General features: G+C 32.9%; 4 protein-coding genes across 7 annotated transcripts in view; 1 reads left to right on the top strand and 3 right to left on the bottom strand.

Moving 5' to 3' along the window:
• Positions 1 to 7577: 7577 nt before the first annotated feature.
• LOC125821527 (homeobox-leucine zipper protein HOX3) lies at positions 7578 to 10781 on the bottom strand. The gene is made up of 4 exons (XM_049500945.1): positions 10691 to 10781; positions 10048 to 10283; positions 9799 to 9878; positions 7578 to 7966 (listed from the first exon to the last, which is right to left on the bottom strand). Exons 1-4 carry the CDS (start codon positions 10779 to 10781, stop codon positions 7729 to 7731), a joined length of 645 nt encoding a protein of 214 aa, XP_049356902.1. The 3' UTR covers positions 7578 to 7728.
• Positions 10782 to 18156: 7375 nt separating this feature from the next.
• Positions 18157 to 52736, bottom strand: LOC125821413 (ATP-dependent DNA helicase homolog RECG, chloroplastic). Of its 3 annotated transcripts, none has more exons than XM_049500833.1 (17): positions 52655 to 52736; positions 36119 to 36201; positions 35892 to 36027; positions 31865 to 32392; positions 31673 to 31785; positions 30433 to 30688; positions 29624 to 29787; positions 28519 to 28600; positions 27279 to 27368; positions 24082 to 24315; positions 23310 to 23381; positions 22935 to 23087; positions 21969 to 22112; positions 21044 to 21202; positions 20466 to 20549; positions 19575 to 20147; positions 18157 to 18530 (listed from the first exon to the last, which is right to left on the bottom strand). In XM_049500833.1, exons 1-17 carry the CDS (start codon positions 52694 to 52696, stop codon positions 18438 to 18440), a joined length of 3006 nt encoding a protein of 1001 aa, XP_049356790.1. In that variant the 5' UTR covers positions 52697 to 52736; the 3' UTR covers positions 18157 to 18437. The 3 variants fall into 3 exon arrangements, with proteins under 3 accessions (XP_049356790.1, XP_049356789.1, XP_049356792.1); XM_049500832.1 differs by lacking the exon at positions 52655 to 52736 and adding an exon at positions 38257 to 38436; XM_049500835.1 differs by lacking the exon at positions 52655 to 52736 and having other exon boundaries at positions 35911 to 36027.
• Positions 52737 to 54719: 1983 nt separating this feature from the next.
• Positions 54720 to 56054, top strand: LOC125821424 (uncharacterized). Its single transcript, XM_049500842.1, has one exon. The coding sequence runs from the start codon at positions 54720 to 54722 to the stop codon at positions 56052 to 56054; it is 1335 nt and encodes a 444-aa protein (XP_049356799.1).
• A 15138-nt stretch (positions 56055 to 71192) lies between these two features.
• Positions 71193 to 72089, bottom strand: part of LOC125821458 (mitogen-activated protein kinase 17) — a 4298-nt gene continuing 3401 nt past the window's right edge. For both annotated transcript variants that reach the window (XM_049500873.1, XM_049500872.1), the window contains exons 10-12: positions 71918 to 72010; positions 71562 to 71820; positions 71193 to 71448 (exon numbers count right to left, since the gene is read on the bottom strand). In XM_049500873.1, the coding sequence (XP_049356830.1) occupies positions 71377 to 71448; positions 71562 to 71820; positions 71918 to 72010 (424 nt within the window). In that variant the 3' untranslated portion in view covers positions 71193 to 71376. The remainder of the gene's footprint in view (positions 71449 to 71561; positions 71821 to 71917; positions 72011 to 72089) is intronic.

Here is a 72089-nt window from a genome sequence, read left to right as displayed (position 1 = left end):
ATTGTGAAAAAGATTGTGATCTTTCCAATAAAGCATAATAAACAATTGCTCACACTACTCTTTGTTGTTCATAAATAGATGGATTTCCTTTCATTTTTCAACAATCAATTTTTGGACTTCTTCTTCTACTACTAAATCTAGTATTCTAAATATACTTTATTTCCGAGTGTTTAGCTGACACTGGATTTTTAGGTACCGATACATCGGTGAGTAAAATTGTTCTATCCTAGGAGGATATATTCCATTAACATCGGATACTTGAGGGGAATAATTTTCTTAAGGACACAATGTGCATTTAGTGGGCTCGATTTTCTTCTTTGAGAAAAATATTTTGTATATTATTTCTAATTTGTTTCAGATTCTATTTTATTTATTGGTTTTAAGTTTCTAGTTTTGAAAATATTCTTTAAACTTTGTTGTTTCTTACCAAGTTCTTCAAAGTTATTGTTTTAAGTGTCTTAAGAATATAGGTTGAACAACAACAACTAAATCTATATCCCTATTTACATCCATTTTTAGAGGATGATACTCTTGATATAACTTTTTTCATTTTCAGAAACTTGATTAATCTGAAACCTCTAACTAAAAGTGAAGAGATTTCGAGAACCATTCCACTCCAACACACTATGTACGTAACATGTTACTACTTATTCACTAATTAGAATCTACATCTATATTGATACTAAAACATATTTTAACGACAGAATCATGAGCTTCATTATTCGACTCTAAACTAAATTAAAAACACTCAGCTATAGGATGACAATCCTTCACTCCAGATGGGTAAGTTTCATACCGACAAGACCTCCTATTCCAGAATTCGTTCATTTCACACCAACTAAAGTGAAACTTAATCACCAAAATAGAGTTGTATAAAATCCTAATATAGCTGAACGAAGTGAAAAACCTGTAATATAGAAGCAAAACACTTTGTTTGTAAGAAGAAAAAGTATTAATTAATTTAATTTCTTCACTTTCATAAAATGTACGTAACTTAATCATATTTACCCTCCTTAATTAAAACTATTAATCCCATTGTGTGTTGAACTCTTTAATTTAACAAAACCTTTGTTTAGAAAAAGAAAACAATAGCCAATAATACTCAAATGTTTAGTCAAAATCTAGAATTGAAAAGGTGTATTTAAATTAATTTCTTCTTTATATACTTTTGGGATTAATTATAACATTTCACGTGCTATAGTTTTAGGTGAATCTTGGTCTGTGTCCGTGACCTTTCTTAGGTCCAATAATATCTTATAATTTCCCTAAAATTATAAAATCTTATATACTGTAGTTCAACTAAGACAGATTTTGTAATTTGGTTTGACCAAAATTTAAAAAAAAAATTTCATTTAAAGCCCAATATTTTCTCAAAGATAAAGAGCTAAATCAATAATATCCATATGTCCATATATATATATATATATATATATATTCCTATCTCTTTAGTAATCAAATAAGAACATAACTTGCCTAATATGCAACTGTTTATAAACAGTTTCTTGATATAATATTCCAATATCCTCGGGTTTATGTTGTTTTCTCATAAAATTGACATAATTGTATGTACACATTAATATTATTATGCCCCAAAAGCATATAATGTACTATACATTCAATGGTTAGGCACAAAAAAATCTATTGTATATGTTGAATAGACGAGAATATTAGACATGACAAATGAGTCAGACCCTATTAAACCAATTACGCCTAATACTCAGGAACAAGATCGGTAAGCATAAAGATAAATAGAGTGAGTCACACACCTCAGTGAAAAATATATTGGGATAAATAGCTAATTTCGAAATCATAAGATAATAGAGTAAGTTTTACTATTTCATATCCATACATTATAACACATAATAACCATCATTGTACATTTGCATTGTAATTAATAATATACATATATAATACTATGGTACAATATTGTTTGCTAGAATTTAGTTAATGTTATAATTATATGTCTGTCTCTTAAGAAGAGTAAAGAATGATTTGACATATGAAATGGGACAGGATATACATTATATTCAATTCAAGCATCAATTTTTTTGGTGAAAATTGTAACAAAGATCAAATCAACAAGTATGTATATTATGCTAGTTTCTTTTACAAATAAATCATTTGCATATTAACAAACAATTGAAAGAAAGTTATTCTTTTTCTTTTGTTTTGTTTTTTTATTTTTTGGGTGGGAAAACTAACATATGTCACACTCATGTCTCATGTACCTAAAAGATCAATCAACTTTTATGCCTACATGATTGAGTAATATTATCATATTCATTCATTCAAAAAAAAAAAAAAAAATAGGTAACAATCTTTTCTTGAATTCAATTTCAGTACTCACCACTATATAGGCAACTCTTCTTAAAGTCCCAATTAAAATAAAGTTTGTTTTGGACAATGATTTGACCATAAGAGGACCACCCTTTCCACAAACACCCAATCACCAAACTTCTAATTTAACTACAAGTTAAAAAGAGAAAAACAAAAGGTTCTTCTGCCTAAAGGAAGGATTGGTTAGTTAGAACCATCAAGAATCATATATAATATAGTTTAGATCAATTTAATAATATTTTAAAGATCTAAATCTCACGGGTCAAAATCTGTTAATAGCAATGAACATATATGTTTATTTGCCCGAGTTTATGTGACACAGAATTTGAAGAGTCAAATCATGAAGTTTGCTTTTGACAGCGATTTTATCACATATATATCTTTTAAATACTTTAAATAGAGTATTAGTGATTTTTATATAATTTCTAAATATATAAATTTTATTTTTAAAAGTAATCTTGAAAATTCACTGTCTGAATTCACATTGAAATTAGATGGCTTAACCCTCGTATTCGATGTCACAAGAAGTGGGACCATAGAAATAGCTAGTTTTAAATGTTTGGAGCGTTTGTTTTGTATATGATTAAACTTATAAGTTTTCTTTTAATGGGTAGATTTTTTTTTATTATGTATAAAGGAGTAAGGTTGTGTAATATCAAATTACAAAGCTAAAACTTATATACGTATGAATACCTAAGGATTTGACATATGGTCTTGGTAAAAAAATAAGATGACTCAGCTTTATGGCTGTCACAACTATGAATCAAGATTATTTGGAGACATACTCAAAATTTAGGTTTAAGTTAATGAATTATGTACTTCATGTTTCTTTTATGCTCTCCGATATTCTAAGGGCAGACATTTTAGGAACTACCTATAACAGAAACTACATATGGATGTGATAAGAAAATGAACATAGAGCTTAACTCAACTTCGAAAGTTAATTAATCATGAATTGAGGACTATTGGAAAAAAAATATTGCGATCGAGTTTCCATTAAGAACAAGCCTGCTTATTAGAGCGTGGATAACATAACACATTATGAGAGGGCTCAATATTGGATAAATTAAGAACTGAGATGAGTCGGATTCTGATATTATGATAATATTTTACCACTTTAACACTACTTAAAATGGGAGTAAGTAAGAATAGATATCAATTGACAAGTTAAACAAGAATATTCTCATCCATATATGAAATGCCAAATTAATATAAATCTTTCTTGATAAAGCCCCCTATCCCACCCCTACCCAACCCAACCCCACCTCCTCCTTCCTTTTTCCTATCTTGTCACAATGCAAAGTAACTAATAAACTTCCAAGGTAGCTACTTGTACATATCTATCTTTGCAATATGTAATGTCTTTGAAGATCCTATCTTTTTTTAGTTTCACAATTAAGAAGAGATAAAGAGGAAAGACAATGAGATGCAAGTGAGGAGGGTCTAGTACATAAAGGAAAAAAATGTGACAAAGGTATGGTCCAAGTGAAGTGGTTTTAAGTCCCTCTCTTGAATGTGCAAGTCAAAAGAGGTGGGCTTCTTTGGCCCATTGGACTTGGCCCACCACCCACATTCTCATGCTATTTCTTTCACTCACCATCTACTAGAACTACCCTTAGTCCCCACTAGAATAAGTCTCTCTATATGATGCACACTTATAGGTACTTAATGGTATTATATTCTATGACGGGTCATTTGGTTTTGTAGTTCTTTATAAATTAATACAAAATTACAAGCATTCTTTACTTTTACGCATTAGAGATCTGATAGGGTCCCATCTCTATGAACTATAATTAATAGGTGGTATCCATAAATCTTTTTCTTCTATTATATCCTACGTTTTGCTAAATGTGCATGAATATGTAGAGATCGTAGGTTTTAAGAAACAATTTTCGTAATTTAGGTTTAAATGATAACTATGCATGTCAAAAAATTGTGTAAAATGTAAAATGCATTGTCACTTTTTCATAGTTTACTAAAAAAAAAATAGGGTTATTGTTTTTACCCTTTAATTACTATATTATTATATGCATACATCTATGACTGATTTATCAGATTTATTAAATTAAAAACATGGCATAGAAAGTGATTATTTGCCTTTCCATTGGAATTGGATTGGGCCTTTGCAAGATTTAGAATACTGGATCAGCATGCTAAAATGAAAAGCCCATTTCTCGGCAAATATTCATAAAATAGCCATTTGCTAATGTCGGTATTTGAAAAATAGTCACTATCATGCAGTTTCACTTAAAAATTAATATAATTGAAGTTCTAGCACAATTTATATATTTTTTAATTACAGGACTAAAAAGTGTCTAGTACACGCTATTGCTACCTCTACGGGAACTTTATATTGTCATTTTTTTCAAAAATATTCTGAAAATAAAATATCAAACAGTGTTTGAAATTTTATAAATCAGTTGCTAATAAATAAATAAATTAATTAGTTTCATTTCTTCAAGAATTCTAACTTTTTTTCTTTCCTTTTTGCTCTATTCCTTCTTTTCCCAACTTCCCCCTCTCAGGAAATTAATCATCCTCAAAATACATGGCATTTTTTTTTTGCTAGTACCATGTTTGGAAGATAAATATGGTAGAGGAAATTAAGTTGAGAAAAGAAGGAAAAAGAGCAAAAAGGAAAGGAAAAGATAGAATCTTGATCAATATTGCCATAACAAAAAGGAACTTCTTTAAGTTCAAATTTATGTGTGTTTCTACTTTCTTGTGGTGATTTGAATAAAAGAGTGGAGAAACTTTGTAGTGATTTAATTTTGCATGATATATAATATGTAATCACCAAGGTATTCATCTCTATTTATACATCTAATAGCTTGAAATATACACAAACGTTCTTGTTATAAGGAAGCACCCTTGGTATTGCCCCTTTATTTTTGTCAGTTATTACAGAGTCATCAAAGTTGCATGCAATTTTATATAAGAGAGATTAATTTGAATAAATTCGGAATATAATACTATCAAAATTATATATATATATATATATATATATAGGGTTTATTGAAAACAATATCTCTATCTTCATAAGGTAGGAGTAAGGTTGCATTATACACACCACCCTCCACAGACCTACATGTAAAATTACAGTGATTTTATTGTTTCTGAAATAAATCAGTCTATTAAGAATAAAATGTGCTACATAAAACGGGGATATGGAAGTAGTAAATAAAGCAAAACCTTCTCGTACTAATTGATTATTCGTGGAGTATAGGAGCTATTCGTACTTGAATTGGGGGAAAGTTACATAAATCCTACTAGTAGAGCTAATTAGTTAGATACAATCTAGTCTACAATATTACGTAGCTTACCAGATTTTGGTCCCTTCAAATATGTCCAGGTACATGTATCTCGGATACATGAGATCAAATTTTGGTGTAATTTGTTCTAGATATATTGTATTCAAGTGGATTCGCTTGTATATGAGATACATAGCAAATCTCGCTCGCCTCCCTCACCTCTCTCCCATGTATCTGGGTCTCGCTCCCCTCTCTCCCTATTTTTGTGTATCTTGCAGCAAAAATACATGCATCTAAGTGTAAGATGCGTAAGAAACTCTTAATTAATAGTAAGATATGTAATATTTTAATAGTATAGATATGAATAATATATTTGATAGTGAAGTATGTCTAATTTATATAGTTTTCCTATCTTATTCTCTTTTGTTCAATTTTTTTCATATAGGCTCGAAGATTGCACCAAGTCCACTACATGTACGATTGAGCTTGGCCCAATTTGAGGAACTTTGGGCCTACAAAAACCTTCCTAAACCCAATAGTTGGCTCCATTATACTTGCAACTATATAACACATCAAGACTAAAATATGAATGGTTTGTATTAGTGTATTGTCTTTATAATGATCCTCCTCTATAATAATATTTAACTATAACAATTATGTTTTCCTTAATTGATTTCATATTACGTTATATTGTATGTTTTCTGTAATAGTATTTCGATTTAATAATTAAAAGATATCCAAACAAACAACGATGTTGCAGAGAGGTTTGATTGTAGCCTGAACTTCCTTTTTCCTTATGTATTACGTGCCTCGACTAGATTAGGAGAAATCGCAGTATCGGTATGCAAAAGTTGTCATACATATAATTAAGTATGAGAAAACAACAAAATTTGATCGAAGCTATCATTAGTCTCTTAATTAATTATATTAACTCTAGTTATAACATAAAGCTACAACACATTCAATTCAATGTATAAAGCTACAACAACTTTGCCACTATATATATCAACACGGTTAATTATTAATGTCCGACCTGTTATTATTACTGTATATTTGTCTTGTTTAGAAAATTCATCAAATCATCAATATTAGTCATTAAATCAACATAATTATGAAATAGGCTTACCAATTACAATTGCTGCGGAAGTGTGTCCTCTGTCGGCCTGAAAATATTGGTACGCTACTTTACTAGACAAGTTAGGGTTATTGGTGCCATTTTGTAGGGCCACCCTTGTCTCCAATCAGAGGGGCAGAAAGATCATCCGAATTCAGTAACTTTAACTTAAAAATCAGATACGGATATATTGAAGGATTATTTGAACTTAATGGTTTTAACCTAGATTATGTATATGTGTGGCTAAATAAGAGCAAATAATTAATTTTTGATGATGTAATTGTGAAATTTTGAACTTGAACTCATTATGTTCAAATTCTAAATCCATATTCTCTTATCCACAATCACGGTGGATAAATTTCTGAATACAAAACAAAAATAAAAATTTGTTCCTTGTTATATCTCTCTATCACTTTGTGGCATCGAATGTGGGTGAGCCATCTTCGATGGGGAACTAAAGCATAGAAATGAAGCTTAGATAAAGAATACACCCCTCTATTTGACTAACTATACTTAGATACACCCCCAATCTGCTACACATGTCATAGCAAGTGGTTTCAAACTCTTGTAGGAGCATGAAGCTCTTAATAAAAAGTTGAGAGAAGTGTTGAAAATACCGCTAAACTTGACGTCAATTTAGGAGTGTATTTCACTCATGTTGCGAAATCTGGAGTGTATTTAGGTTTAGTTAGTCAAGTAAAATGATGTTTTTAAAGCTGACATTAGTTAAAAAATGTAACTAAGAATTCATGCCGAATTTAAGGATATTCTCAGTACTTCTCTCTTTTTTATAATACAAAGTTCAACGAACGAAGAATCGATAAGTAAGATAAAAGGCAACACTAGCTAGCTAACCAAACGAACATATAAGAAATCCCAAAAGTTGAATTTAATTAAAATCACTAAACTATTGTTTTAGAATCGTACGATATAAACATATGAAGAAAAAAAAAACTTAAAAACATATACATACTAATAACTACATGTCAAATTGTTTCCACTTCCAATTACTTAGTAAAACTAATTTTAAATTTTGGATTCGTCTCTGACATTAGTCCTGGTAACGCGTTCACAATGAGGGCACATGGTGAGGGTAGATGCCGGTAGGGGATGGCAACTATGGGGTGATAACACCGTTGGCGGACCTACTTTCATGGCTCGTAACTCTTCAACTTCTTTCTTTAATCTTCGATTTTGTTCACTCAATGAACCAAACCATCTCTTTAAGTACTCACATTCCATCTCGGTTTGCTTTAGCTTGCTTCTGTTTAACACAAATATAACTAAATTAAGCTCGACTAATTCAAATTCGCACTTTTTTCAAGAAAGAATTAACTAATGCATTGATGATTGGACCTTTCTTCCAACATTAAATAAATGCACGTGCATTATGGCTAACACCTGGAAAAGTTGATCTAATTAAATGCTCAAATTGACCGATCGATTATTATTCTTTCTTCTCTAAAAGGGAAAATACTATTCGTGGAGTTGTGTGGAGTTGTTTGGTGTGAGGTATAATAATTGTAAACATAAAATGTAGGATTATTTTATCTCGTGATTGATTGGAGGTATTAGGCAGTCATGAGATTAATTATTCCATATTTTAATGATGAGAGAAGTTAATCACATATACTGATATACATAGTGGAATAACTTATCTCAAGATATATCATTTGTTCCCAACCAAACGACCTATGTAATTATAGGTAGAAAATATAAGGTACTCTAATACTACAGGTTTTTCAATTTTATTTTACTTGTTCCCTATATTAAAAATGAATATTTTACTTTACTTGTTGATTTTAACAAATCAAAAGGGTTTTATATATATTATCCTTAGTGTTAAATGATTACATAAAAGAATAGTAGTCAAATTTATAATAATAAAATTAATTTAGTAAAATATGGGAGTATTATAGCTTAGCTACTATTTGTCAATATTAAAGTAAGAAAGTTGATATGACTTTAGTGTAACAATTCTATTTGCCTCTTCTTTGGTGGAACCTTTTGTGTGTAACCATTTTGAAAGAGTCAAATTTCCTAATTTTCTGGAGTTTGTTCCCACTACCTCCAAAATGAATTAAGTTTTTTCATTCTTCATTAGGAGACTTTGGGAATGTGTGTGAAATTTTTCGACGTGAATTAAGATTTAGTTATACCCCATTACAAGTATTGGACAACGAATGAGAAATAACAACAACATACTAATTGAAATGTTATAAGTGGTGTTTGAGGAGGGTAGAGTGTACGCGGTCTTTATCACTATCTCGTAAAAGTAGAGATGTTGTTCTAAGAAGACACTCGATTCAAGTATATTCAAACCCAAGTAAAAGCCGAAGAACGAAAACTTTATAGGAAACACATGGCTTTTGGGGTGTGGGGCTTAATTTAATTGTGGTTCTTAAATGTTTATTCAGATATTTGCATTATAGAGAATGAAATATCACATTCTATTCCCAGATCAACAAGAAGAACAATGCAATAGAATCTGATCCTTGTTTTTAATACTGGACACTTCTTATTATTGTTCTCTCTCTCATGAATAATTCACTAGTAATTTACTTTATAATATATGTAATTTTTTAGTTTTAGTTATAAATATAAAGAAAAATAAATTAGTGTAATTACTTCCTCACCATTAATTATCTCTTCTCAACTACCAACACATTAGTTAGCAATATTACTACCTACTCCACTTATTAAATTGGTTGTTTAAGGTTTTGAGGCATTTACTATTAATAACTAATGTCTTATTGGAAGACTAGTAACGTAATAAAACGTTCGGTTCATTTTTACTTGTTAACTATTTTTAAAATAAATTTTTATTTTTACTTGTTCATACGTCAAAGTAAAGTCAATTTTGTTTTCAAGTGTTACCTTTGATATTAGTTATTTATTCCCCAAATCATTTTTCAGGACCTAAATAAATAGTCATGTCAATTATTATTTCTTTAATAGATGTGTAAGGTTCAAATTATTATGTGACAAATAAACGTGAACGAAGTGATTAACATTTTGACTTTAACAAGAGAGAGTAGTAATAGTAGTAATAAATAGCCATAAAAAGTGTATAGATATATATAAATGTAAAAGTACCTTGCTCTACGGTTTTGAAACCAAACCTCCACTTGCCTTGCCTTTAACTTTAATTGCATGGCTAAAGCTTCCTTTTGTTTCTGCATTTATTTGCCATTAGATTAAAGAATGGTCAAATGTAAGAAAGAAAAAAAAAACGTTTGACTGAACATAAAGTTTTAAAATATGATGCAGTTTGACTGAACATAAAATCTAAAAAGAAGTTATCATTCTTTCGTAACAGATTAAAAAGAATGTGTTAATACTTACCGGGTTCAAAGTATGATTTTGTCTAAAGCTTTCTTCAAGAAGAAAAGATTGTTGTTTTGTTAAACGTAGTTTCTTCCTTGGAGCCCCATTAATATTACTATTATTATTATTATTAGAGCTCTCTTCTTCTTCTTCTTCCTCCATGCTAATTTCTTCATCATTTATATTTCCACTTGAAGGTACTTGATTTATATCAAGCTCTCTCATCATATTATAACGTTCACCACCCCTTTCACCTTCATCAATTAAAACAAAAAAAATAATCAACACAAGATAATTACAAATAAGAAAAGATCAATTAAAAGTAACTCATCACATATGTAGATAAATAAATAAAGAAACTTTACTAATTAAACAAAGGGAATATATATATATATATATATACCTTCATATACCAAGGCAAATAAGCTATGATCGACAAAGGGTGGTCAGTCTAACACTCTTTGTCAGAAAATCAGAGACCGATTCAGAACTTAAAATTTTAAACACTCATACTGAAAATTATGATTTCGTCACTCATGAAAATAAAAAATGTCACTATAGCATAAAACGGCCCTAATTAAAAATATCAAACTATATATACAATTTAGCTTTTGAAAAAATAAAAAAAAATCTCTAGTGATAAATAATTAATTAAACTTACCCGAAGAAGGAAAAGATGAAGAATTAGAAGAAGATCCAGGAATAGACATGGTTAGCTCCAAACAAGTTGAACTTTCTGGCATAATCTCCATTTTATTAAATTAATATAAGCTAAAAAATTCTTAATATTTTGCAAGAATTAAGAAGAAGGCTAAGAGTTTTTTTTTTTTTCAGAGAAGAAAATAAAGTATAAAAGGGACAAATGAAAGAAGGGGGCAGGAAAGAAAATAATGAAAGGGAAGAACCAATTAAGGGTCAAATAAATAGAAGGAAGAAAAATAATTACTGTTATAAATTTCTTATATTATTAATTGTGGTATTGACTAATGACCATGGTCGTCAAGTCAAATAGTCATACATATCTTAATATAATAAATCACACGTTATCTTATTAAGATTAGTAAAGTAAGATCAAGTCAATTTTTTATTGTCAGATATTTTTTTGATGGTATAATTTAAAAAAAAAAAATATTATAAAGTGAGATCAAGCCTTTTTTGTATTGTTAAATACTTTATCTAGTGGTATAAATTCGGAAAAAATATACAATATTGTGGCGACAAATAATTTTGAGAGTGAAAGTTGTGTTTTTTTTTTCCTTCCTCATGTTTGGCCAAAAAGGAGGTTTGTCGGTTCATAAGTCAGCTACTTATATGATTGGAATTTGGAATTTGGAATTTGGAAAATAAGAAAATGCCCTTTTTTATATATTTTATCTTTAAAATGAATAGAATTTTGATCTTGAATTTTTTATGAGAAATTTTGAATTTTGATCTCTGAAATGGAAGAAATTTTTGGTAGGAACACTTTTTTCTTAATGAATTTTATGTGGCGAAACTAAATTAAATGAGTCAGAAGATGATAGATTATATCATATGATTATATCAAAATTGTTGGGTGATTTTTATTATTTTATATAAAAAGTTCTTAAACACCCTTCAAAGGAGATAATTAATAACCTTAATCATAGGTGACTCAAGTTGATCACTTCAATAATGTGCAAATTGACTAAATTTGGCTACAATTTTTTAACTTTAAGAAAATACCAAGAGTGGGTTTGTATATATAGGATTATAGGTGTTGTCTACTTTACTTAAATAGACAATTTTAATAAATTCAAAATATTATTTTAAAAAAATTATGGGACATGCACTCTTTTAATAAACTTGACAAGTCAAAGTCCTCTTAATACACATTAATTATGTCAAATTAAGGAGCTATAATTTCTTATAATTAAAATGTCCTCTAATTTGTTCAAAAAGAATCTTTAGAAGTGACATTATAAGTACGTAATTTATTTATTTTTTAATTTTATTTATTTTGTCTGGTCTATGAATAGTAAAGCTGTTTTATATAATGTGGCATTTAATTCATTTGCAGGTGTGGAAAAATAGTTTAACGTTTCATTTGCATTTATGGCAATAAGAAAAAAGACACCAAAATGTACTACAAATTAAACACCTTCATTTAATTAGGGAACTTTGTCTCTTTGTCTTCTTTTCTAAAAAAATAATAATAATAATTAAGGAAATATAAAATAATCTCTTTTATTTCCCTTATTATTTGGTGGAAATCAATCACTTTTTTGTGCACGAAAACATTATATAAAAGCAAAAGTCATATAATTAGGTCACTTTTTACTCCAACAATTGGTACTACATGTATATAATTCCTGTCGGAAAAAAATTGTTTAATCACTGAAATTTCCTATTTAATAATAATTTTAAAAAATCTGTTAAAAATAATATTTAACTTCAATTTTTTCTGAACTGGTGATTCTATAAAAGACTTTCTTCTAATTCTTCTTTCTTTTACTTTTTACTTTATGAATCGAGAATCAGATTCAAGATTTTTAGTTTACTAGTTCTGAATCAATATTCATATTTACTTACTGAATTATGAATATACAATTTAATTTATTAATTATAAATATAAAATTTTAGTCTAAATTATTAAATTTTGTCAAACTCGAAACTGTAACGGTGGTTTTACCTTATTTCGTAACTTGTTGGAGACATAGCTTGACTTCAGCTTTCGTGACCAAAAATTCAAAACAGTTTGTATTTATCAATTTTGGACCCAATTAGTAAAATGGAAGTACTACTAGAGTAGTATGATTATCAAAATAATGGTTATTTACATTAGTTAATTGCTTAAATTAAAAATAATCAGTGAAATGTTGTGATTAATTACAAAATTGTAACTAACTATTCTTCCTTTTTATACCATTATAATTTATAGGTACGTTTGTACTCACAAAATTTATACGTTATAACTTCTCAAATTAAAAGTTATAAAGGACATGAGAAATGTAGCAATTCCTTGTTGAAAAAAAATGAAAGACTATATAAATATCAATTTTGACCATATAATTTTATTGTTGATATGTTTTATCACAATTGTCAAGAATTTTCTCAATTAGTATTCCAATTGCATACTGAGTCATCTTCCTCTTTCTAGACTTTTTTTTTTGTGGTTTCAATATTTGAATTTTTGTATTTATACTATTTATATATGTATATTTTTAAAGAAAACTTTAATTTGATAATAATTCTTGCTTATATGTGCACTATAAGTATTATATAAAATTTTATATATTTAAATTTGTGGAATATATTAAATTTAATAGTGAATTCCAGGTTCCGTGGTCGCAATTTGATAGAAAAATAAATAAGTCTCTTTCACACGTGAAAAAAATAATATAATAATTAGAGTCAAATTTTCGAATTAATTATATATTTACGTATTTTTTAATTATAAGTATGAAAAAAATTGATATAAAAATAAAAAGAATGGAACCCAAGCACACGGGTGGACAGAAAAAACTAATCTCTATGAAAAAGTAGAGTTGAAACCCAACCCAAAAGACAATTTTGGGCCATGGGTTTGATGATTAGGTTGGAAATATGGTCTATTGTGGGACCTGTCTTGATCATTGGGTAGGGGACATTTGGCCCCAACATGTCTGCTTCTTTTATATCTCAGATACATGAGAATCACACTGGATACACACTAGACAAATATATATGTATGTATCTGGTATCCCAGATGAAGAGTGACGAACGAGATGGAAGTGAGGCAAGGGAAGCGAGCGAGATTGTTATGTATATAAGATATATGTGAATTCACTTGGATATCGTGTATCTAGAATATATTATACATAATTTTGATCTCATGTATCTCGGGATACATATCTGGATGCACCAAAATATGATAAGAATTCGTAATATTGCGAACGAGAGCGTATATAAGTTATTAACTCCTAAACTAGTGGGATTTATGTAAGTTCCCTTTTAATTTGTTTCTCCTATCTTGATTTGATACAGAGTTTAAAAAAGTAAAGAAGACGTTTGAATCTTCTAATCTTAAATTAAGGATATGTAAATCTTGTGGCCTTAAACATGACATGTGAAAAGTTGCAAATAGGAATGAGACATTTCATTTTGAAACGAACTAAAATAGTGGTATAAAAATCTTTAAAAAATTTCCTCAAAATATGCAATTTCGGCTAAGAGATTTTACTTTTAAGACAAAATGTGTTTGCAAAATGTGATTTATATGTATCTTGATTTACATTTAACATAATAAATGATTTGAAAAACAACATTACCTTATATGATATTTCAAAAATATATCTCTGCTGTACTCATTTTGTGAGTATGTTTTATGGAACTTGTCTTTCATTTTCATAAATACTTTAAGTGACACTTTAATTTCTACATCCTAGTTTGATCATAGGCAACATATTCATAGTTTCACTGATTGATCATTGATGTATATCAAGATCTTGAAATCATATACAATGTTGGTTTTGCACAAGATTGGCAAGGACTAGTCGAAATATATAGTTTAGTGTACATGACTTGCATAATTAGAACTTCAGTGCATTTCTAGAAACAGAGAAATGCAGTAGCAAACTATAAGAAACTACGTGATAACTATAGAGCAAATTTCGAGAAAAATACATGAATACATTCTCATTCAGTTTAAGGATTATGTTCATGATCTCCAATACATTATAACATGTAATCTAGGTCAGACTTCTACAACACTATCATCTTATCTTATACAACACTCCAACTCTTTAAAACACTATCTTAATCATACTAGTCTTAGCATTCAGTTCAAGTAAATTAGACAATCATTCACCTGATAACAAGATAATGTCATCAACAAAAATTTACCTAAGAAGGAGAAGAAGAAACTTACATATTGCATTAGCTTTTCAGTTACAAAATGCATAAACAAAATTCTAACGAAGATCACAATGACAACAATTGTGCATAACTGATAAAATGTGGGTTCACGTCTAGCTTCTGTTGCTCTGCGATGTTCTATTTCTCTTTCAATTTGTTCAATCCTTACTTGTAACAAAAATCGTCCAAAATTTCTACATCCTGCCATATATTGATATTGAAGTGATTGCCGATCTTTGACATATCCCGACCCATTGTATATTCAAGTAGTCATCCAAATAACATAAATTCAATCAATTTTGGTGTGATTTTATGGTGAATTGAAATAGACAAACCAATGGTTGAAGAAGAAGACGAATAATTTGGGAGAGTAACGATGAATTTGAAGAAAAATTGGAGGGAAATGAGAATATTAATCAAGTACAGAGTTTGTTTTTATATAGACAAATTCGTTTAGCGATTTTAATTAACTATAATTAATTACTCCTAACTAATCGTTAGTTTAATGCTTATTAAACCTTACTCAAATTTTAAGTATGAAAAGAAATGGCAAAAGCAAAGAGAATGGAAGCCCAAGCACACGCGGGTACAGAAAAACTTAATGTGAAAGCAAAAATAGAGTTAAATCCAACCCATGTTTGATAGGTTGAAAATATGGTCCATTGTTGAAAATTTCGCCCCAACATGTCTGCTTCTTTTATAGCTACATTCCATTTGCTTACTTCGCTCCCTCCATTTTAATTTAGGAGAAACTGGAGTCCGGAGCCTAATAGGCAAAAAAAATTGACAAAAATTTCAAAAGGGCACATCAAATTTTTTTCTAACCAAAAGGGCAAAATCGCTACTGTTTGATGACGTTAACAGATCAAAATCGCTGCCCTGTCAGCGATTTTGTCCAACTTTCTTCTTTTTTTTCAAAAAATCGCTGCCCGTGCAGCATTTTTGTGATTTTTTTTATAAAAAAAAATTAAAATCGCTGCTATGGAAGCCTTTTTATAAGAACAAATTTATTTTCTTTTTTTGAAAATCACTGCCTCATTAATGTTTTTTTTTTTTTAAAATCACTGTTGTTGCAGCGTTATTATAAATTTTGTGGAAAAAAAGATTATTATTTTTTTTAGAAATCACTGCCTTGGCACCAATTTTGGTAGAACTATTTTGTAGAAAAAAAAATTTCTTTTGATTTTTTTTTTAAAAAAAATTCTGTCAACTTGTCAACATGTAAAAAAAAAAATATTTTTTAAAAATCACTGCCTTGGCAAATCATTTTTATTTTTTAAACATCCTTTAAATTATGTCAAATCATTACTTTTTATGTTAGGTCAAATCGCTGCCAAGGCAGTGATTTCCAAAAAAAAAAAAAACATTAACGAAAATCGTTATCAAGGCAGCGATTTCCAAAAAAATAAAATAAATTTATTTTTATAAAAATGCTGCCATAGCAGCAATTTTAAAACGCTGCACGGGCAGTGATTTTCTGAAAATAAATAAATAAATATTACACCAAAATCGCTGCAAAGGCAGGGATTTTTTTTTTTTAAAATTTCTTTTACAATTAGATGTTGACTAGTTGACAGAAATTTCAAAAAGAAAAAAAATCAAAAGAATTTTTTTTTCTACCAATGGCGGCGATTTTTTTTTAAAAAAAAAAATAGTTTCACCAAAATCGCTGCCAAATCCCTAAAAATTAGGTCCATGAAGCCAGAGTGTTGTCGCACTAAACGACTACCGTTCCTTAGATACTCCAAGCCACAATCTGTTTTGTCCTTGAACCTAGACCATGGAAGGTTGGTTATAGTCCCATTCTATTAGTGGGATCCATAGCCCGCGGGTCTTTCCCAAGCCAACAAAGAAGAAGGTAGTCTAGGACTACCCTAAGCCTAGAAGAGAAATAGGCAGGACTTTCAGTTACAATGTCTAGGTTGGGCAAGCCGCCTTTCGCCTTTCTAAAGCCAATCGATTAAAGGCAGCGATTTTCAAAAAAAGAAAATAAATTTGTTCTTATAAAAACGCTGCCATACCAGCGATTTTAATTTTTTTTTTAAAAAAAAATCGCAAAAACGCTGCACGGGCAGCGATGTTTTGAAAAAAAAAAAAGTTGGACAAAATCGTTGACAGGGCAGCAGTTTTGTTCTGTTAACGGTATCAAATAAAATCGCTACATCAGTAGCGATTTTGCCCTTTTGGTTAGAAAAAAAATTGATGTGCCCTTTCGAAAATTTTGTCAATTTTTTTTTGCCCTTTAGGCTCCGGACTCGGAAAAACTATATCCTTAGACATATTTCACTATTATTTATATTTTTAAAATATTACATATTTTAACACTAATTAAGAGTTTTCTATTATATATTGAGGAAAATACATTTAGATACATGTATTTTTGTTACTAGATACACTAAAATAGGGAGAGAGGCGAGCGAGATAGTCAACTGTCCCAGATACACGCGAACCATACTAGATACACACTACATACATGTATTTGTATGTATTTGAGATACCAGATACATAGGAGAGTGACTAGCAAGATGGAGGGGGGAGGAAGGCGATCGAGATTTATTATGTATCTCGAATACATTTGAATCCACTTGAGTACAGTCTATCTAGAACAAATTATACCTAATTTTGACCTCATGTATCCCAAGATACATGTATCAGGATGCACCAAAATATGATAAAATCCATAATATTACAAACTAGAGTGTATATAAATAATTAGCTCCTAACCTAGTGAGATTTATGTAAGTTTCCCTTTAATTTTTCTGTCTTATTTTGATTTGATACGAAATTTTAAAAAGTAAAGAAGACTTTTGAATCTTTTGATATTTAATTAAGTATATGCAAATCTTGTGGCCTTAAATAAAACATGTGGAAAGTTGCAATTAAAAAATTGTTAAAAAAGGAAAGAGACATTTCGTTTTGAAACAAATTAAAAGAAAAGTATCACAAAAAATTGAAACAGATGGAGTATTATAGTTAAAGTGGTGAATAAATCTTATAATTTTTTCCTCAAAATATGCAATTCTGGCTAAGAGATTTTACTTCAAAAACAAAACATGTATGCAAAATGTGCTTTATATGTGTCTTGATTTAACTGAGGTAATAAACAGTTTGACAAATAATGTTAGCTTATATGACATTTAAAAAATATATCTCTACAATACTCATTTTGTGAGTCTGTTCTATGGAATTTATATTTCACTTTCATAAATACTTTTAACGACCCAAAATCACTCCCAATATAACATTATTCATCTTGTATAGAATTAACCTTTCACTTCTAAAGACTTAGCTGTAATGCAAGAGGTCTTACAAAATTGGTTATACACAAATGAACAACATCCATCTTACAACAATACAAAAATGAAGTTTTTCATTGATTAATGTACATCAAGATCTTGAAATCATATACAATGAAGGTTTTGCACAAGATTGGCAAAGACTAGGTGACCTATATAGTTTACTGTATGTGACCTGCATAATTGGAACTTCAGTGCATTCCTAGAAACAGAGAAGTGTCGTAGCAAGCTTCACGCTTTATCAGTCGTAACTGCAGATTAGTCACCTAGAAGACACAGTGGTTGCCTCATGCTAAGTTCAGCCTTGAGGTTTGGATATTTCTCCAGATCAAGAGAATCACCCAAAATTTTCTGGAAGAATGATTTAATAATATCTTAGTTTTGTTTGGCAGAAAAACTATACAATGAGGGGATCAATAGAATATACAGAGATGTCAAGTAAACAACATAGAGTTAAAAACAGAAGCTCAAAAGAAAAGTATCAAGATATGCAAAACACGTGCAGCAACAGCATATTGAGAATAAGAAAATACGTGATGACTAAATAATACTACTAAAACGGAGAAGTGGAGAGGAGGAGGCTATCACACAGCTTTAGTCCATGAAGGAAACCATCTCACTTGCAACCACTTACAGAAGCAATGAAGCAAATTTCGAGAAAAATACACAAATATGTCCTCATTCAGTTTTAAGGATTATGTGCATGATCTCACTGTCTGGAATATTATTATAGTTGACTATGTTGTTGAGACAAAACAGTATGCCGATGAGTTTGTTTACTGTCTCATGCATAATAAAGACAAATAGAAGAATAAAAGACTAAACAGATGAGTTACCAGCAAATGCTAGAAACTTTTATAGGCATACAATACCTTATAACATGTAATCTAGAGGGGAAAAGTACAAATGGTTAAAAAGGAAATAAAAAGGTAAAATAAGACAATGTTGCATAAAATATGAAACCAGAGAGTAGATTAGAGGATGTATCGTGAATTTGACATGTTTGGTTTCTCTATCGGCTAGCATATTCTTTTGCTATATTTTGTTGTATTTATTTTGTGTTGTTCGATGCTATTCAGTGTTATATTAAGCTGTATAGAGTATCGAATTAAAAATTAGCATAAACAGGGCTCCGTGTAATGTGGTTTGTTCTTTTATAAAAAAAAGAGAACTTTTGGCTATAATTTATGCTTCTTATATACAAAGAATATGATTTTGTGTCCAACTCACGTTGTTTCCCTGTGATTTCTAGAATTTTGTATCTTAACACCAAGTTGATTAACAGAAAATAAGACATATTGAGTATAAAAAAATGCGTAAACTCATCGATCTACTAGTAAAGATCAAGAAACTTATGGATTAGATATTGAAGTCATTGGTAGGAATTGTACTCACCAAAGCAGCAAGATGTGCATCTTGCATGATATTTCCATCTATCTCTAACCGAGCAATAGGAAACTCTGGAAGATGTCCAGACTGCTTCCTCCCAAGTAAATCTCCAGGTCCTCTCATTACAAGATCCATATTTGCAAGGTAAAAACCGTCAGATGATTTCTCAAGCACCTGCAAGCGACTTAGACTGCTGTCGGTTGATCCCACCAATATACACTTGGACTTTTTTTCTCCACGTCCAACTCGTCCTCTAAGTTGATGCAACTGAGCTATTCCAAATCTCTCAGCATTCATAACAACCATCATAGATGCATCTGGAATATCAACCCCAATCTCAATAACTTGCGTTGAAAGCAAGATATTGGTTTCTCCGGATCTAAACAGGTTTAATGCTTCACTTTTCTCATCACCCTTCATTTTTCCATGTAAGAGACCGCAGTTGTACCCTGAAAACTTTTGAGATATAGTCTCAAGATCAGCCGAAGCTGCACGAAGCTGAGGCAATTGCTCGGATTGTTCAATGACCGGATAAACAAGATATATTTTACCCCCTGCTTCCAACTCATCAAACATCATCTGTACTGGAAATAGTGCTATAGGAAGTTAGACAAAAACATATGTCGGAAACAAGATCAAGCTTATGACTGACAAGTACAAATTGACTGTATTCTTATTTAGTATAGTAACAATGATTAAAATTTTGGACTTCAAAAGTCCCATTTCTCCAGGTTATAATGACTACAAACAGCAAAGCTGATTATTCTGTCAAGATGGAACAAGAGAGTTGTAGATATCACTATTACCAACATGAACTACCTAAATATCATGCTTCAAAGTTCAAAGAAATACAAAGTGTAATTGTGCCTGAGACCAAGGAAAAGAAAAAGATACGACCTGATAGACCTTCTCAAATCCAGGTTCATTTCCTTCAATCACAAATGTTTCAACAGGAATTCTTCCAGGAGGCAAATCAGTGATCTGTAGTTAAAAGAAATCAGGCAAAGAAAAATAGTACATAGAAAAAGGTGATTATTCTGAAGTTACAGCAACAAACTAAAACTTATAGCAACCAAGTCACACAGTTGAACTGCCAATAATATCAAGAAAACCAGGTAAAGAAGACTCAAAGAGCAAAAGGCCTTCCTTGCCCAAAAATTTTCTAGTATGCCTAACTAAATCTTGTTATGCCACCCCTTGAACACTTGCTAGAAGCTCAAATGTAGGCATAGCAAATCTTTGTATGCAACATGATTCACAAAAAGAATACTGCAACTTCCCAAAAGGTATATAAGTGAGCGGAAAATGAGAGTTAAAAGTCAAATTGAAAATATGGAGATGGGGCTTTGGGCAAAAAAACAACTTAAAATTACTTCAACTCCTGTTCCAGTACTAAAAGCATGTACTGAAATCAGAAATGATCTCAGCTAACAGGCAGTAGCATATTGACACAAGGATACAAACTCTTAACACACCTGTGTCAAAGACATGTCTCCATACAAAGCCAGAGCCAAAGACCTTGGAATTGGAGTGGCCGACATAGCTAGGATATGAGGAGCCATAATTACACTGTCCTTGGAGGAATCGTCTGAGATTTTCGAAGAGATCTTGGAACTTATTGAGTTATAATATAACTGCAAGACCATAGAGGCTTCAATCAGTTCCCGGTTAAAGAAAGAAACCATGTTAAACCAAACATGTGCATTAGTTCACAGGATTCCTATCCTTTTAATAAAGTTTCATCAAATTTAAATTAGTGCATTGGGAACAATGCATGGAGATTGTTACAGATCCTTGAAATTACAGACAATCTTGTATCTAAGTGTTATATATATCTACATAAAAAAAGATCACCATTCACCAGTTTAAGCTTATGCATTATAGCATAACTGCAAAATGATCATGTTAAGCACAATATGTTTTTTTCCTTTAAAAAAAAAAAGGAATCAGCAAAGCTGCACACTTAACTACAAAATCTGGTTAGTTGTAGTCAAAAGCTTTTCAACATCAAAATGTTTTTGATAAGATATCATATTGATTCATGAAACTCACAATCAAGCATCGTCACATAAAAGCAGTGTAAGTTTTCATCAGTAAATCAAGTTATCATTAATAAAATTTAACCAATCATCTAAGCAACATATAGCTTCAGTACTCCACAAATAAAGTATACTATTATATCATGTTCTGCACTAGTGCAAAGGATTGATCTCCACTTCATTACATGCAAAAAGAAAATTAATAACCTGACATTCACAAATTAAACAGTCAGATGAAGAACGAGTGAACGATCTGTAATTATTCCTAGTTTGGTTTTATCTTGATTGCATAGTGGGAAATCCTCAGCAACTTTTAGATGCACAATCACCAATCAAGGTGAGGCAGGTCCAAGCACATTACCTTGCTGTTAAATCGTCCTCTTTGGATTACTCCAAAGCGATGTTGCTCATCCACAACAGCGATGCGTAAAGCTGAAAATTCCACTTTTTCAGCGATTAAGCTGTGAGTCCCAATGACCAAAGAGATATCACCAGTTTGGAGACCCTGCCAACAGATGGCAAACAGTAAAATAAACTTGATAATAAAAGCATGTCAGCTATAGGTGATTTTGTGATAATAAGGAGAACTCTTCAGCTTAGTCTTTCTTTTGAGCTTTTAGGTAGGGGATTCATACAACTTAACATGATACCCAGTGCAAGGAAAGGTGGAAAGGTCTTAAATTCGAGTGACTTCGTTATTGATGAACAAAATATCTTTGGTAGGTGCCTGACTCAAGAAAAAGAATCAGGCTTACACACGATGTCACGAACCTAAGAAAAATAAAAGTACAGTATCTCCCTTCTAACAACTTAAATTCTGAGATGAGACTGTTCATAATTCAACAATAATAAATAAATAGATGAAATTGGCTTCTCTTTTTTTTATAGGTCCGTTAGCAAGATGTTTTTCGAGATAGATGTAACTATCAACCACCAAAGGTTACACTATACTCATGAAAAAGTAGAATAGAAGTTAGAATTTAGTGCTTCATGTTTTCTAAGAATTATCATGCTTTAAATATTTATAGGCGAATACCAAGAAACTCATGCTGATTCCAGAAACCTTTTTGTCCTCTGACTCTTCATTCTTGTGTTCTCCTTTAAGAACATTTTACTACAGAAAATTTAGACTAAAATCACATGTGTTTCTCTATTTCACTACCTTTTAAGCCACACTGTGCTAATAGGTACCTTTTCACTCAATTTGACGCCTGCATTTCAAAGTCAGCAAAGCAGCTTTTGCTTAAAGATATCCCAATTCCCACATCAATGGTGGCCAAAACCATTTAATAAGGAAAAGTTGAAGTGCTGCTTTAAGATTTCTTACCTGTCGAATCAACCGTGATTCCTTTGTAGATGTTGAGCCAGTCAATAAAGCAACTGATAGTTTGCATTCTGCCGCTTCCATGTTTGCTAATAAGATTTGAATTTGCTCATAATGCTGAATAGCAAGCAACTCGGTTGGGACCATAAAAGCTGCCTAAAGATGAGAACTTAGCAATTAGTACATGTGGCACTGGGTAGTTAGAAGGCCGAAAGAGTTTATAGCTCCAAGCTTGTATTCTAGAAGGGATGTATGAAAACCAAATTCTTTTTTTGGATACTTGTACTAACAATCATAACATAGCTAATAAAACAAAGCGAAATATAGCCACAAAGAAATCACAAGCTAATGCAGAAAAAAATATTAATGCTGACTAACCTGGTAACCTAAACTGATAACCTCCAAACATACTAAAAATGCAACCACAGTTTTCCCGCATCCAACATCACCCTGAAAAAGTGAGCAAATTTGAAACACCCATTCAAATCCGCAAAAAAACTCTAGTCTTCCAAAAGAAAGTCAAGTAATTCTATTTCAGAAGCAAGAACATCATTTCTCAGTTGATATCTGAGAAAAAAAGTTAAAGAAAAACATTAATTGAGAGATGGCGAGTATAATATCCAACTCGACTGCCAATTTTAATTTGTCAAAAAACTTGAAATTAAAAAGAATACGGACTAGGAAAATGTTGTTTTTAATTTATGCAGATGCCATGTTAACCTTCCGATAAAATCATTTGTGTCTTTTTATAATTAGGTAAACAGTTTCATTTCATAAAATCAAAAGGCCAGTGTCTGTATACAAGAAGTATGCCAAAGAGTAAAAAGATCTACAAAAAGATATGGTTCCCTACAAAAGACGCCCAATCCTCTATACATCCCCGAACTACATGGGTGCACAACTAATAAATAAGGGATTGGAGACTACTCAACTGCCCAAAACTCATTTCTACTCCTTCAAAAACCCTCATATTTCTCTCTTTCCAGTCTCCAGGTGATCCACATCAAAATGAATGAATACCAAGAATAATGAAAAGTGTAATAAGAATGAAAAATGTGATGTTAGAAGAAATGAATGAAAACCAAAAATAGTTTCCCCTCCCCACCCCAAAAAACAACTTGCAAGTAAACAGTAAAGCACATCTCACTACCTGTAGTAGACGATTCATTGGGACAGGTTGCTTTAGATCCCAAATAATTTCTGAAGCAGCTCGCAATTGACTGGGTGTAAGAGAATATGGAAGAGCCTTCAGAAATTTCTTAGTCAGCATGGACCATCCATCTGTGTTTATCAAATTGAATTCAGATTTCCGATACTTATCCAGCAATCCATCTTTCTCTACTTTTGTACCAAGACCTTCAAGCATTTGGAATAACCGCCCAAGCTGCAAGATAATGAAAGCAGTGAGTGATACTAACAGCATCCCAAGCCATGAGATCATGGAAAAGCATCCATGTCTGTTTTTTGTAAGAACACAAGCATCCATGTCTCTTATTGTGCGTCAAAATCTGAAAGTCGGTTATTGTGGCTCTATTTTCATGTGCATATTATTAAATTTCCCAGAAGCTAACTGACCGTGGTAAAGTCACATTTCGTTATAATCAACATACATGTTCAGGCAGATCCCTGTCGAATTACAGGGTATATTTGGAAAATGAAGTCTAGACTAAACAGAAGGCTAGATGATTTGAACTTGTATCCTTAATGGAATATGCACTGGATATTTGTACCAAGGATAAACGCTGTTAGGAGAGTGGAATATGGAAATTTGATGTATTAATTCTGGGAGATGGGGTAGAAGTGGGAATAGTTAATACTATGACTGGCAGCATGTTCAATCTTGGAACAATTTTGTTTTTCTTTCTTGAGTTGCAGTTCCTTACTTTGGTAACAAAATAGTTAGTTACCAAAAAAATCAAGTTCAGATGAGAGAGAGAGAACCTTCATACCAAAATCATAATGGGTAGCTCAATTAGGTCCTACAGCACCTTGAAAGAGTTGATTTTCTTATAAGCATACAGAAAGTGGGAACAGAGATACTACTGGTCCCGCAATAAAGGTATTTGATGGAATCATAGATTTGTGCTGCATGTTTCCTGTAGACATCTGGTGCAAAAACAATGCTCTTGCCATGTTACCCAAGAAAGGAACTTCTTTTCCCGACTGAGTTTTACTTTTCTAATATCAATGTTTGGGGAAGATATCTACTACTCAAAAATCAAAATACAGCAAGGGTTTGAAAACTGAAGTTCCTTATTTTAAAGAGGTGTAATCTACCTCCATGCCTATCCCTCCGTCTTACTAAGGGCCCGTTTGGCCATGCGATATGGTATCATGATATGGAATCATGATATGGTATCATGATATGGAATCATGATATGGTATCATGATATGGAATCATGAGATGAAATTGAAGGTTTGTTTGGACATGCGATATGAAATTTTTGTGTTGTATATTTCTCATAAACATAAAAATCTCATAAGTTATAAAACTATTAAAATAGTCCCAATTGTTTATTCAATCTTATCAAATAAACAAAAATTATAAAATCGCATAATAAATTATTACAAAGTTATTTGTTCTTCAGTTAAATAATTGTTTCATCTAACTTTAATTTAATTTAAAAAATTGAACATAAATTGTACTTGATATGCTCATATCTCTCAACTACTCTTACAAATAACATATAAAGTAGAAAAAAACATACATTAGTGAGTAAATATTAACTTAGAAGTTAAATGCACTAAGATAAAAATTAACAAACATCACTAACTTCTAACTATTTACAAGAAAAATCATTAGTTAAATATTATTGAATAACGAAATTTTAAAAAGTTACCACAAGTTTGAGTCAAAAACACTTCTAATAAAATTTAATCAAAAAAATTATAACTAATCCACTTGACTAAATATTAATAACTAATTGATCAAGTTTTCCCAAGTCTTCAATCAATTGGACTTGATATCCTTCAGTCATGTGAACGAACATTTTGCAAATACTAAGATTAAGAAAGTGCGGCACCGCCAATGAAAATTGTCTTTTATCAATATTATGCTTAGTCATAAGATTAAGAAGGTTTTTTTTATTATGAAAAATCAAAAAAGTATTACTCCCTTCGTTCTCATTTAGATTCACCAAATGAATTTCTACTTTATCATTTATATTCATCAAATTTAAAGTGATAATAAATTTTATATTGGTGAGAACAATAAATTTTAAAAAGTAATGATGTGATTATAAATTTTATTTACATATGAAACAAATGGTTAGTAGATATAAATGTGGGGTTGTTTTAACAAAATATAAACTCATGGATCAATTATTGTATTAAAATATTTCAAATCATGATATGGAATCACCATTCATGGTTTTTGGAGAATATGGTATCACCTCTCATGATATGGAATCATGAGATGAAATCAACGTAAAATCGCATGTCCAAACGCTGATTCCATCTCACGACACCATATCGTGATATGGTATCGCATGGCCAAACGCCTACTAAGTTAAATAAGATTTATATTCCATGGTCATGATGGAGGAGTAGCTGCTAGCAAACAAAGTCTTATACAGGATATCATTATCAAACATGGGAGAGAAGTTCTGGTGCTCTATGATAAACTAAGGGAGACTAACACCTTGTCATGAGTCATGACAAAGGCTAGCTACCTCTGAAAAGGATGAACCCAAATAAAAAGTTGCAGTTAGACTGCAGGTACTAATGATGACAGGAAGGATGAGAGGGCAAGATGATGCAGCTTAAGAGAGCATGATTCTTCCTAGTAGTGTTTCTGAAAGGAAGTAATGTCTCTTTTTCTTCAGTCATTGGTGGAAGGATGGTGCAGAAACAAAAGCATTTTGCTATTAAATCTCACAACAGAGTGAAATCCTAAAGGACAATGATCTCATTTTCTTCAGTCATCGAGTGCCAGGGTGGTCAAGAAAACAAAAGCATTTGTTTTTTGAAACTTAGAACAGCACGATATTCTAAAAAACGAACAAAGGAAGAACTGGAATCTCTTGGAGCTTTGCAAGGTATGGTTTTGGAGAAGAGAGTTGAAACCTCCCATCATCACAACAAAATAAAGGCCCAAGAACGATACTTCTTAATACAAGAGTGTGACTGTTCCAGCATCATGTGAAATTGTGAATATAATTGAAGAATCAAAGTCAAAAAAGAAAAGAGAAGGAAGGGGGACAAAGTGCAGCCTAAAGTCCAGTTCACAAGAGTGGAGAAACTAAATTCGGACGTTCTTTATGCTATTTTAGTTCTTCCTTTATGTAGAAATTGAATTCAACAACTAAGAAGCTATTTAGCTCCTTTAATATCCAAAACTATGATTACCTGAAGATAAAAGAATTCATCAAATACAAGCCTTTTGCGCGCTAACTCAGCCTCTTTTACACTTTTTGGCTGGTGAATTCCTGCATATGCCTGTTTATTGTAAAGCCACAAGAGGAAAAAGAAACAATCAGTCTCAATAAAAAAGGAGATTGGGAGTAAAAAGAGTTGTCGATGACATAGAAATAAATAAAAGTCTCTTCTTTAATGATTAAGCTTTTGAATAAGGTGGTTAGCACAGATCATCATACCAAAGCAAACAAAACTTCTGGGTTTGAGTCCCTCCATCACCCATTAACAAAACATTTTTCATGTGCTTGGCCCGAGAAATGAATCGTGCCCAAGAAAAAGATTTTTAGCAGTCTCATTAATATTCTTGCACATGATACAAGCATCAGAAAAAGGAGACTGGAGAATCTCCAAATTACTATTAGGAGAGTGGTACTAAAGGAGGAGTGGAGAATATGCCAGAAAAATCCATTGAGCCTGAACAAAGAGAGCTAAATCCTGAATTTTGTAAGTCAATAGGTAAACTAAAGGAGAAAGTCTCAGCTCTAATTTTCTAACACCACAAGCATAAGACGATGATTTAAGTGTGCAAAATACTCAACCATGAATAAGATCATCCTTCACCAATGGGAGAGGAAATGTGAGCCACAAGAAATAGAAAGCCTATTATAGAGATCAGACAGTGAGATCTTGAGGTGTCAGTAAGTAAAACAGGAGATACTTCATCAGCTTCTTGATAGTTATTCAAGAAAACTCGTGTATTTTCTCAGGAAAAGATTGATTGTACCACTACACCCTTAACCAATTAACCCAACTTTCTCTCAGAGAAGAAAGGTCAATTTTGTTCTAAAATAAAGTAACTGAAAAAAGCACTAAGAAGTATATCATATGTTCTATTTCTTAGTCTGTTGTACAGAAAATAACAAGAAACCTTGTGTTCTTTTTTTCCTTATCCTCCTCAGCTTTATCATTGTTTCACTCAAAAGAATGTTACACATCATGTTTGTTTTCAGAAAATAGGACAAGCAATAAATGTATATTCCTAAAAGATCTCATTTTCAACTGTCTCAGGGCCATAGAATTCCATTGAAATGATACAAGCAACTATTTCCAGCAAAAAAGACGTAAAATCTCAACACCATACACATCATTTCATTTTACAGTATACATGGTGCAGTATAAAATAATAGAAGACAACGTAAATCTGACGAGCCATAGGAAAGCAATAACTTACGTCATGAAGGCATAGGAGTCCAAAATCATGAGCAAGATCTTCAGGTATAGGATCAATATTGGATGGAAGCACCTTTAAGGCTCTATTTAAATATTAAAAGAAAGCATAAAATACTTGAGAAGAATGATACACAGTTAAATCAAAATTACAAAAAGCAATAAACAAATTAATCATGCAAGATGAGACAAAACACATTTAACAACTTACAGCTAGAAACTATGTCCATGTTTCAATTAAGAAAACAATTAAATCTCAAGACAACATCATGAGATCAGCTGGAATAGTTGCTACAGGCAGACACTACAAGGAAGCTGGTCAGAAAACAGCTGCTGACAACGACAAATTTGGGACATAGAAACTAGTTAAAAGAAGGCCGAGTCCACATCTGATACATGAGTATTGTTCAGCTATGTACTTTCATTACTCTTATTTCATCAACTTATGTCATGTTTACCTCCAAAAGAACAAGGAAGTTGTCAGACCACTACAAAGAGTAGAGTGCTAATACTAGTGGTATTACAGGCATTATTTAGTTACATTTCATCAGTTAGAATAGTTCAGTTACACCATTTGACAGATGAATAAGTAGCAATGGTAAATCTCAATTCTCAATATTATTCAAGATGTCCTTTGCACTTGTGTGCTCTAAGCTTGTCTTTAACTCTCCTGCACATGCAGTCCATGAAAATTTTAGAGTTCTTTTATTCCGATAAATGCTATGCAACTTCAAAAAACTAAAGTAGGTTAATGAGATCATCACGATACATGCATATGTTTTTCTTCCTGTTATGTCATGCAATCTATGAAAATTTAACGTCATTTTACACAAATCGAATGTTTTTTGAGCAATTTCAAATAACTAAAAGCAAGTTCATTGGAATCAACAACATACATCATGTGCCTTAAACAAAGTAGTCGTCCTTATTTAGGCAATGTCTTACTAATAACATACTACATAAATGCATGTAAAACTAGAACAAAATAAACAAATGTGAGAATGAACATAAACAGATAAGCTTCTCATGACAAAAATGGCAAGAAATGGTTTTTTAAATATACCATTTTGCACATACTACTACAAAGTAGCTCGGGTTTGAGATCTGACCTTGAAATCACATCTCTAAGGAAGTTAGAGCTTAAACCTCCTTTTGAAGGATATATAGGATACGGCCTCCCTTGTGCACAAAATGATGGATCCTTTTCATCTTGTAGCACATCCATATTGTATTCCCTCATCTCGTAATGATTTTTTGACCTCATAATCCGCACCTTTCAAATAGTAACATACAGATTACAATATGTGAGAAATTAGAAAAACAAAATAAGACGCAGTGCTACAATGATAACTGACATGTATTCATAACAACCATAAACAACCGATTGCTCCACATAACGGCCTACAATTATGTCATTATGTGCAACCTTTATAGAACCCATGTGCTAATCAACTAAGAAGACTCAGACAATGAACAGGAATAGTGAATCTAATCTATCCTTTTTCTCATTAATAAGGAGTAGGAAACTAAGAAATCTAAAACTCTGCCCCTTTTGACTTTCAAAACAAGTGCCTGGATCTCTAAAGCTGCTATTTGACACTTGATATTCAACTTGCAACCATAATATGGAGTTACCTATGAGAAAGTTCATCAGATCGCACACGACATAACAAACAAATTCTTAGCTTTGGTAACTCTCAGAAACTGCTATATCATATATATGATATAAGTAAAACAAGTAACCAACTGTTTCCAGATCATGCTATAGACCATAACAGATCCAATTTAGCTTAAAAGGTGACTTGTGCAATAAGTAGTAAAAGTTTGTCATCATTAGCAATAAAGTTAAAAATTGCTAGAAGATAATAACAAATTCATCAAATTCCTTCAATGATGGATTAAAGATTGATCAACTCACCTTACCACTGACACATACAATGTCTCCAACTTTTTGCTTCTCCTCTAGGCTCTTGAGAAAAGGTAGATACGTGAAGCGAGTGCCTCGGAAAAACTTTTTTAAGTGTAAAAATACTGTTTTCTTCCTTCCATTATCAGCTTTATCACTCATTAAATCAGCACCACCATCCCTAGAAGTTGATGGTGACTCATTATCTACAACATCACAAGCAACAACAACCTCAAGGAATGACAAAGAATAACTAGCTCTTATTCCCCTGCATGGAAAAATACAAAAGAAAATTATTCAGTTTAACAAAGATTGTTTTTAAATTTGAAGTTTGAAGTATTGGCAGATGTACATTATTGTGAAAGCATATACACCAGTGAGAGCAAGAGAATCTAACTTATCCATTAGGAGCTATTTGTTAAGACCATATTACTGTTGCAGCGGGTACCAATCAATTAATACTTCACTCAAAATACAGGAACAACAGATTCCAAGCAAACTTGATATTATTCAGTAAACACCTATTAGAAACAGCAGATAGATCCTAAACACCCTCTCAAGAAAAGGAAGACAACAACAACAACAGTAAGGTTTCAGACCAAATAAGTCATGGTCGACTATATGAATCCTCACTTCTTAATTTAAGCTCAACTCATATCATCATCATATCAAATTAAATAGAAATGAAAATTTTAGATATTTAAAAACAATAGTAATATTATTATTATTATTAATAATAATAATAATAATCTCTAACAATTATAAAAATATACAGATATTTTTCTCTATTGTGCCTTATCTATAGCTAACCAGTCCCTTTTAACAGTGTCACTCACCAAAGTTTCACATGTATGGACTGGTGCATTTGTAGGTCGATGCAAGACATGATCAAACCATCTCAAGCAACCTTATTTCATTTTATCCTCAACATGTGCTACTTGCACGGTTGCACCTTTGGGTGAATGTAGTCATTGTTAATCATAGGGGATATGTGAAAGGTGCATGTTACAAGTCCAAAATGAGGCTATCTAACCAAATCTGAGTGGAGAGGTAGAAGGGCAGGCCCATTATCCCGAAGTTTTGAAGTTGATAAACTGATTTCTCAATCCAATATAAAATAGTGCTAACTATTCCATAATCTAAAAAGAAATAGAAATATCTTACATTCAAAACAATTAGAATCAATCATGAACAGTTAGTCTTCTTGCAAAGCATAAAAGGTAAAGTAAGAACTTCTGTAATGGTAATTCACCTTGAGGACTTGATTTTTCCAATAAAAATCAAGTATTGCCCATCCTCGATTCCAACCTGTGCATTTTGCAGATCAACATATGTCCGAGGAAAATGCTGCAGCAATTTGCGCGACTACACATATACCAGATGATTATTAGAGTTGTGACTTTGAGAGCAAAATTATAGTAGGCTAAATGGTTCCAAGTCTCACTGTGTGAAAGCCACAGTTTTCCAGCTGACGAGAGTGTCGCTTGCTGAGCCCAGGAATAAAGCTAACAGATTGATCAAGCATTACTTCAACCAATCCATCATTCTGTTTGACCCCATGCTGAGGCAGGTTAGAAGGTTTATCTACAGTGAACTGCAAGTCTTGTCTTGTTTCTGTCTCCAAAGAATCAGGAATATAAGTGGTCGAATCCATATTAGTAGCTCCCGAATACAAAATATGCCATGTTTCATACAGTGAATCAGGATCGATCAATTGTTCACCCACAGAGCTAGACAGAAACTCTCTACAAATTTTAGTGGCCCACAGCCCACTGTCTCCATGGTTGGATGCTGTCCCATCGTATAATTCAACAGGTGGAGAAGAGCCCAACCTGATTGAAGAGAATTGTTTACACATTAAGGAGAAATCAAAGTCAACTGCTCCTCCATCAGGATGAATATCAGATTGTTTTTCACTTCCGTTGCCATCAATCAGGTCATCTAAACCATCATAACCCATCACCACAGAAGCCTGGGAGAAATTCAAATAACTATCACACGATGAGGGGAAATTTCTTGGGAAGGGAGATGCATCAAAAACAATTTAAAAAACTACCAAGTTGGGGAACATCTTTCCTTCTACATTTCTTTATTTTTTTTATTGGAAATGGTAATGTTGTATTCTTCCTTCTACATTTCTGTTCAAGAAAACCACCACAGTTTCCCAAAGGAAAGATAATAAAGTACAAACAAGTAACCAGAATATTTCATACAATTGGGTCGAACGAAATTGAGGTAGCTCAAGTATGAGATAAGCAATAGAAGGTAACACGTGTAATCATTTGAGGCACCTTTTGAAGAAAGAAGGGTTGCGGCATGTCAATGGCCAGAGTAAAAATAGTAAAATTCTGACAAATCCTCTAACTACGGATACAGAGGTGCATTGACTTGATGATACTAATTGACTAGGATTTAGGCACCTTCTCCATACACCCAAACAAACCCATAATATGTTCATTACACCATTCATAGTGAATCAAAATAAGAGAAAAGGCATTTGCAACTATTAAGCATACTACTCCCTTCGCAGCTCACCCGAGATTCTAAGAAATACAATAAAATGCATCTAGAATCCATCAAAGATCACAACTATAGAACATCTACCATCCATCATCTAGTTTAGCTAAATTAAATGGACAAAGGCCAGTCAAATAGAGTAAAAGATTATAGAAACCTCACAAGCACATTTCAAAGTAATTCAAAGTAACTGAAGAAGTATCCATTGTTTATGGGCCTAAATGTTATGCTTGACATCTGTACTTGAGCTACCATTTCCACCCCCTCTAGTATATGTACATAACTTTCTTTCTTTTTTGTAATCCTCTAGTATATGAACATATATGTACCACTCTTTATTTTTATTAAAATTGGAGCAAGTTATTTCCTCGTGCAAGAACTATATGCTCAGATTTTCCCAAGAACAGATTATGTAGTATTTCACCGGGAAAGTGGATTTAATTTTTGAAGTTGGTAACTTTGTATTATATCACAAAACAGTACGAACCTTATATACAAGTGTACTCCTGATTTCACTTCTCTACGTCTAAATTGAGTCTAGCACATCATAATAGAGACAGTGTCATTAGAGTATAACTGATTACACCAAAAGACTAAAGTAAAATGCAATTTAGTTTAACTTTCTGCACATTATTCTCTATTCTCTCAAAACATCTTCTTTTCCTTTCTTTCCAAACAGCCACCAGATAGCCCCCGGGATAATTCTCCATTTACCTCTGTCCTTAGCATGTACACCTGCTTCCTCCCAGCATAGTAATGCCTCAGCCACCTTCCTGGCCATTGTCCAGGAGATGCCTTTGAGGCTTAGGAATATTCTCCACAGATGATGGGTGTACTTGCAATGTAAAAATAGATGGTTAACAGTCTCAGATGTTTCACCACATAGGAAGCACCTGGAACACAAAGTTCTCCCCCTCTTCATAACATTGTCCAGTGTAAGGACTACTTCCTTAGCCATTGACCAGACAAAAAAGGAGACTTTGTGAGGGATTCTGCTCTTCCATATTTGCTTCTAAGGCCAACTTGAGCACTGTTGATCTGTCTGATCCATCACCTTGTAGGATTTGTTGACTTTGAACACTCCCTTGTCATCTCCTGTCCACCACAATTTATCCTCACCTGACTGTAGTCCAATGAAAGTGTTCACAGTGTTTAAAAATTCAGTAACTCTCACTATTTCCCAATCATTAAGGTTTCTTCTGAAAATGGAATTTCATCCTTGTGGTGACCAAAGATCTGCTATAGTGCTTTGTTGAAACATGATTAGGTTGTAGATGTCTGGAAAGAGATCTTCCATGTTGCCTTTCTCATGCCAAATGTCCTTCCAAAATCTGTTCTTACTTCCATCCATTACTTTTGCCTTTGAGTTACTTTTAACTTCATTCCACAAGCTTCTGATGGACCTCCAGAGGCTAACACCATAAGGAGTGGTTACTTCTTTAGTTATCCAGTTGTCCTCTTCTTCATATTTAGCTCCAATTACTTTCCTCCATAACATCTGGTTGTTGTTTGCATACTTCCACAACCACTTCATACTAAGAGCCTTGCTTTGCAATTTCAAATTATTTATTTCTAGACCTCCATTTTCCTTGCTTGTCATGACTTCTTCCCATTTAACCAAATGAAAACTTTTCTTTTCTTTGTTGTCTTGCCACAAAAAATTCCTCCTGATACGATCCAACCTCTTAATGACCCCTGGTGGGATAGGAAACAGGGACAACATATAGGTTGGCAAAGCATCAAGTACTGAGTTAATAAGGATCAGTCTACCCCCCTTTGATAAGTACTGAGACTTCCACTTGGCCAATTTCTTCTCACACTTCTCAATCACACTATTCCATATGTCTATGGACTTGGATTTGGCCCCCAAAGGCATTCCCAAGTATATAGTAGGCAGAACTCCTATTTCACCACCCAGAATTGATGCTAAACAACTCATGTTGTTTACTTCATTTATAGGATACATCATACTCTTCCTCCAATTGATATGCAAACCAGAAATACCTTCAAATAAGACCAGAATCACTCTTAGATACTTCAGTTGTTCTTCCTCAGCATCGCAGAAAATCAAGGTATCATCTGCATATTGCAAGTGTGTGACTTCTAGTCTCTCAGTACCTTCTCTGGATTTAATTGTTAAAGGTATAAGTTTTATATTCAAACCAAGCACTATGGTTCAAGGATATAAAAAAAAGAACGCTAGGATGGGGGAACCATTGATTTCAGTACCATGTAAGGGAGGTTTATCTCTAGCCCCAAGCTTTTTATGTGACTTCATTAGAGAAATGCAAGTTATCTACCTCCTATTTGTGATGACCTTCATAGGGTTGCAAAATCTCTTTCCATTCTAAGTAGCGGAGACACTAGCCCCTTGCTCCTGCTATATATCCTCTCCTGCTATCCCTTTCCTTTCACCCAACTAACATTAAAAAAAGATGGTAGGTAGGCATTTAATAGGACGTCCAAATAAATAGAGTATCTCACTATCTTGAAATATATTGCTCCATTGTGAGGGAAGATTCCAATACTGAATGTCAAAGACTATTCATTTATGTAATTTCAAGTGACATGGTTTGAACAAGCTTGCCCAAGTCTTAAGATACATTATGATGAAAGGTTATAAAACATGAGAATTGATATTTCAAGTTCTTATATTTGCCTTGTCTTCTACACTTGTTTTTCTCATCCTACTGATTGTTTTCTTCCTATAAAGTCTTAACTGTTTCCTCTTTAATGCAAACTTGCTCCAAACTCGATCAGTATTCAGATAGCACGAATGTTATCGACAAAAAGGAAAGAATACAAAAGGAAAAGAAACCATCTTGAGGAGGAAGCTGGGGGAGTAACTAAAAAAACATAATACATTTTCCCATTCATCAAGAATTTAGACAGATTTACTGAAGCAGCGTGATACATATATGTTAGCTGAGTCTGATAAAAAAAAAATATGTAACCTTATTTAAAAAATTTGACCTATCTTTGACACTAGCGCAGCCATAAACATCTACTTCCTTCAACAGTTTTCCCGCAAGCTTATGCTTCGACCTAGAAAACACTGTCAACATCTTGGAATAAAGAAAATTGTTTAACCTGCATGATATTAGAGGGATTAAATATATTATTCAAGTCAAAAAATTGACTCAATCAGGAAGAATTGATATAACTATAAAATTATCAGTACCTCATATCTTGACTCACAAAGTTCCTATATCCTTTCTGAGCTTCAAATATCAGTGCACTTCTCAAGCACTTCTCACTTGAACACTGGAAAAGGTAAATGAGATCATAAGGAGAAGAGCAGATGATCGAAAACTTCTAAGATTGACACGTTCCACAGAGGAATTTGGGAAGAAGCTACAACCTACATACCAGTAAAATCCCACTAAGTAGTGTCTGGGGAAGGTAGAGTGTACACTGCAATGTATGAAAGAAAATCCCACATTTTTCTCTCTCCTCTCTGAAATGCTCTCGGCGTAGGATCTGCTAGCGTGCGCCGTGGGGAGTATGGCAGGAAAGAGACCGCAAGGGAGACCTAAGAAGCAAAGGGTAATCGCATTTGGGAGTAAGTAGGAAGGAAGTAGGATCGCAGATGAAAGATCTTCGCAAACAGACTATAGAAGCAGCAACTAACAATGGGAGTGCAATGAGGTTGATGAATGAGCACATTGGTAGCTCACAATTGATCCAACGGAGTATCAACTGGAGCCCAGAGGCTACACGAGAGTTATCAACTCCAGATCTGGTGGTTTCAGCCGCAAAGGCACCAATGAATACTGTTCCATTACTGGTGAACACTGTTCCATTGAGTACTGTAGATCCAGTGGGAAGGCACCATCTGAAGGGGCTTACAGGGGACTTGGAACCAGATCCAGTGGGAATGAAGGAGGCTAATCCATGGGTTAGCTTATTTGCAGGAAATGAAGTTGCCAGCAACGGTATGTCCTTAAATTATATTACACCTGAGCTAGTTAATGGAAAACTGGTAGTCAAGCTGAATGAAAAGGAGCAGGAGAAAGAAGAAGTGAAGTGGAAACACTCGCTGGTTTTGTATGTTATTGGGGAAATGCCAGGATATAATTATATGAAGCGACATCTCACAAACATGGGCTAATGTGGCAAACCCTGGCCTGTTTTACCATGATGAGGGCTATTATGTGGTGAAATTTCAATCTGAACCTGACTTGAAGGAGATCTTATTTGCAGGGCCATACAGCAAAAACAATAAGCCTATGATCTTAAAACAATGGACACCCAAACTTGACTTCAAATCAGAGTTCTTAACTGAAATCCTCCTCTGGGTAACATTTCCAAAGTTGCCATTAAATTGCTGGGGGTGTGACTCTCTTAGTAGAATTGCTAGGGCGATAGGAATTCCAATATTTGTTGATGAATGTACAACCAAACAAACAAGGATATCCTATGCTCGAATGCTTATTGAGGTGGATGTCACCAAGCCAATCCCTACAGAGATTACGGTCATGGATGCTCATGGTCAATCATTCCAACAAGTGATTGTGTTTGACTGGAAGTCTGAGTATTGTGAAGGTTGTATGATGGTGGGACATAACTGTCACAAGGATAAGCCCAAGCAAGTTGGCCAACCAAGGACAAAACAAACTCATCCACCAGCCAAACAGAAACAACCTTGGATGGTTAGAAAAGTTCTTGGAGCAAAGGATCACCTACATGTACTGCATCATGCTATTGATGGCAAGAGAAGTAAGATAAAGCAAGCCTATAATCAAATGCTAGGTGATTACCCAAAGGTCGATTGGAGAGGTCTCATATGTCTCAACTTAGCAAGACCTAAAGCCATTTTTATCTTATGGCTGCAAATCCAGAACAGACTCCTTACAACAGATAGGTTGCTGAAATGGAGAATGCAAGTAGATCCTAAACGTGTTATGTGTAAGCAGGAAGCTGAAACAAGAGACCACTTATTTTTTGAGTGTGTATTTGCCAACTCCTTATGGAGGAGATTACTTCAATGGACTACCATCAGTCAACCTCCAAGGTAGAATGCACACAGACCTTACCCCTACCTCGAGGAGGTAGAGAGGTTGTTTCCGTTTTGGGTAGAAGCTAATGGTAAAACTAAAGAAGCTAACGCCTCAAGCTAGGTTTAAGTTTTCATACTCATACCATTAAGATGTTAGGGTTCAAGCCACAAAACAAAGGTAAGGTTTTGTCCATAAGCCTCAATGTGATAGTGGAAGATTAGTGCCCCAGGCTGCCCTTTACTCAGATATGCAACAATTGACAAAAGCATATACTGATAGAAAAAGGGGAAACACAAAACAAACAGAAAAAAGGGCTTACCATAGTATTACGTGATTGCACAAAAAGGGTTGAAACAGCCATAGATGCAGTATAGACATCAAATTGAAACTGCTCTTCAAAATGGAGTAATCTCTGGTTTGGGATTAAACTCTTCTTCCATAACACTCACTCGGAACAGAGTTCACAGAGTACTGAAACAACAAAGCTTCTATCTTTTTTTCAATTTTTAGCTAGAATTATCGAATTGACATTTAAAAAAAAAAAAAGTAAATAAAGAAATTATTTGTTATTCTAACGGTGTTTAGACCTTAATTTAGGTAATTAAATCTCAATTTTCAATTCATAATTATGACATGTGGCTACTATTTAAGTAGGTACTTGGGGAAATGGAGATGATTGGTAATGGAGTGGAGCCTCATTCGAAACGTGCAACTTGCAAGTCATGTGGCGCCTCTCCATTACTCATCCTCTCCATTTTCGAAAGTACCTACTTAGATGACAGCCACATGTCATAATTAAGAATCAAATATTGAAATTTAATTACCTAAATTAAGGTCTAACCATTATTAGAATAACAAATAATTGCTTTATTTATTCTTAAAAAAATTATCAAACTCACTATTCTAACTAAAAATTATCTCATAAATTTATTTTAAAAATTCACTATTTTCCATTTGAGTAACGAGCTCATCTTTTCAGAGTTCAGAGGGTACTGAAAGAAGAAGGCTTCTATCATTTTCCAATTTAGTACGTATATAATATTTCAAAATTATTAAGAAAAAAAAATACTTTTAAGCTGTAATTAACATATTAAAAATTAGAGGTGCCATTATTTATTTTATTCTATTTACAAATAAACTTGAAGTGATATGAAAAAATATTACTCACTCTATTCCATATTAACAAAATAAATGGTGTATATGACCGGGTTGGTTCAGGTTTTTTAAATATCAAACCAAATCATTTGTGTAAAAATTTTAAATTTATAAACTAAACCAAACTAAAAAAATTTGGATTTTTTTGAGTTTTTCAACCTCGAGTTGGTTCGGGTTTTTCAAATACCAAACCAAACCGCATTGTGTCAAATTTTTAAATTTATAAATCAAACCAAACTAATAAACCTCGATTTTTTTTTCAGATTTTTGGATTTTTTCAGTAAAATTTGCATACAAACATATAATTAACTTGTGCTTCAAATATTTCTTTAATCCAACCAAAATACAATTATCTAAAGTGTTTCTTAAAAATAACACAAAATATGAGATGAGTACTGATGACACTAAAATATTCAAAAAATAATAATTAAATCATCATATAAAATAAATATTGCAAAGTCATAATGAAAATGATCATAATTTAAAAGTACTAAATCATGCTAAAATAAGTTTAATAAGTATTAGTTACATTACTAAATATTTAAGGAAAATTAAAATTATATTATGTATTTTAACTGTCTAAACCAATGTAAAACTAAAGAACAAATATTCAATATTATTGTCATTCTTAGTATTGAATTGATTTTGATTTAAGTTTTATTATAATTATCAACATCTATGAACTATAATCTTTATTGGATTATTCCAAATTTTAAGTTTTAAACTTGAAATAATATATTAAAAGATAAAAACTATGAAATAGTATAAGAAATATTTTAAAATTATATCAAAGTAAATATTTTTATGTATAAAATAAAATTTTAAAATTACATATATAATGTCGGGTTGGTTTATTTTTGGTTAAAACCAAATCAACCCAAATATAGTCGGATTTTTTTTCCAGTTTGACTTGGTTCACGGTTTGGTTCGGTTTTCGGTTCGATTTTGTACACCTCTAAGTCAAAATTTATGAGACAATACACACTTATTAAAAAAACATTTAATGACATAATTTAAATCATACTTTCCATTATTATTCTTTGAGAAATCATAAATATAACTTTATAAATAGTGCAATTTATCTTCTAGAAAATATCAAACTTCATTAAAGAAAAGGACAAATATAAAAAAAAATTAAACATCTATCTTAAATTTTGAACAATTTAATTATTTGAACAATGAAAAAAACCGAAAAGTTTTACTAATATTTCAAAAACAATGAATGAAGGTAAAAAAAAATGAAGAATACAAGACAAATTTTTTAAAAGAAAATTACGTGTATTGACTTAAGTTAAATACAAAATAAAAAAAATAAGAAGATTTCAAAAATAAAAAAATAATTACACTTGCAAATACAACCAACTTACCTAATTGAAGATGCCACAATACAGAAAAAATAAATTCAGGGAAAGGGTAATAAGACCCTAATTAAGTTAATGTGTGTCGCATTTATGCATTATCCCTTTAATTTAATCAAACATTCAACTATATTATCCACGTAGCATCAAGCATGTGTATTTTGGTATATGATTAGTTCTTTCAAAGTCACCAAAATGTAAAAAAAAAAAAAAAAAGTGATTGAGTTTTTTTTACCCACGCATTTTTTTTCTTAGGTATATTTATGTAATTAACTTTTAAGCTACAGAGCATATATATATATATATATATGCAACCTCTGTAATTCAACAGATTACAAGACTTAACGATTTTTCCCACCCAAAATTATAACCGCTTCATTTTCCACTACTTCCTTCATCCTCCAAATTTCCAGTTCTTTAATCCATACTTCAAATTCCACTTTTTCAGCTTCATTCCAACTTCAGATGAACTAATTACAAATGGGGAGAAAATTCCATAAAGGATTCCGGGATAGGACTCCAAAAAGAATATCATTTTCTGCAAAAATTCCCAAAAACAATCCAGAAATTGATCATGTTCTAGTGCTTTTTCTACTAATGATTTGCATTTTGATTCTTTCTTTCTATCTTTGTTTATGTTACCTTGAGTAGCGGTATTTATTTCCGTTTATTTTTTCATTTTACTCAAGAATATCAAAAAGTAGATTCGAAAAGAAATTTGTGCAGAAAATCGACCTCAGGTAAGCCTCAGGTAAGATGATTTAATTGATTGTGGTTATTGTATATTCAAGAAACTGGAGATTAAAGTGATATCGTCAACGCCTTAAATTTTCAGTTTGAAGTTGTTAAGACATTAGAATGAAATTGTGAAATTCTGCTTTTCAGGATATTGTCAGCGCCTTATTTCTCTAATTGTTGAGTTAATTAATGTGTTTTCTCTCGCTGTGAATCCTTCATACAACAGAGTAACCATGGATCTCTTACCTGAAGGTCTTAACAAAGGGATTGCAATTATAGGAATTGATTGGTGCTTAGTTAAGTGTGAGAATAAAGAAAGTAGATATGAAATCCAAGAGGTTGTTGGAAAGGGGAGCTATGGTGTTGTTGCATCAGCAGTTGATACTCATACAGGAAAGAAGGTAGCGATAAAGAAGATCAACAATGTTTTTGAGCATGTCTCTGAAGCCACTCGTATTCTTAGAGAAATAAAGCTCCTAAGGTTGCTTCGACATCCAGACATTGTAGAAATAAAGCATATTTTGTTACCTCCATGTCCGAGAGAATTCAAGGATATATATGTTGTTTGTTAAACCAAGAGGCAAGTTGATGTAACCACAGATGAGTTAGTAGTAACTCAAGCTGTTAAGAAGTGGTTAGAAGTTAGTTAGCTAGTTGGTTAGAGTGACAGCTAAGAGGTTTACTAATTGAAGCTTAATTCATATTGTATAAATACTATTAATGTGTAACTGATTCATTAAGTTGGAATTTATGTGAATTGAGATTCTATTTCAGCTTCTTCTTTTTTCCTCTACTTTGCCTCTAGAATATTCACAGCCATGAATGTTAACATGGTATCAGAGCCTCGATCAGCAAGAAGGATCGTCTAAAGCTCAGTTCGTCAATTTCAGCGTAGCAGGAAGATACATATCATGGTGATGGATGGTGTAAACATTGATCCTGCGTCTTCTTTTGTTCTAGGCACAAATCGAGTTGTGATTGATCACAATCACCCTCTGTTTCTTCATCCAAATGATACTCCAGGTAGTTCTCTTGTTTCTCTTCAGCTTACTGGATCTGCAAATTATGCTCTGTGGAGCAGATCTATGAAATTAGGTTTGCTAGGAAAGAGTAAACTAGGATTTGTCGATGGAAGACACACTAAAGACAAGTTTGATGCATCCTTACATGATCAATGGGAGAAAGTGAATGATGTAGTGTTGTCATGGATCATGAATGCTGTGAAATTTGATCTTCTGAGCAGCATCATCTATGCTTCGAATGCTCACAAGGTGTGGCTTGATTTATAGGAGAGATTTGATACTATTAATGGTTCTAGAATATTCTATCTTCATAGGGAGATCGTTACTCTTACACAAGGAACTCAGTCTGCATCTGATTATTTCTCTAAAATGAGAACTCTCTGGGATGAATTTGATGCACTCATGCCATGTCCAGGGTGTAATTGTCCTGAATCTCGCAATTACTCTCAACACTGTGGTTATCAGAGACTTTTACAGTTTCTCATGGGCCTTAATGAAACATATGCTCAATGTAGAAGTCAACTTCTAATGATGTCTCAGCTTCCTACTCTAAATAAGGCCTACTCACTGGTAATTAGTCAGGAAAGTCAGAGATCCATAGCTAGTTTATCACCAGTAAGTCAAGTAGCTGAGTCTATTGAAGGAGCGGGTTTCTTCAGTCATAAAGGAGGAACTAGAGTAAATAATGATAGGAATAACTACAGCGGAGATACCATGAATTCAGGGAGAAACTTTTCAGGAGGAGGCTCCAGTTCTAGAGGAAACTACTCAAGCAGGATACCTCCTGCAAGTGGAGTTAGACCACCAAAGAAAAGCTCAATCATATGTGAGTATTGCAACTATAATGGTCACACCAAAGAGAAGTGTTACAAACTGATTGGGTGTCCACTTGAGTGGCCCTCATCTAAGAAGAAATGAGTGTTTGCTAATCAAGTAGGAAGCTATGGTCATTCTGAATCCGGAGTGAATTGTTCTAGTGATTCTGAGACAGCACCTCAATGCAATCTAGGAACTACTCAAACCAGTGCAAAGTTCACATGGTTCCCTTCCTCCATATTTCACTCAAGAGCAATACTCTCAGATTATTAAGATGATTAGCAAAGGTAATGAGGAGACAGTTCCCACTCAGACTGCAAATGCAGGTATACAAATTGCTTTCATTTCTAATAATGTAGATACAAGTTGGATAGTGGATACAGGTGCATCCAATCATATGACCTCAAATTATCATATGCTATCTCATTATACTGAGGTTTCAAATCCTGAGAAGAACAAGGTTTATCTACCTACATGAGGGACAGTACAAGTATCTCATACTGGAAGCTCCCATGTTTTAAATGATATGGTCACTAATGTTCTATTCCTACCAGATTTCCAGTTTAATTTGCTATCAGTTTCCAAGTTGACTAAGGAATTACAATGCTCTGTGGCATTCTTTCCTAACTTCTGCTTGTTTCAAGATCTCTCCACTGGCATGGTGAAGGGGATTGGTAAAGAGAGTCAGGGATTGTATGTGTTGAAAGACAACAATGTCACTCATTCTCAACAGTGTTCTTCTTATAGCTGTGCAAGTTCTATTAACCAAAGGTCTAATTCTGGCAGTCTATGGCATAAAAAATTAGGCCATGCTCCCCTGGAAGTGATCAAGAAACATGAGAGTCTTCAACATTTAGTCCTTGCAGATCATGTATGCATTGTTTGTCCTTTAGCTAAACACACAAAATAACCTTTTCAGATTAGTAGGTCTAGTTCTAAGTCTTCATTCGATATGTTGCATTGTGATATATGGGGTCCTTATAGAGTTCCCTCTCATAACAACAAAAGATACTTTCTCACTATTGTTGATGATCACTCTAGATACACATGGTTGTTTCTGATGCAATTCAAGTCTGAAACTATTGTTGTTCTACGAGATTTTCTTACAAGAGTAATGAATCTGTTTTCTACTACTGTTAAGGTGCTACGAACTGATAATGGTTGTGAATTTTTTAGCACTGAATTTCAACTTCTTATGTCTACTCTTTGCATTTTGCATCAGAGTTCCCGTGTCTACACCCCACAACAAAATGGGGTGGTAGAAAGAAAACACAGAACAATACTAAATGTAGCCAGGTCTCTTAGGTTTCAAGCTGGAGTACCCTTGAAGTTCTGGGGGGAATGTGTCACTACTGCTGTGTACATCATTAATAGAGTGCCCTTGAAATTGTTACTGTGAGAAATATATACGAAAATATTATTGAATTGTGTATCTAAATAGTTACATTGAGACCATATTTATAGACACTACATTGGAATCTTTTTCCAACTAGGATTCCTATTCTTATTCCTATTCCTATTCCTATTCCTATTTCTATTCTAAGTAGGAAATACTTATTTCTATTCTAACACTCCCCCTCAAACTGGTGCATACAAATCATATGTACCTAGCTTGTTACAGATGTAATTAATACGAGGACATGTGAGGGACTTGGTGAAGATATCTGCAAGCTGATCATTTGACTTCACAAATTTCGTAACAATATCTCCCGAGAGTATCTTTTCTCTGACAAAGTGACAGTCAATCTCAATGTGCTTAGTCCTTTCATGAAAAACTGGATTTGATGCGATATGAAGAGCCGCTTGATTATCACACACAAGTTCCATCTGATCAACTTTGCCAAATTTTAGTTCTCCCAGCAACTGTTTGATCCAAACTAGCTCACAAGTTGTTGTCGTCATTGCTCGATATTCTGATTCTGCACTAGATCGAGCAACCACATTCTGTTTCTTACTCTTCCACGACACCAAATTACCTCCTACTAAAACACAATATCCGGATGTCGAACGTCTGTCAGAGGGTGATCCTGCCCAATCAGCGTCTGTATATCCAATGATATGCTCATGGCCTTGATCCTCAAAGAGTAGTTCTTTACCGGGAGCTGACTTAATATATCGCAGAATACGAACAATTGCTTCCCAATGACTATCACAAGGGGAAGTCATAAACTGACTTACAACACTCATAGGAAAATAGATGTCAGGTCTAGTCACTGTGAGATAATTCAACTTTCCAACAAGTCGTCTATACCTTTCAGGATTACTAAGTGACTCCCTCTGTCCTGGAAGGAGTTTAACATTCGGATCCATAGGAGTGTCAACAGGTCTACATCCCATCATTCTTGTCTCCTCAAGAATGTCTAAGGCATACTTGCGTTGAGAAATAACAATACCTGATCTAGACTGAGCAACCTCAATACCTAGAAAATACTTCAATCTGCCAACGTCTTTAGTTTGGAAGTGCTTAAAGAGATGTTGCTTCAAATCGGTGATACCATCTTGATCATTACCGGTGATAACAATATCATCAACGTAAACAACCAAATAGATACATCGACTTGGTGCAGAATGCCGATAAAACACAGAGTGATCAGCTCCACTATGAGTCATGCCAAACTCCTGAATTACTGTGCTGAAATTCCCGAACCAAGCTCGAGGAGACTGTTTTAGACCATAGAGTGACCTGCGCAATCGACATACAAGGCTACTAGACTCCCCCTGAGCAACAAAACCAAGTGGTTGCTCCATATAGACTTCTTCCTCAAGATCACCATGCAGAAAAACATTCTTAATGTCCAACTGATGAAGAGGCCAATGACGAACGACAGCCATAGATAGAAAAAGACGAACATATGCAATTTTAGCCACAAGAGCGAAAGTGTCACTATAATCTAGCCCAAATATCTGAGTATACCCTTTGGCAACAAGGTGAGCCTTAAGTCGATCAACCTGACCGTCTGGACCAATTTTGACTGCATAAACCCAACGACAACCAACAGTAGATTTACCTGCAGGAAGGGAGACAAGCTCCCAAGTACCACTCTTATGTAAAGCAAACATCTCATCAACCATAGCCTGCCTCCATCCAGAATGAGAAAGTGTTTCACCTGTAGTCTTAGGAATGGAAATAGAGGACAAAGACGACACAAATGCATAATGGGGTGATGAGAGACGATGATAACTTAAGAAGGTATAATGTGGGTTAGTATTTCGAGTGGATCGTATACCTTTTTGAAGTGCAAGCAGTTGTCTAGGAGAAGGCAAGTCCGCAGTAGAAGCAGGGTCCGGCGCATGACATGAATCATCTGGGACTAGGGTTGGACGTGGACGGCGATGATAAGTTAGTAGTGGTGGCACTACAACTGGAGATGTAGAAGTAACCGTAGATTCCTCAAAGGTTGGCACAGGTAAAACCTGAGTTATGGGTAAGACCATAGAGACATCAGGATGATTAGAAGATGTATAGTAAGGCTGAGACTGAAAAAATGTAACATCAGCGGACATAAGGTATCGATGAAGATCATGTGAATAACAACGATACCCTTTCTGGACTCGAGAGTAACCAAGAAAGACACATTTGAGGGCACGAGGAGCTAATTTATCTTTTCCTGAGGCTAAGTTATGAACAAAGCATGTGCTCCCAAAGACACGAGGAGGGATAGGATAGAGATGTGACTGAGGAAACAATATGGAATGGGGAACCTAATTCTGAATAGAAGAAGAGGGCATTCTATTTATCAAATAACAAGACGTAAGAACTGCATCTCCCCAAAAACGCAATGGAACATTGGATTCAAGGAGAAGAGTACGAGCGGTCTCAATAAGATGCCGATTTTTTCTTTCAGCTACACCATTTTATTGAGGGGTGTATGGACAAGTAGTCTGGTGAATAATGCCTTGGTGAGTCATAAACTCCTGAAATTGGGAGGATAAGTATTCTAAGGCATTATCACTACGAAAAGTACGAATAGAAACACCAAACTGATTTTGTATTTCAGCAAAGAAACTTTTGAAAATAGAAAATAACTCAAAACGATCTTTTATTAAGAAAACCCAAGTACATTTTGAATAATCATCAATGAAACTAACAAAATAACGAAATCCTAAGGTGGAACTGACTCTATTAGGACGCCAAATATCAGAATGAACTAATGAAAAAATAGACTCTGAACGACCCTCAGTACTACGAGAAAACGTAGCACGAGTGTGTTTCCCAAGTTGACACGACTTACAATCTAATGTGGATAAACTAGACAAACTAGGCACCATCTTTTGCAGTTTGGATAGACTCGAATGTCCCAAACGTTTGTGAATTAAATCTGGGGAATCTGTAACGGAGCATGCTGCTAAGGAATTTGAAGAGGTAAGATAGTAAAGGCCTTGTGATTCATGTCCTGTTCCAATTATTTGTCCCGTACTGCGGTCCTGCATGAGAAAAAAATCATCGAAAAAAGTTATGCTACAATGTAGGGCTTTCGTCAAACGACTAACAGATGCTAGATTAAAAGGAGAACCAGGGACATAAAGAACAGAGTCTAGGGTGACAAAAGATAGGGGTTTGGCTTTTCCAACCCCTTTTGGTTTGGTTTGGATCCAATTGGCTAAAGTAATAGCTGGAAGAGATTGTGAATAAACAATATCAGATAAAAGTGATTTATTACCAGAGATATGATCAGAAGCCCCAGAGTCCATGACCCATGTTCCAAGAGTACTAGATTGCGACACACAAGCAAAATAATTACCCGCAACAGAGACATCAGGTTGTGCAATCGAAATTACTTGTGGAGACGTTTGCTTATTTGCACGATACTGAAGGAACTCATCATATTATGTCTAAGCAATATGAGCATTATTGGATGGTTGATTAGGTTGAGCACCATATGCTACTGGTGGAGATGTCTGTTTACTTGCGCGATTTCGAAGGAACTCATTATATTCCTTTAGAACAATAGGATCATAACTGGGTGGTGGACCATGCAAAATATAACATATATCACGAGTGTGTCCAGGCTTATGACAATGACTACACTTGGATCGAGGTTTCCCAAAACGCCCTCCCCCTCGCCGATTCTCCATAGATTGATATGTACGCTTTTCAAAGGTTTGAGATGCGAGAATAGATGAGTCAACAATGGGTGATGAAACTACCTTGTGACTGGGAGGTGCCGCAAGACGAAGGAGACGAGAGAATAATTCATCGATTGTAGGAACTGTAGGGCTAGCTAAAATCTGATCACGTACAGAATCATGATCAGGAGGAAGTCTAGCAAGAGTAAGAACTAGAAACAATGTTTGTCTGTTTTCTTGTTGTTTTTCCACATTCGTAGTAACTGGCATTAATGTGTCAAATTCCTCCATGACTGCCTGTACCTGTCCCAAGTAAGTAGACATTTCAGATTCTTGTTTTTTTAAGTTGGTCAATCGAGATATCACATCATAGAATCGAGATATGTCATTAGTGTATAAAGCACGAGCCTTTTCCCAAACTGTATAACACGTCTGGAATGGGCGAAACAAGGGCATCAACTTGGAATCAATAGAACGCCATAGGAGATTACATAATTGAGCATCTACTTTCTCCCATTGTGCTTTGGCTTTTGCATCTTCCTCACTAGTATTTGCCTTTACATCTACCTCATAAGCCTTGTTCGTTAAGTGATCTTGGACACCTTGACCCTTGCACCACAACTCAATCGAGGAAGCCCAAGATAAATAGTTTGAACTTCCCAATAAAAGTTCTGAAGTGATTATAGGGCTAGAACTTCCAATCCCCATATTTTTGGAATCAAAAACATCACACCCAAAAGACATTATGCTAAATTTGTCTCGGAAAATTCAAATCTCGAAGAAAAGTCGCTGGAAACTGCCTGGAAATAACCGAAACCCTAATTCCGGCCATCGGATCTGGTCAAAAAAAGTATGGGCCTAGTCGGATTGGCTGGACGACCCCAACTGTCAAAAAAAATCTCAAAAAATATAATCAGAAAAGCCCTCACGCGCCGGCGCGTGAGACAAATCTCGCCAGAAACTACCATCTCCGATCGGCGCGTGAGAGCGCGTGAGGTGGTGTTTTCCGGTGGTTTTGGCTGGGGTTTGGTCGCGGGGGCTTTTCGAGCCTCGTGGTGGTGTTGGTTTTCGCACAACACCCACAGAAAGAAAAAAGAATAACAAAATCAGACCCAACAGTCACCGGAAATTGACATAGACATACGGTGACTTGTTTGTTCTCACCAATGCTCTGATACCATGTGAGAAATATATACGAAAATATTATTGAATTGTGTATCTAAATAGTTACATTGAGACCATATTTATAGACACTACATTGGAATCCTATTCCAACTAGGATTCCTATTCTTATTCTTATTCCTATTTCTATTCTAAGTAGGAAATACTTATTTCTATTCTAACAGTTACATTTCAAGTCCTCTTTTGAACTTCTCTACAAACATCCTCCTTCCCTATCCCATTTAAGGGTGTTTGGGTGCTTGAGTTATGCCTCCACCACATCCATTTCAGACAAATTTGCTGCTAGAGTAATTCCTGGTGTCTTCATGGGATACTCCTCCACAAAGAAAGGCTACTCCATCTATGGTCTTCAGTCCCAATCCTTCTTTGTCAGTAGAAATATAGTGTTTCATGAGTCCATATTTTCTTTCCTTCATACCAAGTCTCTTGGTTCTCCTATGTTTCTTGTTCTGCAGTTCTCTAATTTGGAAGTTCCTTCTAGTAGTCCTTCTCCAAGCCCACCACCTCCTCAGCCTATTCCTCAGCCTCCACCACAACTCTCCTCACCAGTTGAACCAAGAAAATCTACCAGAATCAGACATCCTCCCAGCTGGATGACTGATTTTGTTACTCCCTCCTCTCACACTTGTTCATATCCCATGTCCTCATATGACTCTTATTCTCATCTTTCACAATCGTATAAACATGCCCTCCATACCTACTCCTCTATCTCTGAACCTTCCTTTTTCCAACAAGCTTCCTCAGATCCATCTTGGGTACAGGCTATGCAACTTGAAATAGATGCTTTAGAACTCAATCACACCTGGTCTGTTGTAGAACTTCCTCCTGGTAAGGTTCCTATTGGCTGTAAGTGGGTGTACAAGGTGAAATATAAATCTTCTGGTAAAGTGGAAAGGTACAAGGCTCGTTTAGTAGCAAAGGGTTATAGCCAGCAGGCTGGTATAGATTACTCTGAGACTTTTTCTCCTGTTGCTAAAATGGTCACAGTCAGGTCTCTAATAGCACTTGCAGCTTCCAAACAGTGGTGTATTTTTCAGATGGATGTCCATAATGCTTTTTTAAATGGTGATTTTGTGGAAGAGGTGTATATGCATATTCCTGAAGGGTTTGCCAGACAGGGGGAGTCTAAGATGGTCTGCAAACTTCATAAGTCATTGTATGGACTTAAACAAGCTCCAAGACAGTGGAATAAGAAACTGACTGATGATCTTATTCAGATGGGATTCACTCAAAGTCATTATGATTACTCGTTGTTTACCAAGAAGTCAGGAGAAGAGTTGGTGATAATTCTAGTGTATGTAGATGACTTACTAGTTACTGGAAATAATCTGGTCTTGATCAATAAAGCAACGGAAGATTTGAAGCTCAAATTCAAGATGAAAGATCTTAGAGAACTTAAGTTCTTCTTGGGGATTGAAGTAGCTAGATCACAAGAGGGAATCATGATATGCCAAAGAAAATATGCATTAGAGTTAGTTTCAGAAACTGGTTTGAGTGGATCAAAGCCAGTTAATGCACCACTTGAAGTTAATCAGAAATTGACTTCCGTGGGATATGACAAAAATATATCTACCAAGACAGGACACAGTGATGAAACTTTGAAAGATCCTACAGCTTATCAAAGGCTAGTAGGGAAACTCTTGTACCTAACAATGACCAGGTTGGACATAGCTTTTGCAGTTCAAGTCCTTAGCCAATACATGCATTGTCCAAAAAGATCTCATATGGAAGCTGCACTGAGAGTTGTAAGATATATCAAGGGCTCACCAGGAATGGGTTTACTGATGTCATCTCAAGCTATTAGTCAACCATTTGCCTATGGTGATTCAGACTGGGGTGCTTGTATGGAAACAAGAAAATCTGTTACTGGGTATTTGGTGAAGTTTGGTGGAGCTGTAATATCCTGGAAGTCCAAGAAACAGGAGACTGTGTCAAGAAGTTCAGCTGAAGCTGAGTTTAGAAGCATGGTTGCATGTACTGCAGAACTCACTTGGTTGATAGGGCTGTTCAGAGAATTGGGAGTGCATATTAAACAACCTAAGACCTAATGTGTGATAGTAAAGCTGCAATTCAAATAGCAGCAAATCCTATATTCCATGAAAGAACTAAACATATTGACATTGATTGTCACTTTGTAAGAGAAAGAATCACTCAAGGCATGATTAGAACTGATCATGTATCAACAGAAGAGCAACTGGCAGACATACTTACAAAAGGCTTGGGAAGATCTCAACATGAATATTTAGTAAGTAAAATTGGACTTAAGAACCTGTTTCAACCATCAACTCGAGAGGGGGTGTTAAACCAAGAGGCAAGTTGATGTAACCACAGATGAGTTAGTAGTAACTCAAGCTGTTAAGAAGTGGTTAGAAGTTAGTTAGCTAGTTGGTTAGAGTGACAGCTAAGAGGTTTACTAATTGAAGCTTAATTCAGATTGTATAAATACTATTGATGTGTAACTGATTCATTAAGTTGGAATTTATGTGAATTGAGATTCTCTTTCAGCTTCTTCTTTTTTCCTCTGCTTTGCCTCTAGAATATTCACAGCCATGAATGTTAACATTGTTTTCGAGTTGATGGAGTGTGACCTTCAGCATGTCATTAAGGCCAACGGTAGTCTCTCGCCTGAACATTATCAATTCTTCTTGTATCAGCTTCTTCGAGGTTTAAAATATATGCACACAGGTGGCTGTTCCTCATTTTTCTCTCTGTTATTCTAGTTAGATTTCTCTTTTACATATTTTATGACTTATTCTCTCATTTAATTTATTGATTCAACAGCAAACGTGTTCCATCGAGATTTGAAGCCAAAGAACATTTTAGCAAATGCAGATTGCAAGTTGAAACTTTGTGATTTTGGGCTTGCTCGGGCAGCATTTGGCGATACTCCAATGGTTCATCAGGTCTATAAATTGGTGAAATGGATCAAGCCACAACCTTTGTTCTACAGACTAAACAGTGATGGTAGTTGTATTGAGGGTATGTGTGGGGCTGGTGGAGTTATAAGGGATAGTAACGGGCATATGATTCTAGTGTTTTCAGTGTTCCTAGGGCCTGGTACAAGTAATTGGGGGAAGGAGCTAACAGTAGGTGCGGATGTATGAAAAACAATTGACAGTTTGGCCATTTCATCTGGATTAGTTTTATATGCTTCAACAGCTTCTTCGAATACAATGAATGAGTAGAGTTTTAGAATTGTTCTTTGTCAATTGTCATCTCTTTTTATGTTAGAGAGAGGTGAAGTCTTGTAAGTTTTGCAAAGTTCTCTTATTTGATATTGACAAAAAATCTGTTCCTTCACTACAAGTATAGAAACGGCTATGGCAAATGAGAAGCCTTAAAAAGGGGAAATTCAAAACAAACAGAAAAAAGGGCTTACCATAGTATTACGTGATTGCACAACAAAGGTTGAAACAGTCATGGATGAAGTATAGACATCAAATTGAAACTGCTCTTCAAAATGGAGTGGGATTAAACTTCTATCTTTTTTTCAGTTTTTAGCTAGAATTATCGAATTGACATTTAAAAAAAAAAAAAAAAGTAAATAAAGAAAGTATTTGTTATTCTAATCATGGTTAGACCTTAATTTAGGTAATTAAATCTCAATTTTTGATTCTTAATTATGACATGTGGCTACCATCTAAGTAGGTACTTCGGGAAATGGAAATGATAGGTAATGGAGTGGAGCCGCATTCGAAACGTGCAAGTTATATAACTTACCAAATGGAGTCTAACAAATATCAAGCAAAAAAAACGTGAGAATAGATAAAAAAAATATAAAATTGTTAAAGTAGGTACTATAATTTTTTAAAAAAAAAATTGAATTCAATGTAAATAATCTTAAATACTTTTTAAAATAGATTCATAAAAATTGAACCCATAGAATTTAAATTCTACGTAAATTAAAGTCAACTATTAATTAATATATTAATATTTCTTCCAATCTCCTCCTATTGTAATTAATAAACGAACTTAGCTCAATCAAACCAATCTCAAATATAAGTGAAAACACATATATAAACATTATATATTATCCCACCAACTCATTTAGAGTATGTGATCTTCACCTTGAGGTTTAGTTATTAAATAGGCTTAACAATGAATTTAAGTAGATTTAACTTATAAATAATTAATCACTAAATACTAAGCAAATAGTGACACATTAAAATAAGAGAAACATAACTATTAACATAGGAGGCTATTCTCCATTACTCATCCTCTCCATTTTCAAAAGTACCTACTTAGATGAGAGCCACATGTCATAATTAAGAATCAAATATTGAAATTTAATTACCTAAATTAAGGTCTAACCATTATTAGAACAACAAATAATTGCTTTATTTATTCTTAAAAAAAATTATCAAACTCACTATTCTAACTAAAAATTATCTCATAAATTTATTTTAAAAATCCACTATTTTCTATTTGAGTAACGAGCTCATCTTTTCAGAGTTCAGAGAATACTGAAAGAAGAAGGCTTCTATGATTTTCCAATTTAGTACGTAATATTTCAAAATTATTAAGAAAAAAAATACTTTTAAGTTGTAATTAACATATTAAAAATTAGAGGTGCTATTTATTTATTTTATTCTATTTACAAATAAACTTGAAGTGATATGAAAAAATATTACTCACTCTATTCCATATTAACAAAATTTATGAGACAATACACACTTATTAAAAAAACATTCAATGACATAATTTAAATCATACTTTCCATTATTATTCTTTGAGAAATCATAAATATAACTTTGTAAGTAGTGCGATTTATCTTCTAGAACATATCAAACTTCATTATAAAAAAGGACAATTACGAAAAAAAAATCAAATATCTATCTTAAATTTTGAACAATGAAAAAGGGCCAAATAATTCTGCTAATATGAAATAGTCAAATAAAGGGAATACTTTACTCATAATATTTTGCTGCTGGAGAGGCAAAAAAAAAAGGGGGGGGGGGGGGACCGGGGGTGGGGGGGTGGGCAGTCACACGTAGTTTATCGCATACAAACTACAAACTTATTCCAGGAAAGAGAAAAGAGGAGAGAGAGAGGAAAAAAAAAATGAGACATGAGATATCAAATATACAAAAAATAATGTGAGTAATTTTTTTACTACAGAGTTTAAAAAATAAAATAAAAGATTTTTTATAATGCTAAATTAAAGTTATATCAAATATATAAAAATATACTATCATTTTATAGTCTTAAATATATCACGTGTTAAAGCAGATCTTAAACTTGTTACCTAAAGAGGAACCTGTTTTTTAGACCAAAAGAGTATCAAATTAGGTATAGTGGTATGTTACTTTTCCTATTTACTATCACATTAGGATTTTTCAGCCCGTGTAAGATTATATTTGTTGCTCTCTTTATAATTACATCCATAAGTACTAGCCTAGCTTTTATAACTAGACCTTAGCTTATATTTTAATTGCAAGCAAATAATGGCCCTTAGAAGCATATGGCAAGAAGAGACCCTCATAGATATCATAGACATGATACTGAAAAGAGTTGGCATTGGTGACTATGTACGTATGACTCTCGTTTGCAAGTCATGGAGATCAATACTTGCTCATCTCAAGCCATCACATCATCCTACCGCCCCTTGGCTTTTACAGATAAAAGATTGTGTGTATAATGATCATATAGGATTCAACTTCTATAGTTTGTCTGAGGGTCGTTTTTATTCTTTTAAACTACCTACTCATATCTTGAATAAATATCCTAAGGTAGCTCATGGTGCTACGTTCTGTTGTGCAACTTCTAATGGCTGGTTGGTTCGTGTTGCTGGACCGGACCATAACCCTAATATGTTCCTTTTTGACCCTATTTCAGAAATTGATGTCAAACTCCCTCCATTGACAACAATACCATTCTCCTCAACATATATTAAGGAGCATTGTAGAATAGCATGCATGATCTATACGGTTTACGTATTTTCAATCTCGGATGATCCGACTAGAAATCTTATAACTGTTACGGTTTTTGGGGATGTACTGAATGATGAAGAAATCTTGGCATTCTGTAATTGTGATATTGGAGTCAAAGAAGAAGAGAGATCGTGGAAGATATTTGATGCAGATGGAGCAATTAGCGGCTATAATACTGAGAGCATGTTATTTCATGATGGTGTGTTATACATTCTTATTTCAAATAAGGATTATGATGATTTTAACAATTTTAAGTCAAGTGATCAGGATGATAAGAGAATCGGTGACGAAATAAATCATGTTATCATTCTCAAGACTGACTGTTGTGAAGTGAAGATGAAAATAATTGATATAGTAAAACACAACACAGCTCCTCATATTCGGCCTTGTGATAATAAGCTTCGCTTTATTGCTTATTCTGGACTAAGATATGTGTATTTGGCTAAGTCAATTACAGGGGAGTTGCTTATAATTTGGAACAAGACAGATCCGTTGTCTGAACATGAGGATGATTATGAACTTCATATCTATCATACTAGTAAATTAACAATCGAGCGATATCAAGGTATCTCTAAAACTAGTAAGGATTTTGAATCTATCACTAGTTTGGATGATCAAGCACTATTTGTGTCGCCAAATAGCAACTCTTTCTCAATTCCTGCAACAAGTGATGATCGAAATGGATGTCAAGCAAATTGCATCTATTTTACTATGGATGGCATTGATGCTCTCTACAAGAAATCTTTAACTCTTTATCGTCAATCGGGTATTTACTTAATGCAAGAAGAAAGGATCAAACGACCTTTTCCTAATCCACCATTGTGGTTTCAACCACAACTTCGCAATTAAAACTTTGTAATATAATTGGTACGTTTCCTTGTTTTCTTTTTCCTTCTTTCTTTGCGATTATTTAGACAAGTGTTTATATCAAGATATGTATTTTTTATTTTATTTTTATTTTTACACCCTCCCTAGGAGCTCCCACCCCTTTTGCTCCCTTGGTGACTCGAACTCGCAACCTTCGGGTTGGAAGCGAGGGGCACTTACCCTCTCGTCAAGATATGTAACTGTCAATATTAAGAAACAATCGCATATGAACTGTTGGAAGCAGTTGCTAAAAGACGTATAGGCTACATTGCAAAGTTGTATGATTGTGGGGTGTCGGTGGAGATATTATGATATATACTGCTATACTTACGATTCTAACATCAGTTCAAGTCACATCTTACATGGTAGCACTTGTTGATCGTTCCTATGACTCACTGACTAGAAATCTTATTAATTAGCTCTACTCTACAAGATAGTGTTAATTTTAGCAATTCCAGGGAACCCAAGATTCTTGTTAGTTGTAGTAATTATTTCTTCATTTTTTTTTATAGATTACGTTACAAATCGTAGTGGAGCTTCATTCTTTTTATTTATTCTTATGAATAGAAGTCAAGGGCGAATTCGCAGTCAGGCACCAGTATACCAAACACAGGATGAAAAACTAAAAAGAAAACGTATAATTTTTCTGAGTTTCACCCATAAACATTATGAAGTTTATCAGTTCTCATAAAAGCAAAATGTAATGGCGTTTGGAGGCGAATTTGTGAACGAAAGGGTTTAAAGTGGGAAATTGACTCAAAAAAGTGAACAAAATTCACTTTCAGAAGCAAAAACCCATTTTCAGAGCTATAGTTCATAAGCTCTCCCCTGTCATTTGCAAAGTCACACCTCTTCATTTTTCATTCACACCTTTTAAAATCCAATAATACATATCTACAGAATAAACAGAGTATTCATTCCATCTTTTTTGACTATATCTTGAATGATTTATAAGCTATATAAATAATAATGACTTATTTTAGATCACATTTTTTTAAAATTTGCGTCAAATTAAATTACATCATATAAATAGAAATAGAGATGGTATCGATCGATTTACTTAACTATTTGTCTTCACTCCTGTTTATATGATCTAGTAATCTTACGTTCTTTCATCTGTTGTGGTAGGTGTTTATATGATCTAGTATATGTGGTGTATTGCTCCCATTTTCTTGATTTCGTATATTCTAATGATGCGATTCAAGGAGTATATTCGATCTCACGATGAAGTTGTGTGATTGATTGACATTATTTTCTAGGAATTTAATCTGTATGAAATGCAACCTGAAATCAACTTTTGTCCCAAAAAAAGAGCATACATACATAACTTCTGATTTTAATTTTGCTTCAGTTTTTTTAGAGACACCAAAATATATTTTTAAAAAAAGTTATGGCAACAAAAGTTGTTGACAAACATGTATGCATACCAAAAGATTGTTAATACAAAAAGATACTAAATAAAATACTTGAAAAGATTATGAAAAATTGATATTTCATTGAGAAAAGAGAGCAAAACACATCTATAAAGATGAGCATGACTTGTTTTTGTGGAATATAGCAAAATAAACAGAGCATTGAAATAAACCTTTTGTAATAACTCTGCACTGATTTGAGCTGTTAACAAAGCTCAAGAATTCGGATCACTGTACTCTGTAGAAGCTTGTAATTTCTTTTCGTGAAAGTTGATAGAATCCTCAACCCAAAATACTACCTAGAATCTTCATCACACACTGGAGAAAGCTAATAAAAGGGGGGAAATCGAGCCAAGAACACACAAATGTAAAGGAGAAAAATCAGCCCAAACAAGACAAGAAAAGTAAAACCCGCCACTGCAGCTACATCATTGTTTACTGGTGTGTTCAAAGATGAACGACTTGAGATCTTCATTTTCTTTGAAGATGATTTCATGGTGGCACAATGCACCTTCTTCGTTTTACCGGCCATTTTTGCAGAACAAATTTTCTTTTCTGTTTTTTTTTTTCGTTTTGGGAATTGGAGGGAGTTAACTGCTTTTCTTAGTAATATATATAATAGAGTTATCACCCTTAAAACTTGTACATTTAATAAAATGCACACCTAAATTATTAAAATTTTTAATTACCCCCTCAAACATTATTTTTTGGAACTATTTACCCCTAATTTATGAGAAGTTTTAATTATCCCCTTAAATATGAATTTTTGGTACTATGTATCCCTAATGCCACATGGCGTAAAAAAAATTATTATGTACCAATTTAGATGACTATCTTAAGAGAAATGACATATTCCTCTATTTAGTAAAAAATTGATTGTATATTTTCCATTTTATTTTTAATGAAATTGAAAATTAAATTGGGCTCATCACTGAAAAATTTCTTAAAATGGGTAATGATTTGAATGATTAAAGATTAAATCAAATTCAAATTATTTTAAGTTCAACCCTTAGAATTCTGACGGATTGAACGAGTTATCATTATTTGGGCTCATTTTTTACACCCCTAATTTTATTTATGAGGAACTTTCGCAAATAGTCACTATAATAAACTTAATTATACTCCATAGCTATAATTTGCATATTTACTGGTTGTAGCTATAGTTTAAGCTGTCTCGTTTGTATAATTCGCAGATTTGTACAATTCGCGGGTACATTTGTATAATTTAGTTATTTTTGTATAAACTCGAAACAACAAACTTATACTATTACAAACATCAAAAGTGTAAACAGTTATACAAATTTCGAATTATACAAAAGTTATACAAATTATATTACACAAAATCTAAATTATACAAACGTGTGAATTATACAAAACTAAAAAGTTGAGTCGCGTAATTATAGCTAAAAGTAGGTCGCGAATTGTAATTAAGGCAAACTATAGCGCTATGTTAAGTAATTAACTAGTATATGTTTGCTTATACGTGTAATTTTCCCTTTTATTTAATTATTTGTCTTCACTTCAATTTAGTCTCCACTCCTATTTATATGATCTGGTGATCTTACGTTCTTTTAACTGTTGTGGTAGGAGTTTAATTCTTGGTTTATTTTCGTTTGTGTTATTGTTTTAGTATACGTGGATAGGGGTGTACATGGTTGGATTGGATCGATCTAGTAAAATTCGGGTTTTTTTAATTTGTTCGATAAAGTATTTCTACAAACATATAATTAACTTTGTGCTTCAAATATTTCTTTAGATAAATATTTTTGTATACTTATACATAAAAATATGTATACGTAGATGTAACTGTATTTTTATATATATGTTTTTTGTTGTGATTTTCAGTCGTATATGTATGTGTATTATATGTATTTAAATATGTATATGTATATGTAATATTTTTTGTATTCAGATAGATTTGTATAAAAATCTCTCTCTCGCTTTATACAAACACAAATTATACATTGTATTTTGTATAATCCGTGTTTGTATAAACCAAGAAAGAGAGAAAGGCAAAAGAGAATTGAATAGGGGAAGATTTGTATTGTATGATTATAAGTGTATAGGACAAAGATATATGTGTTTGTATGTGTATACACTTTTCTCTCGCTTTACACAAACAGAAACGCAATTTATACATTTGTGTTTGTATAAAGTGAGAGAGGCGAGGGAGAGTGGCGAGCGAGATTCGCTGGGGAGAGAGGCGAGTGACAAACTATTTGCTACGGATTAGAATTAAATGAAACTGTGGTTATAACATTTAATTTGAATTAATAATTTGCTATTGTATACAATTTTTCCTAAAAAGAGTATTACAAATTAAAAGTCATAATGAAAATTATCATAATTTAAATAACAATCAAAACATATTGTATTGTATTTAAACTAACATCACAATATAATGGGTAGCAACAATCAAAACAAGAAACTACCTTCTTCTTTTTTAATAAGCGTGTTACTATAAAAAATAATCCAAAATAGACTCGTATAGTTTCACTAAAATTACCAAATTAGAATCTACAGTACGGTGTAATAATTAATAATTCTAAATAATTTTAATCTGATAATTTAAAACATTATTACATTAATATATATTTTTGCGACGTATTCTTAATAAATTAACCAAATTTTTGGACATCCATGCTTATGAACCTTACGTTGAATGAATTTTGGGAACTCGACGCCATCTTCAAAATTTAGCATAGTTAAAATTGATATGGTTTTGCCTCGATTTTCATACTTTATTTGAGCTCTACTTTCTTTTTTTTTAGGACAATCAAAATATTACCATAAATGTTTTTACTTTTTGAAAGAAAAAATATAATTATATTTCATATTTTGATATTTTTTCTTTAGAGAAAAAATTTTGAACTCTGTAAATTGAACCTCCTCTAATCATATCAAGAATACAACAACATCCGCAATGTCATTTATGAGTTTTGTTTAGGGAGAGATTTTCTCCCAACATGTTTATGTTTTTTCAATATAAGTTTTATAATATGTAAGTCAATCGATCAAATCATATAATAATATTTTGATTTTTTAGTATAGTTCTTTGTATTATGATTTATCGAGTCTATGATTTGCAATTATAAGCTTCCAGATGAAACCATGATTACTTTCGAACCCAACAAAAATTCACTAATTTCAAATTAAATCGATATAATATATCTCTTTTTTTAATTATCATAAATGTTTACTTTTCCTAGTTACTATAGGATTATATTTGTTGCTCTCCTTATAAATGTACTAGCCTGGATTTTATAAGCTTATATTAAAATCGCAACCAAATAATGGCCCTTAGAAGCATATGGCAAGAAGAGACCCTCATAGATATCATGGACATGATACTAAAAAGAGTTGGCATTGGTGACTATGTACGTATGACTCTCGTTTGCAAGTCATGGAGATCAATGCTTGCTCATCTCAAGCCATCACATCATCTTACCGCCCCTTGGATTTTACAGATAAAAGATTGTGTGTATAACGATCATATAGGATTCAACTTCTATAGTTTGTCTGAGGGTCGTTTTTATTCTTTTAAACTACCTACTCATATCTTGAATAAATATCCTAAGGTAGCTCATGGTGCTACGTTCTGTTGTGCAACATCTAATGGCTGGTTGGTTCTTGTTGCTGAACCGGACCATAACCCTAATATGTTCCTTTTTGACCCTATTTCAGAAATTGATGTCAAACTCCCTCCATTGACAACAATACCATTCTCATCACGTTTTGATTATCGACGCGGTAATGCGTTCCAAAAAATCGCATTTATGGTTAATATGGTTCATGTATTTTCAATTTCGAATGATTATTCAACTAGAAATCTCATAGTCGTGGTGAATTTTATGAACGAGTTGGAAGATGAAGAAGTCGGAGAAATATTGGGATTTTGTAATTGTGACATTGGAGTGACAGAAGAAGAGAGATCATGGAAATTATTTGATGCGGATGGAACAATTACCCACAAAAATATTGAAAGCATGTTATTTCACAATAATGTGTTATACATTATTGTTTCTAAGGAAGAGGATTTTTTGAGTTTTAAGTCAAGTCAAGATAACGAGGAGAGAATTGGTAAAGAAATAAATTATGTTGTCGTTCTCAACAGTGATCGTTGCGAGTTGAAGATAAAAATAATCAATATAGTAAAACATAACACGGCTCCTCATATTCGGCCTTGTAATAATGAGCTTCGTTATTCTGGCCTAAAATATACCTATTTGGCTAAGTCAATTACAGGGGAGTTGCTTATAATTTGGAACAACACAGATCCATTTTCTGAAGATGATGTTGATTATTATGATCTCGATATCTATCATACTAGTAAATTGGCAATCGAGCGATACGAAGGTATCGAGAAAAAAAGTAAAGACTTCAAATACATCTCTAGTTTGGGTGATCAAACACTATTTGTGTCACCAAATAGTAATTCCTTTTCAATTCCTACCATAAGTGGAAATGGATACCAAGCAAATGGCATTTATTTTACTGTGGATGTGCTTGATACTCTCCACAAGAAATCTCTAGCCCTTTATCGTCAATCGGGTATTTATTGTATGCAAGAAGGAAGGATCAAACGACCTTTTCCTAATCCACCAATGTGGTTTCAACCACGACTTAGCAATTAAACAACCACATTCATTTTCGTTGCTTAGTAGTGATTTCATATGTATTATTATACATGTTATTCAAGTTTTGGATGTTCAAATTATTCCTCATGAAATGTTAAGTTTTGTAATGAACTCTGTTTTTTACTCATAATGAACAGAAAATCAAGGAAGTAATTGAATAGGATGAGTTTTGACCTTAGGAACTACATAAATGTCGAGAATCAACCAAAAGGAAAAATCCATAGCCTAGGTGACTCACAGCCTCCCTCTCGCCCAAATAAATGAAATGGGATGAATCAAATCAATAAGCTTTTTGATTGATTCAGGGCGTAGCGAAGCCAAATTCAATCAAGGAAAGGGGGCTTATTCTCAACTCTTCTCCGCAAGCTCTTTCAGTTGTTGAATGCGTAAAACAACCTATTCCCCTTTACGACGACTCGGTGACCTTTGACACGTTACACCTGGTTGCACGTAATCTTGACCGGAATGGTATACCAATAATATAAATGGTACTAACTAGGATGATTCTCCCTAAGTCTATTCGGGTTTCGTAAAGCCATGTCAAAGTCGTTAATAGACCCTAAACACTATAAGAAAGTAGAGATACAGGGTGTGTTTGGTATGAAGGAAAATGTTTTCCTAGAAAATGTTTTCCTGGAAAACAAGTTGATTTTTGACTTATTTTCTCATGTTTGGTTGGTGAGTAGAAAATATTTTCTGGAAAAGATTTTTAGTGTTTGATTTATGAATGAAAAATATTTTTGAGAAATATCTTTTATTTTTACTAGAGTAGAAAATAATTTTTGAAATTGAAAATATTTTTTAAAAACAAACTTAAATTTTTTTTGGGGGGTGGGTGGTAGGGGTTGGGTGAAGCGGGGGGTCGAGGGTAGGGGTGAAAAAATGAAAGTTTGAAGTTGAAAATATTTTTTAAAAACAAACTTAATTTTTTTTCGGGGGGTGGGGGCTGGTAGGGGATGGGTGGGGTGGGGGGCTGGTAGGGGGTGGGTGGGGGGGTCAAGGGTTGGGGTGAAGAAATAAAATTTTGAAGTTGAAAATATTTTTTAAAAAACTTAAATTTTTTTTTTGGGGGGGGGGGGGTTGCTGGTGGGGTGGAGGGTTGGGTAGGGGTGAAAAAAATGAAATTTTGAAATTGAAAATATTTTGAAAAACAAACTTAAAATTATTTTTGGGGGTGGGGTTGGGGGGGGGGGGGCTAGTAGGGGGGTGGGTGGGGGTTCGAGAGTAGGGGTGAAAAAAATAAAATTTTGAAATTGAAAATATTTTTTAAAAATAAATTTTAATTTTTTTTTGGGGTGTGGGGGGCTGGTAGGGGGGTGGGTGGGTGGGTGGGGGTCGAGGGTAGGGGTGAAAAAATGAAATTTTGAAATTGAAAATATTTTTTATAAATAAAACTTAAAATATTTGGGGAGTGGGGGGCTGGGTAGGAGGTGGGTGGGGAGGGGGGTCAGGGTAGGGTGAAAAAATGAAATTTTAAAGTTGAAAATATTTTTTAAAACAAACTTAATTTTTTTTTGGGGGGGCTGGTAGGGAGGTGGGGTGGGTGGGTCGAGGGTAGGGTGAAAAAATGAAATTTTGAAGTCGAAAATAATTTTTAAAAACAAACTTAAATTTTTTTTTGGGTAGGGGTGGCGAGTAGGGGGTGGGTGGGTTGGGGGGGAGGGGTCGAGTGTAGGGGTGAAAAAATAAAATTTTGAAATTGAAAATATTTTTTAAAAACAAACTGATTTTTTTTTTTGGGGCGGGGGGATGGCCGGGGAGGGGGTGAGTGATCGAGGATCGGGATGAAAAAATAAAAAATTGAAATTGAAAATATTTTTTAAAAACAAACTTAATTTTTTTTTCTTTTTGAAGGAGGTTTGGGGGTTGATAGGGGGGGGGGGGGGTTAAAAAATAAAAAATTGAAATTAGAAATATCTTTTAAAAACAATTTATAATTTGTTTTTTTTTTTGGGGGGGGGGGGGGGTGGGGTAAGGGTGAGGTGGGGTAAAGAAGTTGAATTTAAAAACAAGCTTTAAAATTATTATTTTGGGAGGGGGGGGGGTGGTTGGGGGGCTGGTTTGAGGGTAGGGATAAAATAAATAGATTTTTTCAACAAAAAAGTAATTGTAATTTGAAGTTGGAAAAGAGTTTTGGAAAATGTTTTCCTTAAGTTTTGAAGGGAAATCATTTTCCTTAAATTTGAGGAAAATGAGTTGATTTGAAAAACATTTTCCAAAACATTTAACCCAACCAAACATGAAAAAATTGGAAAACATTTTCCGGAAAATGTTTTTCTTCATACCAAACACACCCACAATGACATTTATTTAGTGACATGTCGGGAAAAAAAAGAACTTTTTGACATTTACGAAAGAATGTCATATTAGTAACAACATTTGATACAAGTATCATAAAAACAACGACATTTAGTGATTATATAATGAATAACAATTAGTGAGTAATTTGGAACTAATGAAAATTACTTTAAACAATATATATTATAGTCGTGAAGATATATATGTTTGCTTCATGTTATAAAAATTTGAGGCAATAACTAGCTCAATAGCTTCATGTTATAAAAAATTGAGGAAGTAAAGTCATTTGTTTAGCTAAAATATTTTATTTCAAGTTTTATATTTTATTACTCCGTAGTGTACGAGTCTAATTTGGTAATTAAGTGAAACTATACAAGTCTATTATGGATTTTGGTTTATAGTAACACACTTATTTTAAAAAAAAGAAGGTGGATTCTGGTTTGGATTGTTGTTACTTGTTACCCTTATTGTGATGGTAGTTTAAATACAATATTTATTTTGATTGTTACTTAAATTTTAATATAAGGTACAGAAATTCAAACAATTTAGGTGTTAATTATATCATATTCCGAAAGTTTCCCAAGTTACAATAATTTTGAATTTTTCAAAATTCACGAATACATTGTTCCTTCGTCCGATACATGGCAAATATTATATAACTATAAACCAGATTCATATTGATTTAGGTTTGAAATAATTGAGGTTATGTATTAACAATAACATTTGTACTAGACACATTATATACAAATAAAATTGTACTGTATCGGATACATTATACACAAACAAATTTATCCAAAAAAGCGGTAATCAAATAATGAATTTTCGATGTTTGATCAGGCAAAATTATTTGATTCTGGTTTTTCTTAATTATTATTAAATTAATAAGTACAGATACTACACATGGTTGTGGTTATTTTGTATGAAAAACACCAATTTTTTCTTGGGGATTTCTTGTATATACAAGAAGATCAATTCACATAGAAAAAATCTCCTGTCTTTTTTTTTTTGGTACCGAGGGCGGCTTAGTGCCCCTAAAAACGAGGCATCTGTCTTAGGTTTCTAAATTTGAGGGGCCCATTTTTTAAAAGTAATAATAGAAGGGAAAAGACTCAAATATGTCATCGAACTTTCAGAAAAGGTTCATTTATGCCATCCGTTAAAAGTTTGGTTCATCTATGCCATTACCGTTTAAGAAAAGGCTCATTCATGCCATTATTTTTTAACGGTGATTTTGCAAAACCATTTTTTACACGTGGCCAATTATAATTCGGCCACGTCATTATTTTTTTATAATAAAAAATCAAAATTCTGAAAAAAATAATGACGTGGCCGGAATTATAATTGGCCACGTATGTAAAAAATGGTTTTGCAAAATCACCGTTAAAAAATAATGGCATGAAAGAGCCTTTTCTTAAACAGTAATGGCATAGATGAGCCAAACTTTTAACGGATGACATATGAGCCTTTTCTGAAAGTTTGATGGCATATTTGAGCCTTTTCCCATAATAGAATTATTATAAGTATTTTTTAATAAAAAAGAAATTATATTGTGTCTTTCTTTTAGTTCGTTTCGAAATATTAAATAATATTTTATTTTATTTTGTCAATTTTTAAATTTAACTTCCACGTGATATGTTTAAAACCACAAGATTAAATAATACTTTGGTATATGTATCCATAGAAACATTAAAGCTTTTTCATTTAAAAGAAGATATAACTTTGGATTTCAAAAATTAAAAAAATAAAAGATAGATGTCCAATTTATTTTTGATTTTAGACCACTAATTAATTGACGTCAAAATTGCCTAGACCTAGTAGCTTCTTCAGGATGAAACTTGATAAAATTAATCCATCTTATGAGGAAATTGACAATCTTATGCAGAAAAAGCTACTTTCGAAAAGTTTCATAACATCCGAGATTCTCCCATCCGTCATCCGCCATTTTTTGAGTGCAATGAAAAAGAAGAGAAAAAAAAAAAAGAGAAAAAGGTAAACTTGAAATGGAAAAAGAAACTAAGCCAAGAACTATAAAATTGAAGATTTATAAAGAAAAAAACAAAATTTAAAACCACGCAAAAGCAACGTAAAGAACAAAAACCATTAAAAATAAGGATAGAAAAGCAAAAAATACACTATAGATCATGTCTTTCAGTATCGATACAGTGAAGAAAGGTGGAGAAATTGTAGAATCTTAAACTTAAAAGGAAGCGAAATATTGATTCTCTCTCAGTAACTTGGACTTGGCCATTGGGGAAGATGATGATCTTCCGTAAGTGATTTTTAAACCTTGTTTATGGTGCAGTAAAGTAGTTAGAAGTTTACATAGTTACAGAGTTCGTTTTGACGGTAATCCATTTCACATATTTTTAATTATAAAAAAAATTTGTTTAAAAGCAAAGGGATAATTTGGTAAATAAAACAAGGTCTTTCTTTTATGTATGTATTTAGTAATATAGAGATTAGTTATGAGATAATCTATGAATAATTTTAAAGGAATTTTACACAAATCACACAGTGTTAAGAGTTAATTATCATATCTCTACTTTTTTTCAAATTATAAAAATTTCTTAAATTTGGTGGAATCCATATACATTGCAAAATGTCTCGATATATTTCGTTCCGATTTCGAATACATCGCTCAGCATCCCGATACATTGCGTCTCAATTTCGAATACATCATTCAATGTCTCGATACATCGCGTAAAGTGATGTATCCGATCGATATATCGCGTAAAGTGATGTATCCGAAAATAGGAGAGAGTAAGAATTTTTGTAATTTTTTCAAATAGCAGGAAATTTTAGGGAATATTATAAAATAAGTAGTGAAGTATTTTTTTCCTAATTTTAATCAAAGGTTTGTAGTTCAAGCTCTGAATATAAATAAAATCTTGTTTGAGAGTATAACCCTTGTAATAGGCCTTGTAATATGTGATCCAAATTAACCAAAACTCCAATATAAACTTCTAACATCGAGTGAAAATCTAAGAAGAAAAAAATCCAAGTATATACAATAAGTATGTAATACTTATCTACAGAATAAACAGAGTACTCATTCCATCTTTTGACTACATATTGAGTGATTTATAAACTATATAAATATTTATGAATTATTTTAGATCATATTTTAAAAAAATTTACGTCAAATTAAATTACATAATATAAATAGAAACGGAGATGATATCGTTTTACTTAATTATTTGTCTTCACTCCTATTTATATGATCTTTAAGTTCTTTTAACTGTTGTGGTAGAAGTTCAATTCTTGATTTATTTTTGCTCTTGTTGTTGTTTAAGTATATGTGGTGTTTTATCCCATTTTCTTGATTTTGTATATTCTAGTGAGTAATGATGCAATATAAGGAGTATATTTGATTCCACGATGAAGTTGTGTGATTGATTGCCATTATTTTCTACGAATTTAATGGAAAAAACTTACTCGCATCGCAATGCAATTTTCATTATTACATGATTTAATGAAGTAAAATAAACTATAAATTTAAACACATGACATGCATGTATTTGCTTGGTGTAAACTCTCGGTACGGATAAGTTTTACCCAAATTTAATCCGTATGAAATGCAACCTGAAATCATCTTTTGTAAAAAAACAAAAAAACATACATACATACATACATACATGACTGTTGATTTTAATTTTGGTTAATATTTTCACTCAAAAATTATTAAGTTTTTTTTATAGACATCAATACATTAAAAAGTTATGGCAAAAAAGTTCTTGACAAACATCAATACATTCCAAAAAATTATTAATACAAAATGAAACTAAATAAAATATCGGTAAAGATTATAAAAATTTATCAGTTTTAGAGAAAAAAAATTGATATTTTGTTGAGAAAAGGGAGAGAGACGTCTATAAGAGAGATAAAAGTTGAGCGTGACTTGTTTTTGGGTAATATAGTGCAATAAATAAGTCTGAATGATGTTAAGATTCTTCTACCAATCTAATTTATTTGGATCATTTTAGACCCCATTAAGATGTTTTTTTTTTTAAAAAAAGAATTATTAATGGACTTAATTAATGAATAGAATCTTGTATATCTCCTAAACGTTATACAAGACATATTTTCACAATTTGAGAACACAAAGCAACATAGTAGCTCCATATCTTTTCCACTCAAATTAACAAAACAAAACAGAAATTACATTCAACTACAATGCTAAACTAGTATGCCAAATCTTGATAAAAAAAAATTCAGTTTTCTTTGTCAAAATCACAATAGAATAAGTAACCACAAGGACAAGGAAAATCATAACATCAACCACTTCCTTTTTTCCCTTTCAATCACCTATCTCTTCACTCTCATTTACTTGTTTTAATGAATACAACGTCTAGATTCGTTGATACATAATGTCACACATCAATAATTTGAAAGATAAGTAATATAATTGATATGCTAGAGACACACCTAAACTTAACCAAGTCTTATTACCCTAATTAAATTTATGTGCGTTTCTAGGATTTCAGTCATAATTTAGGAGATACTTGTGCCTTATCAGTCATAATCACTTATCTCTTCACTCTCATTTACTCAATCCCCAAGTATCAATTGAAATCACAACACATTAGTACCATATTGTATTGTTTTAATGAATACAACGTCTAAATTTGTTGATACATAATGTCAAAATCAATAGTTTGAAAGATAAGCACTATAACCGATATCCTAGAGACACACCTAGACTTAACTAGGTCCTATTACCCTAATTAAGTTTAGGTGTGTCTCTGGAATTTCAATCATAATATAGGAGATATGTTAATGGCTGAAAGTTGACTTAGTTTGCCCTTTTTGCTTTTCGTTGATCACCATAACTGTATATTCACCAAAGAAAAATCAAGGTGTCTACTCTAATATTCAAAGTATTGTAAATGGAGTGAATTTTAACTTTAATATTCGTACATATTTAATAAATATTATTTAAGCAAATTCTATTGCATTTGATAATAGAATTGAATTTGATACTTGATTATTATGCGTCTCGAATTACTAAATGCAATAAATCTTTGACATGTGAAAATTTTAAAAAAAATTGGTGTTATTTTTTATTATTAGAGTAACAAATACTACTTTATATTGGCCAATAATTAACTTGTCGAGGTCAAGAATTTATTTGTATGGTTCTATTTTTATGATAGGTAATTCAATGATAAGCCATTGAATTCTAAGGCAGTGATTTTTGAAAAGAGACTTTAGGCAGTGATTTGGGCGAATTCGAATTTAGATAGGTAGCGATACCGAACGCCAGATGAAAAATCAAAAAACAAAACGTATAATTTTTCTGAGTTTCACCCAGAAACTAATACAAGTTCATCAGTTATCATAAAAGCAAAATGTAATGGCGTTTGGAGGCGAATTTGTGAACGAAAGAGTTCTAAACTGGGAAATTGACTCAAAAAAGTGAACAAAATTCACTTTCAGAAGCAAAAACCCATACTTAGAACTGCAACAAATCCGTACTATGATGCCTTTTTTTAATTTAGGCTTTGAATTTGCAGGGCACCCCACAGAAAACCTGTAAGTATTTCAGAGCTATAATTCATAAGCTCTCCCCTGTTATGCAATCCAAAGCCCTACAAATTCATTTCACAAAAATAAAATTCAAAATAACTGAAGAAAAAAAAGAAGACAAAGCAATTCGCCGTAAATTGAACAGAAATTTTCGGAGCTCTACAATGGTGTTTAGCTTGAATCTGCTAATGAAGAAACCCTAATTGTGTTTTCTTTTTTATTTATAGAGAGAGAAAGAAAGAGAATACTGTTGGGCTGGGCTTTGGAGTTTGGGCTAAAATGCATGTGTCGTTCGATTTTAGGTTTTGAAAAAGTGGATATCCAATATTGAACATTTCAATTTCAATTCGATTTGATTTGGTGTTTTTAGAACGAGTTTTTGATGTGAATGAAAAATAAAATGAGGATAAAATCAAAATATAAGATACTTAAAAATTTAAAACTATGTTAAGTGATGATGTGTCTTATCATTGAACACTTATATTGTGCTTAAAAGACCATATTTGTTTTTGTCAAGAATATTGTGCCCTCCAACTACTTCTCAAGGAAAATCAAAATGAAGACAAGTTCCTTTACATGACATACATCGACAAAAATACGTATGAGTTCCTCTTGAGAATTAATATTTGAAGTTAACTATCTGAATTGTAAATTTGTTTCTACTTTGATTTGTTCATGAATGATTTAATTGCTACTTAACTTATGCTTTTGGTTAAGGAAATGTCCATATATATATGTATTATTTTTATTTTTTAATAAAAAATTAATAAAAGTTGGATCTTCAGTGCACCAGAGTTTGAAACCTTACACATAACACCGAACCAAACTTTTGAAAAACAAAAGTACATAGCCAGCCAAATAAATAGTAATGGACCTTCACTAACAAGATCCAAGAGACATAGTGGAACAGAAGGAATCAATCCACAATTAACCAAAGGTCTCGGATTTGATCCCTGGGCAGGAAGTGATTGCCCTTTTAATGAGTCATGCTCAACGTGAATCCAATTAATTCAACCAAGTTTTAAATTGTTAGAAGCTTGAGAGCTTTAAGGGCTCCTCATTTGCAATAGCAATAGCAATTTCTATACTGATAGTGAAAGGAGCAGAATTTTTGTCAATGTCAAATAAGAAACTTTGCAAAACTTACAAAACTTCCCCTAGAGATGACAATTGACAAAGAACAATTACCAATTTTTAGGAGAACAATATAGAGTGGATTATATACATGAAAATAGTTGCTGAGGTAGTTAAAATTAAACTCTTCTCATTCATTGTATTCGATGAAGCTGTCAAAGCATATAAAATTAATCTAGAACGCCATACAGACGAAAATGGCCAGGTCTTGGACCTCTTAGTAGCCAAACTGTTACATTCTAGCAAGTATTACTAATCAGAAATCTACCAGTAGCTCATCCGCGCCAGTAGAAGAAGTCAAGCATACAATGTTGCTGGCTCCTTTGACGATCTACTAATCCCATTATCATATCGTTTGTAAGTTGTATCCTGAGGAGAAATGCAGAGTTAAGGTGAAAACATGAACGATAGAGAAGTGTTTCTTCATTTTGTGAGTGAGTTGTTTTCTGAAGATCAAAATGTGACATATGAGAAGAACTTACCTCACAGTCATCCCACACTGCCCCAACACACTTGGAAAAGCTAATGCTAGCACTTCTTATTAAGCAACGCGCTGTGTTGCTTGTTGGACTAAGCTCATTCTGGCTATGACCTTCATTTTCATTACTAGAATCAGCTTTGTTCACCTCGTCTGTTCCTCTCTGGCTTAGAAGGCGTTTATGAGCAACAACTGTTTCAACATGTCTTTCGAAATCATCATGTTGATCAGTTTCCTCATCTATTGAAACATAGACACGCTCTCTGTCGAAAAAAAATGATGAGTTTATTTGAGAGTAAGCAAATTTTATCCGACACTACTCTTAAATGTAAGCAATAACAAATATCAGGGTCAACTAACCTGGGCAACGAGGTATATCGCCTTGGATGGTGAGTAATATTTCTTCCATCTCCCTCAAGTAGGTCAAATTGTTCCTTAAAGCAATCAACACCACTGAATGCAGATCAAAATTCATGTTAGTATAGCATTCAAAATTATAGCTTAATGCACACAATCAAAGACGCTTATATAT

Source organism: Solanum verrucosum, unplaced genomic scaffold (assembly GCF_900185275.1).
Source record: "Solanum verrucosum unplaced genomic scaffold, falcon-dt-bn FXZP01000217.1, whole genome shotgun sequence".
NCBI classification, from domain to species: Eukaryota; Viridiplantae; Streptophyta; class Magnoliopsida; order Solanales; family Solanaceae; genus Solanum; species Solanum verrucosum.
This window is presented reverse-complemented; position numbering and strand designations above follow the sequence as displayed.

Bases quoted from the DNA above. Each gene is read 5' to 3' on its own strand.
- LOC125821527 (XM_049500945.1), bottom strand. From the start codon at position 10,781: ATGGAGATTATGCCAGAAAGTTCAACTTGTTTGGAGCTAACCATGTCT. The intron at 10,284-10,690 runs GTAAGTTTAATT...TAATTGATGAAG, and splicing joins TTCATCTTTTCCTTCTTCGG to GTGAAAGGGGTGGTGAACGT. The intron at 7,967-9,798 runs GTACTTTTACAT...TGTGTTAAACAG, and splicing joins TTTCAAAACCGTAGAGCAAG to AAGCAAGCTAAAGCAAACCG.
- LOC125821413 (XM_049500833.1), bottom strand. From the start codon at position 52,696: ATGACTGTTTCAACCTTTGTTGTGCAATCACGTAATACTATG. The intron at 23,382-24,081 runs GTAGTGAGATGT...TCACTTTTTCAG, and splicing joins CAATGAATCGTCTACTACAG to GGTGATGTTGGATGCGGGAA. The intron at 18,531-19,574 runs GTGAGTACAATT...TCATTCTTCCAG, and splicing joins ATGCACATCTTGCTGCTTTG to AAAATTTTGGGTGATTCTCT.
- LOC125821424 (XM_049500842.1), top strand. From the start codon at position 54,720: ATGGCCCTTAGAAGCATATGGCAAGAAGAGACCCTCATAGATATCATA.